At 38.2% G+C, this 72,089-nt stretch overlaps 1 long non-coding RNA gene across 1 annotated transcript; it reads right to left on the reverse strand.

Annotated features, from left to right (window-relative positions):
- Window positions 1-6,287: 6,287 nt before the first annotated feature.
- Window positions 6,288-21,094, reverse strand: LOC136842998 (uncharacterized). The gene is made up of 3 exons (XR_010854407.1): window positions 20,566-21,094; window positions 6,908-7,096; window positions 6,288-6,582 (listed from the first exon to the last, which is right to left on the reverse strand). It is a non-coding gene; the product is annotated as an uncharacterized lncRNA (long non-coding RNA).
- Between the last annotated feature and the right edge of the window lie 50,995 nt (window positions 21,095-72,089).

Below are 72,089 nucleotides of genomic sequence, written 5' to 3' on the forward strand. Positions count from 1 at the left end.
TTATACATGCTGTAGCTTCCCGTTTGTTACATGGCCTTCATCTCTCACATGAATAAAAATGCCACTTGGATTGGTTTCCAGTTCGTACATTATAACGATGCTGGGAAATCCTTATGCAACAAGATTTCCCCTTCTGTCCCAGGTACACTTAATCACAGCCTATACATGTAATATAATATATACATCCTATGTCACTTTCTTTAGGTTTGTTCTTTATCAAAAAGGTTCTGATACAATTATCATATTTAAAAACAACGTTTATGTTAAATTCTCTCAGTAATTTAGGGAGATGACAAAGTTTATTGTTCATTGCGGAGGATACTCTTGCCCACCTGGATTTCAGGAGAGAAATAACGCTCTGTTTGCTGAAGTCCGTAGCTCCACGTGCACACATTGGCCAAAGTAAGATGATAGAACTACCCACTGACATTTGCTATGATGGTTGTGGCCATATAAAGCAGACTTGCAACCAAGGAAGAAGCATTGTTTGCAAGAAAAACGCAAGATACCAACGTACCAAATGCCTAGTTCGATTACATTTTGATAAAGTACAGAGTGTGCAATAATTTACTACACACTGTCAAAATAATTTGTTTGTGAGGGGCTACACCTGCAACATTGTAACAAATAACATGACTTTTTATTTCAGTTTTTCAAATTTTGCCAAGTAGAAAGAGGAAAAACAGTTACTACAACGTTTATGTATGAATTTTGAAAATTTTGTAAAATACAGTAAATTTTAGAACACATAGTCCCTGTGTTCCCACAGTGAGAATAGTGCCATAACTCGACACTCCTTTAAGTAAGATCGACATTTTTTTTTTTACAGTTGTGTACTTATGGTAATAAAGTATTTTCACAAAATTTCATTGGTTTTGCTCAGTGATTTCTGTACCTGGGAGGTAAAAGGTTAACGGTGCTGGAGGAATACGTTAGTTAGCTTACCTGACTAGCTGGGAGACATGACATGACCTAGTTGAATACTTCACACTTTTCTTATCAGCAGCTGAAGAAGCCCAGAATGTATTAATGAATGAATTCATGTTTTTGAAGCAAAATGAGTAATAAATTTGGGAGTTGAGACATTGGGCTATGACACTGAAAATGTAAAAGAGAAAACTACACTTACATTAGCATGATTGTTTGGTAGAATATGGAGTGATGAAACAAAGCATGATGTTTAGGAACTGGGAGTGTAGGAAAAGTATACCGAACAAAGATGACCTGACCAAATGCGGAAACTACAGAGGCATTGTACTTACGCCAGTTGTTATGGAAATGTTCGACATGGTCATCACTGGTAGGCTGAAGAAGATAGTTGATAGACTGTTTAAAGATCAAATATTTGTGTTGGAAGTATTGTGCAGCAATGTATGCAAATTAAAAGTATTCTTATAATGGCTTTTGTTGATTACAAGAAGGCATTTGACAGTGTTCACCAGCTCCATAAATCAAGAAGGTGCAATGTTTATCAAGGCTCTCTTGTAAATGGCATGACAAATCTAAAAGAGCATCGCAGGTACCTAACTGATCCCTATTGACTATCAGCTAACAATACTTTGGATTCCACACACTTGTTAAATGTCCTAAAAATAAGTTTTTCAGCAATTTTGGAGAGCACAGGGAATCTTCAACATTTTCAGTAATACCCATTTTAATGTTCATGAGGAGCTGTGATTTAATTGATAAAATATAAAAGTAAATAATAGAAATACGAATGCCCTTAGGCGTCTAATGAATTTTAAAACAACAACATTTTAAAATTTTACTTTATTTTGAATTTTAATATACCTTTTTAGTGAGTATATATGGAAACACAAGTATAAATGTATTTATTGTGCGAGTATGTTCCAGTATGAGAGCATATGCCTTTGTGCAGCTTTTAATTTCATTTTCATTCATTTATCACCATACCGAGTGACTTATTTGGTCATCCAAATCCTTCGGGCCAGCCCTGTGAGAGCTGATAGTCAGCTCAGTGGTCTGGTTAAACTTTTTTTTTTTAATAAAAGTGACTGTAGTTTGCAGATATGACACTCTTTGGAACAGGCATGGTATTACGAAGCTTGTGCTTATCCGCAAAGATACTATATCGAAATTAAATCTACAGTCTACTAATATTGGAGACAACACACAGGAAACTCTTTTGAAAAACAAAGGAAAGAAATAATCAGGACTGTCTCCACCCCAGCTATCAAGATTATCCAGAATGTTCTCAACATCCCTGGAGTGAAATGCAAATTTTGTAAAAATAGGTTCAGGATGACAAGTATCAGGGAAAGGGGCACCTTCAGCTGATTGCTTACCTTCAAAAGCTCAGTTAAGTAGCCCAGACTTTTTCTTAGGGCCAGTTACCAATCTACCATAGTAGTGGAATGCAAGACAAGCCTGACCCAAAGAAAGATGCCAATTTGGTCCACCACAGATGAGGCTGAGTAATTCCTTCAAGTTTCCTCTTAAAGGAATTATTGTAATTTCTCTTAGCTATATGGTAAATTCTATTCGCAGCATGGTGAGACTTAACAAATATGGCGTAATTTTTATGCTAACGTTTTGTCTCTATGTATTGTATTTGGTCTGTTTGCTACAGTAAGCTCGTATTATGAAAGCATGGGTGGTTGTTTGTCATAATCTTGATGACCTTTCTAGTGGCATACCTTAATAGCCATCAACATATCATTTAACTTCTTTTTGGGATCTGAACTTGATATACCATCCAAAATACTAGTGCCTGACAAGTTTCAATAATGTGATCCCAGCTGGCTCTAGATTTCAGCCTGACCATTTTTCCGTAGGTGGCATTAGCAATATACTGATTGACGGATATGTCCCTCTCAACAGCACAATGGTTGGAAGGTGACTATATACTCACAGACCTTGGACTTGATGATAGCTGGAACATCTGTAAATGTAAGGTCTAGTACCAGAAATGTGAGTGGGTTCCACAGCTAGCGGGACAAAATTGAAAGGATACCCAGAACTCAAGAGCAGATCAGCCATGTTGCTATGCAGAATTTAATTAAGCCACTTTCCGTGCTTTGCATTGCAGTCTCCACAAATAATGAATGAAGCTTTTGAATCCTCTGACTGAGCCATACTAGATGGCAGACTTCTGTAAGTACCTTCATCAAAAACCAATTGGATTATAGCAGGATGCACATATACACTGTCAATGAAAAGCAAAGCATTCACCCAATGTCTAGCAGTGCCAAGGTACTTTGTCTGATAATGAATAACCTTCTTACAAAATTGGTTATGTAACCAATCAGAGACAGTCTCAGCTGTGCACTAAGCCTTCAGCAATATCGAATCACTGGTTAATTATTCATCAACCAACAGATATTAGATGGTTGCTTCCCATGTCCAATCTCTCCTGGTTTGCAATTATGGCTAACAAAAGTATTAGCATATAACAAAGCAGACACATATTCCATGGACAGCTTTTGACTGGGTAAATCCTTTTCCTTCTCATCACGCTAGGTGTTAGTGGGCAAGGAGCAATAGAGTAACCAGTTTCATCACCATTGTAGATTTTACTCAAAATAAGGCCTTCCTTTTTTATCAAGTCTTTCAACATTTTCCAAAATTCCTACATTCCCTCCATGGAAGCAGCCAAGCTTTGCCGTGAATGTTCTTGTTACAGACAAAATTTGAACCAAAGCAGCCAACCCTCAGATACCTAAAGTTCATAATCCCATGCAGGCTTAGAAACTTCACAGCAGAAGCCTTGAAGGCATTAACACACACATCCCAGCTAACCTCTGCTGATGAAACCAGATCAAGGTCAACTGTTGTCTCCTCATGGCAGGGCTTGGCAATGGCCTTGAAAGCCCCACATCTCGAAGTCTTTTTCCCAAAGTCAGTCTAGTACTTCTTTGTGCTTTTGATATCCTAGAAGGTAGATCATGTTATGCCATATGAACCCACGATATGGGTCAAGGACCAGTCGGCCTTGATCCTCTTCTTAAGGGTCAGCACCTTCCTGGCTATTACGGGGCCTTCTAGTGGCGAAGAAAAGAGTAAGATCTATTTGATGCGTTTTTGAACTTTGCTTACTTTTTTCTCTTATGGACGCCCTGTGTACACCATATTGAGATTTAATTGGATCCAGGGATGATGCTCTACTGTAGCACTCCAGTTGTTTATTTTGTGAAGGGACAGGCATTGTCTCTACTATCTGACAGTCACTGTCTTTACTAACTGACAGTATTTGTCTCTACTAACTGACATTCATTGTCTTTACTAACTGACAGTATTTGTCTCTACTAACTGACAGTCAGTCTTTACTAAGTGACAATTGCCAACTTGAAGACCTGTGAAGACTACCACCTTATGAATGGGAGCCCATTCTCAGGACTGGGACCTCACCCACTGAACTTTTAGTACCAGTCATGCCTCACTTGCATGAGGGTTTATCCTCTTTGGCCACATTTAAATTCCCTGCACTGTAACCACAGGTGAACAAAGATAAGCCAGGGATGTTCACAGTTAGGCCCCGACTCACTCCTTTACCTCCTTCGTAACTTCTCTGAATGTAAAGTCCGTGATGAGTACTTACATATGATGAGTGTTTCTAGAGAAGTAAGCTCTTACTCGAATATTGCAGTAGGCCTGCGCCTTATTGCCAAGTCCTAGCACACAAGTTGTCAAGATCCCAGTTACAATCCATGTTCAGATTGTAGCCCATAAAATGACAGCAGTTATGAAATTTATATCTTCCCTGCATAATTACTGAGGATGAAAACCAGTTATTACCATGGATGGAGTTAACCAGGCAATCATCTTGAGAGAAACTAATCCCGTTTTGTACGTACTAAGTTCTCTTGAATGTGGGTGTTACATACTTTAAATATCAGTCTGATGCTTTAAAATAATCATGCCAGGTTGAAGATACATTTTATTAACTTGCCAGGGAAAAAGTATTTCTTAATAGGTCCAGTCTTCTTTGAAATTACTGATTATATGGATCAAGTTATTTATATGTGCAACTTTTGCTCTGTCATTCATCCCACACCTGTATCCTTTTTTAATTTATTTCTAGAGAGTGAGAATTATTATGTTAACATTTACTAGATAACCAGCCCTTGGTTGCAAGTAATTTGATGTATTGAACTTTATGTCATTGATAGTCAATGCTCAAACAGAAACGGTTATAACATGGTTCATGATGTCTTGATTGCCGTACATATATTATGATTTATTATCGCTTTAATGACGATATATTAAATACCATTGTGACTACTATGAAGTGACACTGTAATAGTGATTTAAATGTGTTCGTAAATAATTTGGTCAAAGAAAAATCTTGGGTTCTAATTAACTGTCTTAATAATTGTTTGGCTATAAAAAAAAAAAACCGCCAGGATTAATACTTGAGCACGAAACGTAATATGGCTGGTAGAAAATAGGTCAATGAACTTCGCAAAATGATTGAAAAATATGTTGGTGTTTGTTGTAATGTCTTCGTCAGCTTTTAAAGCAACACTTGAATTATTGAATGCTTCTTGAAAGCTAATTGATAGTCAAAAAGTATGTTAATTCTTGTACGAGAAAAATGATCGTGCTGAGGGTTTTATGTGTAACTCACTCAAATATTGTTTTCTTAATTTTTGTGTTCCATTTGAACTTTGTAATTAATCTTGGATTAGTAAGAACTCATCTTGGATTAGTAATAACTCATTTTTATGATTAATAGCTATATATATAACAGCTATTTGGTCAATTTTGTTCTTATTCATATCTTTGTAATTATGAGGTATAAATTCCAGGTTCTAAATTCTGTTTCAGTATCTGTGTTTTTAATTCGTCAGTCCTTTGCCAAACTGTATTATATGTTACATTATTATATTCGTGATAATTTCTTATGTACAATAAGGTATATTTTGTGTATTTTATTATGATTTGTGCTCCCCATTTTCATCCCATAAACTTTTGATATTGGCAATTCAGAGGTTTAGGACACTGCATACAATGCCATGCCATATATATATATATATATATATATATATATATATATATATATATATATATATATATATATATATATATATATATATATATATATATATATATATATATATATATATATATATATTTACGTTCTGGGGCCTGTTGGAGGAATTTAAAGGGATTTTTTTATCATGAACTGCCTTCAGGTGCCAACAAAGAGCATCCAGAATGTAATAAAATGGATGGGAAAGAGGTGTGACTTACCTTAATCATCAGTAATTACTAAGGGAGTGGAAGGTCTCCATGGGAAATGAGTAACAGATTACGTTAAACTGAATTTATTTACAGATGAAGCAATCACTAAATGAACCTGAAAATAACCGACTGTGCAGCTTGCAAGCACATGTAATGTGCAATAATATTAGACAATGAATAGCAAATCTCTGAATAGGAAACGGTTAATACTGGTTGAAGTATTTTCAAATGCAGGCGCTTGTGCACAATGGGGGTGCCCGGTTAGTGGCTCGGGGCTGCGTATCAGGACTTTCTTGCTTATCAGAAATGGCAGTACTTCTAAGTGGAATTGATTCACAAGGCTGGGATCAACCGCTTGGGAGCAGAGTAGCAGGGTTTCTGGAAGAGAATTCTAGGTTAGCATTCAAACAAGGAGTTTCTCTCACATGAAACTTAAATATACACCATGGAGGTATTGATCAATTAGAGTTAATTAGCCCTTGGTTAACACTATGGTGGGAGTGATATAATTACGATCACTGAACTAGTTTAATTTGAGCTTGGGACAAGTCATGGGGACGAATCATGGGCTGCTTTGTTGGTAGGTTTTGATTTAACAAAGGGGCTTTGTTTAAGAAAATGAAAAGTTGGGAATTCGGAAAATAGAGAGAAATTCACGGGAAGGAACAGAAACTGGCTTGGGACTAAATGCTTCCAGACGTACCCGATACCTCCTTTGCTTAGAGCTCGTAGCATGTGATGGACTTGGCCTTCAGAGTCATTCAATCTTCACCAGTGAAAGGAAGACAAAAGGGCGCCACTCGGCACGTTGGTGGCTGGGTACAGAGTGTGGTGGCTTTCAGGACTCGGGTGCTGTTTTGTCGTTTTGCTTCAAATCCAGGACATCGGCCATCTGAAAGCAGTCACACATCCAGCAAAAGGTTGTAGGGAAAATAGGTCTTATAGTTAAGGATTGAAATGTTAGGATCATAGCCTACCTACAACCCGGATTTGTCCCTGTTCACTGACAGCTACCTGACCCCCCAAAAAACATCTGATGTGGGGGGGCTTAAGGAGCGGTATTGTTCTGCCCCCAAATTGGGTGACCTGGGGGTTTTAGGCCTACCTAAGTTCAACCCCTTCATGGCGTCTAATCTCCCATTCAAGCTGACGACTAAGAGACAAATTTTTGAAAATACGGAAGGATATATATATATCATTACATATTTAGATATTTGTCTCCCCAGCCTGTTAGCAAGGAAGTCAAATTTCATGGCGGCTGGAGGAGACTCCCACTAGGGGTGGGGGATAGATATTGGGGTACGGTATTGGGGGATAGAAAGCCATTAGGGTACAAGGACAGGTCATGATAGTAAGTGGGCCACTAGGCTCACCCTTAGTTAGTCTTAACTATAAGACCTACTTCTCTATGGCCTTTGCACTGGCTGTTAATTGCTTCTTCAGATGTACTGCTGTCTTGTGCTCGCAGCGAGAGCCAAGGGGATGATGCCATGACCTGACTCACTCTCACTCCATTCCCCGACACCGAAGTGCAAGGTCACTTCACTCTTAATCGCATTAACTCTTGTGATTTTTATCCTCCCCCACTGGCCATGTGTTGGAACTGCTAAGAGAGCCGCCTGAATCCAACTTTTGCAAGCAAGCTCCATGCACAGATGCAATAAGGTACGTCCTGAAGTCACAAGTAATGCCAGGGTTCTTGTCATAATCCTGAATTTCTCTCAATTTTCAGTATTTCCAAATCTTCATTCTCCCAAAGTCCCTTTGTTTGCCACATCCTAGCATGCACATTTTCCCTCATGACTTGGTGTAAGCCTAAATTAAATTTATGTTTATTCTGTGATAATAATTAGAGCATTCCCACCATAGTGTTACCATGTGCTAATTAAATCTAATTAATAATCCCTTCCGTCGTGAATAATTAATTTCATGTGAGAGAAAATCTTTGTGTAAATGAAAGCTGAATTGGAATTATTTTCCAGAATCCTGTTGTCTGGCTCTTTGTGTTCTGCCCTTGCCCTTGTGAACCAATTGCCTTAGACGATTCAATTCCATCTTGCCACGTGCAAGACACTTCTGCAATCGACTGTCTACAAGGGCCATGAGTAAGGCCCCTCAAGCGTTAATGTTGTGCTAATGTAAAATAATTTTATCGCCCAGTCTTAAGCAGTTTATAAGATTCGTGTCAAACTCTTTGCAGGGCTGTAGCCTTCTCTGATTTATTTATTTGCTAATTGTAGTTATACTTCTTATGACACATTGCATGTGCCTTGATTGTTGAACTGCCAGCCTTTCCATATTAATTTCTAGTTGTAAATCTGTAAATAAATTAATTTAATCTAACCGACTGGTTTGAAAGGAGACCTTCCCATTTTCTTTGAATAGATGTAATATCAAGGTAAGTCATACTATTAATTACATTAACTGCTTATGTTCTGAGATCTAGGTGTTGGCCCATAAGGCAAAAATTTCATTCAAAATTCAATTTAACTCTTCTAACCAGACTCAGAACATAGCATATATATACAATATATATATATATATATATATATATATATATATATATATATATATATATATATATATATATATATATATATAATGTAATCGTAATATGTAATGGTAATACCCACAATGTCCTCTTAACTGCTCGAATTCTTCGTGATTTTTTGTATACGCTTGTCACTACAAAGCCTTAAGGTCCAAGTGTAAGAAATGTGAAGAAACTATGATGTCCAGAGCGGGAAACAAACCCGGGTCCCATAATCGTCCTGATTATGGGACCCAGGTTGGTTTCCCGCTACCAGACATCATAATTTCTTCATATTTCTTGCACTTGAATCTTAAGTCTTTGTAGTGTATCCAAAAAAAGAAAGAATTCGAGAGAGGGCATTGTAATTATTATAGTTATATATATAAGATATATATATATATTATATATATATTATATATATATATATATATATATATATATATATATATATATATATATATATATATATATATATATATATATATGTGTGTGGTAGATGTATACTATTCATACCATAAAAATGGCACCAGCATGCTTAACTGCACAATAACTGCATTAAATAGCAATGCACCATACATAACTGGAAAGGTACTCTATAAGTTTTCTCTTTAACAAATAAAAACAAATTTCTCTTCATTTTTGACGAACTTTTTTTTGCAGTATTCTAGCATGAAAGGTACCTTTAAATATATTAATAAAGGATACCTCTATGTTTCTTTATGTATTACTGTACAATTATAGCTGCTATTGATAGCTGAAACTACAACTTCTTCGGAAAGGGAATATATACTGAGCTAAACAGATTTGTATACAGTACCTCCATTACTTTTTAGATCAATATTTCTTTTTATGTGCTAACATTCAGGAAATTTTGTTTTCAATTTGCTTCAACTTGTCAGAATAAAAAATGTAAATGAAGATATGCTCTCTGACGAGAATGAAGCCCTTGGTCGATAGAGTGAATACATTGAGGAAGTGTTGAATGCAGATTACGAGTGAGATTCTACTGCACCATAACGGAAGTATTACTGGATGGCTGATCAGTGTGTGTCAGGTATAGGCTATCTGGTTGAAGGAAAGGCTCCAAAGGAATGAGTGAGAGAATGTGGGTCCCTTGTGTAGGGTTAAATGCAACAGAAACTAGGAATAATAGGGCATAACTTTGTTGAGTACACCAAGGAAGTTTTATGGTAAGATTTTGATTGATAAGGTAAGGTAGTTGTGAAGGTTTCATTGGTTGAGAACATTGGGCTTAGCCAAGGAAAATGGCGTTTGGCTCAAGTGTTTGTTTCCGAACAGTTATGTAAAAAGTTTGGAAATAAAGTAGAAGCTGCTGTATGAGGCATACATGGACCTAGAGAAAGCTGAACATGGACTTGATAGAGATGCACTGTTGATGATTATGGCATATGGTATACGAAGTAAATTCCTGAAAGCGATAAACGTCTCAATGATGGAAGTGAAACAAGGTTTATAATTTATAAGCAAAAGGAAACAAGTAAAAAATGCGCTGAAGAAATTTCTTCAGCGCAATCGAGTTTTCTGTACATCGTATACTGTATAGCAAATCCACCGCTCTTTGCAGCTAAGCGCCGCCCTGCTTACGTCACGACCATCCTATGAAGTGGTTTTTTTTCATCTTCATTAATTTTGCAATGGTTGTTTTTACCGAACTAAGATATGTTCCGCTGATTATCAAAAGGAAACGTCATATTATCCCCTGAAATAAAATCGTAATACGCATCTCCCTAAACATGGTAAAAAAAAAAAAAAAGGAAAATATGAATGAAGTCAGGAGTGTCCCGCGATGCTGCAATGCTGTTTTTTGTAAATTATGTTGCCCTGAATACGGAGGTGACACGGGGAATGTCTTACGTTCCGATCGGTGCACTTGAATTACAGGACAATGATAATTCCTACCGTTTGGTATTGTCAAGTGTGTTCCCCATTCTACACTTTAGGAAATTTTACTACATTTTAATAGTCATAAAATCGATTTAATTGCATCGTTTACACATTAGGTGGAATGACAAGCAGTGACTGTAACAGTATATTGGATATAATTTTCTGAGAATTATCTTAAGGACATTATCTCTTTTCGAAATAACAGGCTCATAAAAAATGACGTAGACCTATAATGTCCTATGTCTTTTTGTCGGTTAACGCAGTTTATGGCGTTTGGATTATAGGCCTATCTTATATTCAGCCATTTTATTGTGGTTCTTGTGGTTTTTCTTGTTTTTGTTGCTGCTGTTATGGTGCTTGTAGTGTCTTCGAAAAATTTTCATATGGTTACCTAACATTGCAGAATAAACATAGACCTACTCATAAAATACTAGTGTAAAGAATTATCTGCTACTATTGTTAATTGAAATTTAGTCATTTGTTTTAATTAAAAGTAATATAGATCTTCATGAATATAGTCTACGCTAGAATATTCTCCTAACAACAGAGAGAGAGAGAGAGAGAGAGAGAGAAGAGAGAGAATTTACTGAATCTTATGTAGATATCCTTTTGTCCAACAGGGTAATCTACAAGAATGCCCCCGAAAGCAAATGAATCATCGGGTACTCGCAGACTGGTTTGGTTCATCTCATACATAACTTTCAGCTATCATTTATCTTTTCTTATTTCGTAAAGTATCTTATGATGCCTTCCTCCCATAGCCTTCATTTTCATAGCAATGCTGCAGCAGCCTTATATTTACTCATCACAGTAATATAATTTGTTATCACTTCGTAAATATATTTTCAGTATAATTCATTGCGAACAGTTCGATAGTTGCGTGTAAGGCCGAGACAGCCCTATAATTGGTCTACGTGTGCCATTGGCTACCTGCCCACAAATTTTACTTTTATTCTCTGTGGTTTAAGTGCTTTTAATTTGCTATGGCCATCGACGCACGTATGTGTGTATGCACATGCTTATACATGTACATTTCATCGTATGCATAAACATTATATATCGTGGGGTCGGAGTTATTGTATTAATTAAAAGCTACACTATCTCCAACAGATACTGGTGGAAAACTACTTGCAATAAGAAATTGATGCGTAGGCCCATGCCTGTCATTACCTCAAAATATAAGAAACCGACGTGCAGGCCTATGCCCTGCATTGCGTCAGAAAATAAGGATTTTATATGTAGGCCTAATCTCACAATGATATTAACATTTGACATGAAGGATTATGATGAATTAATACCCTAATATCGAACTGACTGCGTGAGTCTATGCTTCATTTCAATTAATGGGTCTGTGTGGAATCACTTATGTAGGCCAACACCAATTTAAAAGAAAAAAAAAGCAAGACGTTTGTGTATTTAGAATAAAAAAATAAAAAAAAAAGTTTTAAACATGCTTTTATTAAAATGAACTAAAAAGTAAAAATTAAATTTTGAGACACACCAGGATTTTCTTACAATTAATCGTGTCTACAAAAATATAAGCGTGGGCACCAAACATGGAAGGAAATGCTACAAAAAAGAAATAGATTTTTTTGGTTTCTAGTACCATTTCCTTCCATGTTTGGGGCCTACGTTTTTATTTTTGTAGACATTATTAATTGTAAGAAAATCCTGGCGTCTCAAAATAGTATTTTAACTTTTTAGTGCATTTTAATAAAAGCATGTTTAAAAAAATTATCTTTTTTATTTTATACTTTTTAGTTTTGACAGAAATTGTAACCGATTTATGATTGTAGTTAACGAAACTGATATCCGTTCCGTTTACGGGGAGAGGAAGGGGGAGGGGAAAGGGGAAGGGAAGAGGAGGGAAGGAAGGGAGGGAAGAGGGAAGGGGAGGGGGGGGGAGGGAAGGGGAAGCAGAGGGAGTAGGAAGATGGGGACGGAGGGAAGGAAGGGGAAGGGGAGAAGGAAGGAAGGGAAGATGGAAGGTGAGGGGAGGAGAGGTGGAGGCAGGGGAGGGGATGAAAATGAGAAGAGGATGGAGGGGACAGAGTAGAGGAGGGGTGGAGGAGGAAGGGGTAGGGGAGGAGAAAGAGGAAGGGGAGGTGTGGAGGAGGAAGGGGTAGGGGAGGGAAAGAGGATGGGAAGGGGGAGGTGGGAGGGGTGGGGAAACGGGGGAGGACACAGCTAAATTAACACTTGATCGTGTGGTCCAGAAGGGGAGGGGAAGGTGGAAGTGGAAGGGGGATGGAAGGGGAAGGGGAGGAGGACACAGCTAAATTAACATTTGAACACTGCTGAAGGGGAGGAGGAAAGAGAGGGGAAGGGTGATGGAAGAGGGAAGGGGGGGTAGGGAAAGACGGAGTGGTTGGAACCAACAGCTAAATTAACACTTGATCGTGTGCTGAGGAAGGGGGATGGAATGAAAAGGGAAGGGGATGGAAGAGGAAGGGAGTAGATATAGAAGATAGATTCTAAGTCAAAGAAGTTGTGAAAAATCCGAAGAGTTTGATACAAATGAGATACTGGGAGAGGTCCAGACTAGAGGGGACCTACTGAGGAGGAACCTGGATTGAGTAACAAAATTTCAAGTCCATCGGACAAAGGGAACAGGTCGAAAATTAAGTTACAAGACTTGAGGATAGACAGACAGACAGAGACAGACAGACAGACAGACAGGCGCAGAAGTCAAGTTAAATAAAAACATGTAAAATGATGCACAGACATAATGCTCCAAGATCTTCGTAACGATATTATATAACTTAATATATCTTTTATCCAAGGTACCAGTTGCATACTTCGCAGTTCGGGGAACTCAAATCTGTGGTGTCATTATTCATGGACGGAGCTCATCATGACCAAACGGAGTCAAATCCATACTAACAATCATTTGGACTGTTAACTAGTGTGACATCATTCCTCTTTCCAGAGCTAGCCAATCACTGGCATGCAGTGGGCGGGGCTTAGCTGCAAAAGGCCATGGATTTTGCTATAATCAAGGCCACTGAAAATAGATCTCTTTCGGTGGTCTCGCTATAATGCTGTATGAACCGCAGCTCATGAGACTTTAACCACGAGCCGGTGGTGGCCTATCCTATATCATAGCCAGAAGCACGATTATGGCTAACTTTAACCTTAAATAAAATAAAAACTACTGAGGCTAGAGGATGCAATTTTGGTATGTTTGATGGTTGGAGGGTGGATGATCAACATATCAATTTGCAGCCCTCTAGCCTCAATAGTTTTTAAGATATGAGGGCGGACAGAGAAAGTGCGGACAGAAAAAGTGCAGACAGAAAAAAGTGCGGACTGATAGACAAAGACGGCATAATAGTTTTCCTTTCAGAAAACTAAAACTGGCTTGAAGTGGAAATGGCTGTTTAATATTCTCATGACTAGTGCGATGTGAGAAGTCAGACAAAGGACAATAAGTGTCAGTGCTTAGATGTGGGATTAGAAAATCGGTCCTGAATGGGCTGTGGAATGGTTGATGTTTGCAGATACGGTACTGATCGGGGTAGTGAAAAGAAACAGCAGAGACTAGTGAAAGAGCTTCCAAGTGTTTGCAAGAGGAGAAAGTTAAAAGTCAACATGAGCAATGCCATTTTCATCAGAGACAGACCGGAAACAGAAGATTCTTCTAAGAATTTTGGAAATAATATTTTTCATATTGGTGGAACAAGAAAAGAGGCGAGACACAGAGTAGGTAAAGTAAGAAAAGCAGCAGCATGTGCATGAAACTGGCCAGAAACTTGAGTGTCTCTGGACACTAAAAGTGGAATGTATGAAGGGATTATTGAACACCTTCCTCCTCTTTGGAAATGAAGGTGGGGGCTATAGAGACAAATTATTTATGCAGTATTTGTGATATAAAAACTGAAAGGATGAGAGTGTGGGGATAAGTACTAGTGGTAAACAGGTTAATTTAGGCGGAAAGAAGGATTGGAGTGGTTTTAGATGGTTTAGTCATGAGAAAAGAATGGAAAGTAGCAGTCTGCCTCCGGCAACCGCAGGGGAAAGACGTGTTCTCATGACTGCCTAGTATCCGTGGAAAGTAGCCCGTGAGGTTTTTCAAAATCTTTCCTCGATTCTAGGTCTTCGGCATCGTTCTGGCCTCTTATTTCAGTGCCAGCATAGCTAGGTTTATGTGTCACCCTTCTTTGTGGCAAAACTTCAAGAAAGAAGTAAATAACATGATTCAAAATGAAGATTAAGATACAAGACAATAGTCCTAAACCGCATGACGAGCCAAGTAGACGGCTCAAGTTATGGCAGTGTATAGGCGCCATCCAGGCTAGAGTCCAAAAAGTAATCCACGCCAACACAGCATTCTTTGTCAATGTTCACGAAGATGACTCAGAAAAGATTCTTAATTCAGAGAACAGGAGAGTTTCTGCAAATGAAGAGTTTGAGGTAATAGACCCCCCCAGAATATAATTCCATGAAAACTATAGTAGCAAAATACCTAGACGCTACAACCGTAGAGTACAGAGAAGACGACCTTAAAGACAGTATCGAGAGGAAAAACGAATGGGCTGCAGTAGATGAGGTGATAAAAATCCAAAATAATTTCCACGCCATGAAAATAAAGTTTGAAACACCGAAGATGGCAAAGAGAGCCATAGAAAGAGGATTATTTGTAGCCTACCAATACATTCCAAGTGAACATATTGAAGAGGATATATTTGTAAATTTGTCATTTTGCTACAGATGCTACTCTTATGAGCATCTGCTCAAGGACTGCCCTAAAGATAATAACTATAAAATATGCTCTGAATGTTCATCACATGATCATACATACCATACAGAGAATGTAAAGAAAATACGAAAAAATGTGTTAACTGCAATCAACAACATAGAACTTTAGCAGCGAAATGCCTAGTGAGAAAGGCCCTAATAAAAAGAAAAATTCAAGAGATCAAAGCAAACAGAAATGCAACATCCACTACAAGCAACCGTACAAGTTACGCCAAAGTTACAGCCACTAATACAGGAAATTGCCAGGCTAATGCAAACAACATCCAAAATAATAAAAGTAGAATACAAGAAGAGACAAGAATCACGATAATAACAAATTTAGCAATAAAACTGGGGCTGCGCCAAGAAGGATTCTACCCCTCAGTAATAAACAGCATATTAGCAGATAACAATTTACCTACAATACACTTCTCTAAAGAAACAATAAACATGATAACAAGCACCATGGAAAGGAATAAAAGACAAGAAAACCATACAAGCAAAGCAGAAGATTTACAAGCAACTCAGGATATACAACAGGATATGCAAGACTGCACACAATATGAAGAAAACACAGCAGAGAGTTCAGAAGACGACTCATCAGATGAAGACTTTACACTCGGAATTGAGCCCAGTTCGGACTCGAACTCACCAGTCCATCCCTCAGGACGCATAAGTAATTTGCAAGAAACGCAGCATCAGTTAACAGAAGAAATACAAGCCTCACTACCAAGCTTCTCAGGTTTCTCCAACTCTCCCATCTTACAAAGTCCACAGGGATCAACTTCAGCATCAAAAAGTACTACGCCAGTAGCCAATAACACCAGAAAACGGAAAAGTGAAGGAAAAAGAATACAATTACTAGACCACTGTAACTCTAATGGACTCAACTCTACGAAGAATTAAAATAATTCAGCACAACGTGAAATCCTGGAAAACAAAGAAATTTGAATTATACAATACATATAGAGAAGAAGACCCTGACATAATATTAATCAATGAGCATGGTATGAAACGAAATGAAACTCTGAAATGTTTGGATATAATACATATACACAAAACTTTGCTGATGAACCCTTTGCAGGAATTGCAATAGCAATCAGGAGTAGTATTAGACATAAGATAATAGACGATTTCCAAGACGACTTTTTAGCAGTCCAAATTCAAACTAACAAAGGACCAGCTTACAAGCCGCCAAGAAGACATTATTTCCCACTTCCGGATGTCATGAAGTTAATGAACAGGAGAGAACCAACCTACCTCATTGCGGATCTAAATGCCAGACACCAACTATTTGGATATAGGCAATCTAATTACACAGGACAAGAAACAGTCAGATTAATAAATAAAAAGTATATCATACACTTAGGACCTGATTTCGATACCTTTGTAGCAAATAACAGAAAAGGAAAGCCAGATATAATATTGGGAAATAACAAAATTCACCTCAATATTGCCGTAACAAGAGGACCAGCAACCTCCTCCGGTCAAACACCAATGGTAATTACATTGTCAACCAATCCAATAATGATTCCATCCTTAGAAATACCAAACATAAAAAGAGCAAGTTGGGAAAGCTTTAAAAATGAAATAGAAGGAAAAATGAGTAGACAACCAACAAAAAATTCAAATTCAAATAAAATAGAAATAACAAAAGAAATAGTAGATGGTGAGCTTGAAGAATGGTACAGAAATATAGAGGAAGCAATAAAAAATTATACACCCATAACTAAATACTCGTACACCACACTTCCACATCCTATTAGTAGTGATAAGTTGAAATTGACACAATGGCACTACAATAACATCCAAAACACAGTACTTATAACAGGGTGGAACAACATATTAATGAGAAGATATGTGTCATTACAAGAACAGTTAGTACAAGAAAACTCAAGATTATATCATCAAAATTGGGAAGACCTAATAAACAACACAGAAATACAGTACAATAACCCAAAACAATTTTGGAACTCCGTTGCAAGACTGATGGGAAGCAAAACTAACACTTCGCCATACATAAAGATGGGAATGAGAAAATATATGATGACAAAGAGAAGGAAGTACTGCACAAGGCCTACTGGCAGGAAATATTCCAGATAACGCAGGAGGATAACCAAAATTTCGACAACCAACATGAGACAATAGTCAATGAATTCATTGAACAACATAGAAACAGAACAAATCCGCATTATGCAGCTGATATTAGCAGACTCAATGAAGACTGCCCATTAACAAGGAAAATAGAGTTATGGGAAATCAAAATAATAATTAAAAATTTTAAACACAAAGCACCAGGAAAGAGTGGAATTAACAAGGTCATAATTCAAAATTTACCAGACATTGCACTCGAAAAATTAAGAGAAATACACAACTGGGCTCTCTCAATGGGATATTTTCCAATTATATTCAAGAATGCAATAATGATTTTGATACCCAAACCAGGAAAAGACTATAGTCAGGTAGAGAATTATAGACCAATATCATTACTAGAAATACCCGGCAAAATATTTGAAAAAATAATTAACAACAGACTAGTGTTGTTCCTAGCAGGTAATCAGCTACACAATAATAATCAATATGGATTTAGAAAAGGAAGAGGGACCCAGATTGCAATAGCAACAATATATGAGAGTATTGCATTATCACAAAGAAGAAGGTACCTATGTAACCTAGTATGTAGAGATATAACCAAGGCATTTGACAAAGTATGGATACAAGGACTTCAGTACAAAATATCACATCTCAACCTTCCAGACATTTTTGAGAAAATACTATGCAACTTCATCAAAGATCGAACAGCAGCAATCAAGTCACAAAAATTACATAGGAATCCATTCCCGTTACTAAGTGGAGTCCCACAAGGATCTGTACTCAGTCCAGCACTATTCATATTATATACATCAGATATGACTTCACCACCAGAGTACTGTACTGATGTCTGCTTTGCAGATGATATAACTCAAATAATTATACACCCAGAAAAACGCACTCGAAGAAGGGATCCAACTTTGAAAAGACAAGTAGCACAAAAACAATGAACCAAATTGAAAGAATAAATCAATTTGAAAAGAAGTGGAAGATAAAGACAAACAAATCTAAATTCCAACTAGTATCAGTGTCTGCTTACAAACCTGCACAAATAATGTTAGACCAACAACCGATGAATTTTACTAAAAGCACAAGAATACTAGGAATGCAATTCGGACAAAGAAGAATATCAAGGCACGTGAGAGAAAGGCTAAGAATAGCAAGAACACAAAACACAAAGCTAAAACGATTTAGGAATATGAACACAAATATCAAAATCCATTTCTACAAAAGCCTAATCAGACCAATAATGGAATATCCACCAATACCCACGTGTTTAGCATCGACTTCCAATATAAGTGCATTACAAAAATTCCAAAATAAGATACTAAGGTCCGCAGTGAGAAACAATCAAGAAGATGACGATCTGAATATAGAACAAATACACAAAAAATACAAAGTGGAACCAATTAATCAAAGATTATACAGATTGGCAACCAACATATGGAGCAAACTAGATCAGTACAACAGTGAATTAACAGAAGAATCCGTAGCAGAAGAGAGAAACCACCCAAACAACACAGACCACAGATGGTGGAGAAGAGTATCTTCATATATTCATCGTGATGAACCTCAACCATTATATTATTAAGAAATGTCTTGTGAAACGTAATATTTAAAATTTACTATGAAGGTATCATGCAAAATCATTATGATAATTAACGTTAAGGTTAAAATGAGGAAATTGGAACTTATTTTTTTATTTTATTTTATGTTTTAAGTATGATTATACTAATAAGAAATAAAATTCAAAATATGCAATATGTACAATTTACCATGTTGTTATAATGTAAAATTATTATTGTATTATGTTAACATTAGAAAAATTGTACCCTTACCTAAATAAAATTGTGGATAAACCACACTTGACATTACTCTTACTAATATTTCACTTTCTAAACTATTCCCTACCATGGTTAGCTAGCTAACTGCCCTCACTCATCTTTCACCCATCTTACCTATCAGCTAAAGAAAAAAAATGGAAAGCAATGGAGAGACGGTCTGAAAGAGACATTGAAAAGGAAGGGCCTTAACACCCAGGAGGTGAGGGGAGCCTGTAAAATACAGGCGAGTGGACTAATATGCGTAGGCAGTTTTGATGCACTGCTACTTAACCAGCTGTGTGAGTGTGTGTGTGAATAAGGCAGTCGTTTTTATGGCAGTTTACTGCACATGGGTTAATCCATAATTCAGTAGACCAAGTGTGAATGGGATGATAATGAATTTCTTTCATAACGTTTGAATTAAAGTATATAAATATATCTATCTATCTATCTATCTATATATATATATATATATATATATATATATATATATATATATATATATATATATATATATGTATATAGCCTATATACTACTCGATTTCCTCATACTTTTGGAGATGCTAATCCAAATGAGAAATAAATAAAGAAGCCTTTGTCTTGTATAGTTGGATGGTGGCCGGTAATAAAATCACAGGAAAAAAGTAACATTAATTTATGGTGGCCGGTAACAAAGTCACAGGGGAAAAATTCGCAATATTTCTTGGGGGTCTTTATCTGTATGATATCTACATATATAAACGTTCGATAAATAACGAAAATTACTTGGTAATTTTTAGGAAGGAAAGACTAATGAGGATATGAGAAAATTGATGAAAATTAAATAGTTTTAATATAAAACTTGAGTTTCAAGACTGAAGTTATCGAAGGCTATAGCTCCATGAAATTAAGTATTAAATCCCCAGTCTACAATGATGAAAGTGTCCCGTTAGTTCCAAGACGATAGCTTGACCTCTCTTCACTCTAAGGTTCCACCCCTTTCTGCGAAACTTAAACCTACAAAAAAAAAAAAAAAAAAAAAAAAAGACAAGTTATAAGGAGCGACTGGTTGCCATCCCAAAACACACTTAACATTAAAAAAAAACAGGTACCGGGACTAAACCAAGAAGCTTAAATCTCAAACGATATTATACTCGATACGTTAATCACGTCACTGAACGTTGAAAAATTAAATGAAGGGCCTTGCCTCAATGATCTTTAAATGTATAGTATACTATTGCCGACTAAGTATATTGTACATAACATCGTTGGATCTGCATTACATGAACTTACCCGAGTTAGGCAGCCGGCAGCAGAGATCTTGGAACTCAGCCGTCGTCTTCCACCACGTACTGTCCTTCACCTCGAACCCGCACTCGATGAGCTTATTTTCCAGTGTTCAGTTTCGTACACCTTACGAAGATTCGTGATTCATCAGGAAGTCCCTTGAGCTGCATTACCACATCTGTACCTCCGGAAAACGATCCATCAATAAAAAGTGTCGAAAGTAGAAATTGATCACTCGGCCAGCCAACTATTAAATCCTCGAAATTTCTCGTAACCGACAAACGTCCGTCTTGTTTCTGGCGACGGTGGTGGTAGTGAAGGGTGGTAGTATTACTGGCAGTGGTACTTTGGTACTGCGGTACCCGAGCTTCTTCCGCGCCCTTGTTAGGTCCGACGTATGTAAATTAATGACGTATCCAAGGACCGTGCAGACATGGAAGTCCATGTAGGCTACATACAAATTCAAGGGTTTACTTAACTCAGTTGATTAATTATTTAATTGAAATAAAGTTTGAGTCAAACTCTTGAAAAAGGTTATATCTGAATTACTATTTTTGTACACAACGGACTGTAATGTCACGCAATGAGTGTTTTCATCTTAATTCGTCGTTATTCTCACATCAGGCTTTGCCTTTTCTTTTAAGGTATTAGTATAGTTTAAGATTTCTGTAAATGCACACACACACACACACATTTTACACACACACACACACACACACACATATATATATATATATATATATATATATATATATATATATATATATATATATATATATATATATATATATATATATATATATATATATATATATATATATATATATATATATATATATATATATATATATATATATATATATATATATATGTGTGTGTGTGTGTGTGTGTGTGTGTGTGTGTGTGTGTTTATAAGCACCTATACCTAAAGAATAATCAAGGCAAGGAAATGCCTGGAGTGAGATTGACACCTTCGGAAGGTAACAGGCTATCAAGAATTCGTGGCCTTACAGTCCGTTTTGAACATCTTTGGGAACATCTGTTTATACATTTAATTCGTATTTCAAGGCCAACTCTTCGTACGGCTCAAATTCGAACCCACACAAGGTAGAGAGGGTAAGACTTCCACTCGGTTTCCTATGTTAGTGTGCAGGGATTCATTGGAAGACGTAACTCTGTAGAACAGATAACAAACAAAAAAAAGAGACCACTATTTCTCTCGTCACTGGATATCGACTTTTCAAAATGGTTTGGTTATTTTGTTTCCAAACGTCCTTTTAATCAGGATTATTACTTACCAGCAATTCAGCAGTTCGTCGAAATTCGCTGATCATTACTTATGAGGCAAAGAGTTTACTGCTTTGTGGTAGGAGTCGAAAATTTTTAATTTGCCTAACGAACTAAGCGTTCTTCTCTCTCTCTCTCTCTCTCTCTCTCTCTCTCTCTCCTCTCTCTCTCTCTCTCCCCGCACACGTACACTTTACTACGTTGGAAATTCCTTATTTTTCTTGTATGGAGTATTTTCGATTATCTTTAATTTGGCAGTTTGCCCTAAAACTTCCTTAGGTCGTCAATAGACCAAATGATACTTCTTCAAGCTGGCTGACTTTCACTCCTCCGAAAGGTCGTCTTCTTTGGGTACTTACGTCTCACTCCTTGACACCTTCAGGAATGTGCCCACCACCCTTCCCTGGGGCACAAAACTCATCATCCACTCAGATTCTCTTAGATATTGTAAGGAGACTGTGAGCTCGCCTTTGTAGGGTATTAAATTCCTTTTCCTGCTTTAGTTCCGGCTTACGTTCTTTTGATTTTATGACGAAAAGAGCAGTGCATTTTATTGCTCTCATGGAGTTATTTTTCTTTACAAATCCGTAAATCCGTATTTGGTTTAGGAATACCTTTAACTATTTTGATTCCTAAGCATACATATAGATGCACTCAAACACGCAGTGTGTGTGTATATATATATATATATATATATATATATATATATATATATATATATATATATATATATATATGTATATAATGTATTAATAAATTTCTGACTCACATCGGGATCGAACCCCATTTTCTCAAATGACAGGCCAAGGCGCTACCAATTGACCCACAAAGTTCATAAAACAAGCTGGGACCTAAGTATTTCTGTACCTGAGGTTTCTCCCGGGCACTCTGCCGTCTAACAAATTAGCAAATTTCACCCAACTTCCGAACCCACCAGTGAGTCAATTGGTAGCATTTCATTCGAATTTCCCCTTCATCGTGAATCTGATGGAACTAATGAATACATGAGCACATGGTTCACAGAAATAAATTTCTGGCTCATATCAGGATCGAACTCCGGTCTCTCAAATGGCCGACTAATTGCTCACAAAACGGCATAAAAGAAGCTGAGGTTTTTCCTTGGCAGGTTGCCGCTGATATACCAGCGAATTTTACCCAGCTACTCAACCCATCAATTGAGTTAATTGATAGCATTTTATTCGAATACAGTTACATCTCTGATATACAGTACTTATATCCTTTTCCTAATATCATGAAAGAATTTTCCTTTAAAATTTCGACTCCATTATTGCAAGTTGATTCGATTTTTCTAAAACATGCCTTATGTTAACGATAATTAACCTGTTTGGCCTAAAAAAAAAAAAACATTTGTTCAGTATAACCTATTTTTCACGTGGATTAATGTTAAACATCATGTGAAATGGCCGATGCAAGAATTATCCTCAAAGATAATGATGATAGCAACATAGCATCAAACAAGCCCTAATCTTTCCCATAGGCACTTCCTAGTGTTACAGATGCCTTGAGACTTTCACTTGTCCAGTTCTTTTTAAACCGTCATGTCCAAGAATGTCACAGGGTTTATCTTTCAGGAGGTGTTTGGCAACAAAAATATGTTGGGCTGAAGAAAGTCTCCGGGACCTGGAGTATTAATCAGGCTAAGTCCTGGCTGTTGAGTAAAGGACATTTGCCAATCTGACAGGATGTCTTTCTCAGGCAATGGACCCTTCACCATTTCAGAGCACAAAATGAACAAATGCTTAACTAAATTTTCATAGATTTATTTTTTATATTGTACCGTGTATGTCCAAACATGTTTTAAAATCAAATATTTAGAAAAAAAATTTGTTCATGCTTTTGCAAAATTTCCATCTTCCCCTGAGCAATGTAGAATTCCAGTTATTTCTTTTGCACTTTACCTATGGCGTTAGAAAGGATCCCTAACTATTTAAGTTTGCTAATTATCATTTAAATAAATACTTGGTACAGCCTATTGCCCTTCCTACAGCCATGATGATAATTGGCAGTTACTGACTGCCCCCATTTTCTCTTTTCATTGTTTATGAGGTTGGTGTCGTGACCTTCCGACAGTTTGCAGAAGAGTTAGTTAGTACATGCTATGGCTCAGCTGGCATACTTTGGAATTCAGGGTTCCTCACGAGCCAGCTGTTTGTAGGTCATAGCAATTCCATATTTGGTCAACATTTGGATTGCTTCGTTTTCTGTGGCTGCCTAGATACCACATAATCCTTTGCTGTACATCTTGGTCACACCATATATGATAAATCCTCTACTATGGTCTCAGACGTTACTTCATATGTAAGGAAGGTTCAGACGCTCTTCACTGTGTAATTTTACAATACAAAACACCAGCAAAATCAACTTCTTACTTGGATGGATTACGGTAAGTACTAGCATCTCTGGGGTTTATAAATCAATGGTAATTGTAGACTTCTTTTTTTGCATCTTTGTCACTGTCATTTCATGTTTTTCCTGACTGTCACTGGCTGTGTGGGGATATATATGAATGTTTATAAAAATATGTTCGCACATATTGAAAGTACTTGCCACATACTTGTCCAAGAGAAAGTTTTTCAGATGAGGTAAATTTTCAGAGGTCCCGGGAAATGGGATCTCAGTTGGTGGGGCAGGGGGTAATTGGTGTTTCGGACAGTTACAAGAGTGCTGTGGGACTTGGAAGTGGGTCTTCTCCATGACAGCGTGTTTACCAATTGTAGGAAAGGTATGTGTTAATACCAAGTACAAAACATGCTTCCCTGCTGAGGAACAACTTATCTGTGGTGTCGCTGATGTACGTCATCTGCCTTGTCTCCATTTGCACACCTGCATTATTCGTCGCACGTAGCCACAAGATAGTACCCGCAATAATCTTGACTCCAACATGTGTAGCAGAATGCATCTGCATTGTCACAGGAATAAGGTCGGATTTGTGCAAGCCTAGTTGATGGATAACCTTCATGTCAGTGAGACAACTCTGACATCCTGTGTCAGCCATTGCAGACATGGTAGCTGAATGAGAGCGTTTGTTTTTCAATTCAAAGCCTAAGGCTGAATAATCATTACAAGAAACGTTGGCATTAAAATCAAAAGGGTTTAGGTGCTGAGTATTTTTTAACCCATGTGTTTGTAAGTTTGTCATAGATATGATGGTCAATACGTAAAGCACGTTCAAAACCAGAGTCACTTAACATACATGAATCGTCAAAATTATTTATAGTATCGCTAAATGTGCATAAGGCATCAAACACAGTCTCCTGATATTTTTTGTTTGTCCTTACTATGACATACACTCTCGATGTGGTGGTTGCGGTTGCACAAATTACATACGTGTCCCTATGCTGGGCAAACGGAACGTCTAATATGAGATGGGGCACTTGCACCATGACCCTTCTTTCCAAAGTAAGTGCAGTTTTCTGACTTGGCCTTGTTTTTTTCTGTATGTAGCCTACTATTGGCGGCTGCCACAGCATTCAAGTCTAGCAGACTTGAAGCAGAGCTTTTTCCAGTCTCTTTTGATTTGACAAACTTGAATACCTCTTCTAAACTCATATCTTGATTAGGGTTACCAAGTAAGTCCAATTGGATCTCAGAATCATTGAGTCCCTTAGTAAGAACATCACAAAGGATGGCATCTGTATAGTTTGCATCAGTGTTACAGTTCTGACATTGAATTATATATTTACATACACTGGCTTGGCCTTGTATGCGAGCACCAAAACTTCCTACAATCTCATTACAATTCTTGTCACATGTTTGCCAAATTTACCCTGGCAACCATTTGGTTTTCTTCCCTAACGGCCAATGTTTTTATGGCTGCAAGCACCTCATCCATTGTTTTTTCAGTAAGTCTGTCTCCAGATGAGTGCGTAAGGTCTTTTCTAAGGGGCTCGCCACAACATTCCAGGAGCTGTATGACTTTATCTCTGCCTTCCAGTTTTGTTGAGGTGACATTCATTCCATCTTGAATAGAAGTATGCCCATTCCTCACGGGACGGTAGCTTTATTAAAAGACGTTATTCCAGAGATTAATATCCGACACACAAAATTGAGGTTTGCTAATTTGAATAACTCGGTTATCGTAAAGGCAATATACCAAGTTTAGGGATACATGTTCCCGACAATGATGGATAACAAGGCATAACTTTAAGAAAAGAAAAATCTCTCTCAAATGACATAACCAAGTATAACTTAAGAAAAGATAATAGCAGAGCTAATAAAATGCTAAATTTTCCTTCTTACGCTACAGTGAATGAGACGGCAGTGATCAATTGCTTCTTGGTAAAGCAACACTAGTAATATAGTCGAACCCCTTAAAGCTGGCACTCTGTGGTCTGGAAACTCCCATGGTTTGGCTCGATTTTGAATCAGCCCCCATCAGTTCATTGAGCGACCACGAGGCGGTGCCACATATTGTTTACAACAACTTCCCGACAGCAAAAATTATGCCATATCTCTTTTGTTTTTATGAAAAAGTTGTTAGTAATGAAAATGTGTGAAGTCAGATATGTTTTCGATATTAACTTTACACCAATAAATATATAAATATTTTTAAAGATTGCACTTAAGAAGGCTCTAACAAGTCAAAACTTTTAATCAAAACAGACATTTGGCAACGCACCAATTCCTTACTCTTGAATTGCTTGAAAGACCACATTTCTTTTATATAGCTGTATATTTACCCATTCGATATGCCACCCAAGAGATCAGATGATGATAGAGGTAAGAAGCGAAAGCATAAATTTTTATCAATGCTAAAAATGTTTCTATCCGTCGTTCCCGTTAGTGAATGTTTAGTGTTCATTTTCCTCAATAGATGGCGGTGTGCTTTGCTTACTTTTAGACGGCGAATGGACTGAGTGATCGCCGAAATTAATTTTTTATTTTTGTCATTTCATTACCCTCTACAGTCAAAATAAATGACGAACTAATAGCGACAATTATGAAGATAGTAAATTTAGGAGATTGAGATAGTAAATTTAGGAGATGAAAGTCACTGGTAACATTCTGCAGATTCTGAGAAAAGTTAAGTAGTTGACTAATGGTTAGGCTAACTTGGGAGTGTATGCTAAATTTGTTAAATAAAGTAAACTCTATTAAAGAAAATTGTACAGTATGACAACTGATAAAGTGAAAATATAAGATGATAAAAAGTGGTGTCAGAACTTAGCCAAGTAGTAGGTTAAGCCCGGAAATAGGCTATTTGTATGTGGAATTAGCTCGCAAGACTATGTTTACTATTCTGAGATTTTCTTTTATCCGGCAGTGGCCTGGTCTCAAGATTCCCTGATTTAAGAATTGGACTGTAATAAAGTTGTCTACTTGTCACTAAATTGTAAGAATTATAAAATGATTCCCCTAACAGTGATATCAAAACTTGTGCAAATAATAAAAGTATGTGAAATATGATAGTGTAGTAAGGCGTTTGACAGGTCATTGATTCAAAATGGCTATTTTGATATGACATTGACAGCTGGTTCAAGATGGCCATGTCTGTTCTGACAGGAGACTCGTCACATGTGTGATATTGTTTACAAACACAGCTGATTAATGAGTGACCAATGAACACGCATACTCTCGCATTCTCTTTCTTTTATGTGATATAAAAGGAAGTACACGAATCTTCTCTGATGGAATGATGCACAAATATATGTAGAAGTGAATTAACACTTGAAAACACAAATGAGTGCTCTACAAGACTAGGAATTTTTAAACAAAGCTGAGGTGACGGATTCATGGGCGTCGGTAGGGAGGAGCTAGGTAAGAGTGAGGTTGTGTCTGGGTAGGTTGGTAGGCGGTTGCCAACACGTGTATTCCTAACAATGTGAATTTTACAATTTCACTTCATGAACAGAGAGAATTGCACACTTTCTCCCAATGTATACTGTTCACGGATCACACACTAGCTAACTTCCTAACTGAGCTAACACATGCAAGATTGCTAACATGCAATGCAAAACCCTGACTCAATGACCTAACTAGCAACCCTCTACCAATGGATGGTAGGCAACACATAGCTGTCTCTTTGGCACTCAGGAAATGCATGGATTGGAAATTTTTGCTGCCACCAACCTAATCAGTGCGCGAATTATTTTTACTCTGATAGAAATTCACGTTAGAATTATTCCTGAACGAAATTTACAAGCTCCTAATCACTAGTTTCAAATGTGGCACGCATTATTCACTGATTTACTACCTATCAGAAGCATGATAAAACACTTTAAACACTGGTTCTAACCATGTTACCTTCCGTCTCTGGTTTCGAATTTGCTTTTTGAAGAATTATAGAATTCAGGGATTAATTTACAGGTTCATATCAATTCAATGGCCTTACAAAAAAATCCTTGTAAGCCCGTAAACTAAGGAAAAATGCAAGATCAATCAGTAAATGGTAGGTTGCCGAGTGAAAGTGAATTTCTTAATATTTACTGTATTATTTACAATCACATCATGGAAGAAATTACCAAGGAAAATTGGGACACTTTCACTAAATTAATTAACTTGGAATTTACAAAGCAGCCAAAACTGAGTGAATAGGAGAACACACTACAATGAAGAATACTGGCCACATGCAAGTGATCATTTAAGCCAGTTAGAGAATAATTCTATCAGCTCCGGTAGGGAGGACTCTTCAGGTAATCGGAAACACAGATATTAAGTGACATTTGTAGCTTCATGATTGTATATAAATCACGGTGTGATAAAAATTTCATAATAAGAGCTGCCTGTTCCAAACGTACCAATGAACTGTCATGGCGGAGGTGGGTCACTGCCGAGGCTAGTACATTTCCCCGCTCACGACGGGTAAAAGCAGTACAACATCTTGGTATATGACTTATACCTCTCTTGATGGCTCAATGGTTAACGTCCACTGGAGTCGCTGAATAGGTTTTCGTGTCACGGGCTCGTGTCCCGACGATTCCAATTCATTTATCACTTATATAAATTCCCCTTCGGCGACAATTCTCCAATGGAGATATCTCGAGGTAGCGTGAATTTCAATATTAAGCGACATTTGTAGCTTCATGATTGTATATAAATAACGGTGTGATAAAAATTTCATAATAAGAGCTGCGTGTTCCAAACGTACCAATGAACTGTCATGGCGGAGGTGGGTCATTGCCGAGGTTAGTACATTTCCCCGCTCACGACGGGTAAAAGCAGTACAACATCTCGGTATATGACTTATACCTCTCTTGATGGCTCAATGGTTAACGTCCACTGGAGTCGATGAATAGGTTTTCGTGTCACGGGTTCGTGTCCCGACGATTCCAATTCATTTATCACATATAAATTCCCCTTCGGCGACAATTCTCCAACGGAGATATCTCGAGGTAGCGTGAATTTCGATATTAAGCGACATTTGTAGCTTCATGATTGTATATAAATCACGGTGTGATAAAAATTTCATAATAAGAAAACGTACCAATGAACTGTCATGGCGGAGGTGGGTCATTGCAAGGCTTTTTCCCCGCTCATAAAAGCAGTACAACATCTCGGTAGACTCCTCTCTGATGGCTCAATGGTTAACGTCCACTGAGTCGATGAATAGGTTTTCGTGTCACGGGTTCGTGTCCCGACGATTCAATTCATTTATCACATATAAATTCCCTTTCGCGACAATTCTCCAACGGAGATATCTCGAGGTAGATATTAAGCGACATTTGTCCTCAATGCATCTTCAAGGCTTTAAAGATCCTGCCAAGAGTTACAAGTCAACAGAGTAAGATACACTGGGACTGTCAAAAGTAAACAAATACAACACGGAAGAAAACAACCATTACTAACAACAGAATGCAGATAAACATTCAAACAGGTCATTATGGCAAATGCCAATTTACCACATTCACCCCGGCTTTAATAACATTGTTATACCTTATGAAATATAAATATTTTATATAAATACCATAAGCGTCATCTTACAAAAATACATTCATAGAACTACATTTTACAAGAACAATTAGTTATAGGTCAGATGATCTACAGGACGACGTATGCATTGTGAACGTCTAGGGGCAACTGACAACTCATCATCATTATTAGAATTTGTAACATCATCACAGATAGACCGTTCAAGATTCTGCGTTTCAGAAGCATCTTCTTCATTGACAGATTCAACCTCATCCTCAAGCTGTGTCTTGCCGGTCCCTGGTGGAGGTGGCACAGCGCGAGGACATCGAGCTAAATCACTGATAGCCACAGTATCCTCACGTCCGTCCTCAAATCTAACATGTGCATATGAAGGGTTGGCTTCTAGTAGCTGAACTTCTTCAACGAGAAGATCTTCCTTTCTACACACGTGTCTTCTCAGAAGAACAGTTTCCGATTCGCACAACCAAGTGGGAAGACTCATTCTGGAGGAGGTCTTTCGCTGAAAGATGAACATTCTCTCATGAGGGGTTTCACCAGTAGCAGTGGAAAGCAGAGTGCGAATCGAATGCAATGCATCATCAAGAACCATTTCCCAAGCAGTTGGCGGTAAATCACGAGACTTCAAGGCAAGCATCATGGATTTCCATACAGTCCCAACAAAACGCTCACATTGGGCATTACCAGTTGGATGATAGGGTGCAGAACGACTTGTTGCGACGCCATGTTTAAGGAAGAACAATTTGAGTTCAGAGGACATAAATGATGCTCCTCTATCGGAGTGCACGTAGTTGGGCAGACCAAAAGTCGAGAACAGCTTAGTGAGACATGAAATAATGGTAGCGGCCGTCATATCCTTGCAAGGAAAGGCGAAAGGAAATCTACTGTATTCGTCAACAATTATCAGTATGTAGCGATTGCCAGCATGTGAAGGGGATAGTGGACCTTTGAAATCAACATTTAAACGATCAAATGGTTTCATGGCTTGTATCAGTTGAACCGGTGGGGCACGATAAAAACTAGGTTTGCACTTGCTGCAGGTTGGACAAGATGATATTACCCTTTGACCTCCTCAAAGAATAGGGAAAATTTCGAGCTTTGATGAAATGCATAAACCTAGTAACTCCTGGGTGACAGAGACTCTCGTGCAGTTGATATAACTGTTGAGTATGAATAGCCGAGCACAAGTTTCGTGATAAAGCATCAGCTGCAGCATTCAACCTACCAGGCCGATGCTGGACATCAAACGAATAGGGCATAAGTTCTACTTTCCATCGCAGAATTTTTCATTTTTATTTTTCCTTTATGCTTGCCATCAAACATGAAAGAAACAGACTTTTGATCGGTTACCAGTGTGAAGTGCTTTCCAGTCAGATAATGGCGCCATTTCCTTACAGATTCGATAATTGCATAAGCCTCCTTCTCAACACTGCAATGTCTCTGTTCGGCACTGGTGAGGGATCTCGAGAAAAAAACAACTGGACGTCCATCCTGGTTTAAAGTAGCTCCAATGGCAAAGTCAGAAGCATCGGTTTCAACAGTAAAGGGCAAATTTTCGTCTACAGCAGCTTTGACAGACGAAGATATGGCATCCTTCAAATTACTGATAGCACCAACAGCTTCTGGAGAGAGTGGAAGAAAGGCATTGACGAGAGGGCGAATCCTTTCAGAAAAACGAGGAATCCAGCGAGAGTAATAAGCAAAGAGGCCTGTCAATCGTTGCAGCGACTTCTTAGTCTGTGGAACAGGCATGTTCATCAGGGCCTCTAGACGTGAAGGATCAGGTCGCAGCTCATTATGACTAATTTCATAGCCAAGTATACGTATAGAGTGAGAGGACAGAACACACTTAGCTTCATTCAGTATCATGTTATAACAACGAGCAGCTTCCATAAACCTTCTAAGGTTTTCGTCGTGTTCTTCTTGAGTATTGCCACAAACAACGACGTCGTCAAGATAAGCATAAACACCCTCTGGACCATTCGTTCTAATGATATCATTAATAATCCTCTGAAAAGCTGCCACTCCGTTGGTGAGACCAAAACACAGCCTAGTAAATTGATAGAGGCCGCTGTCAGCTTCAAAGGCAGTATAAGGTCGATCTTCCTCTGGTAATGGGACCAGATGATAAGCACTCTTTAAATCCACAGAACTAAACACTTTGTACTTGGCTATTTCATTGACTAGGTCGTCTACGTTAGGAAGAGGATATGCATCCAGGTAGGTGAATTTATTAATAGTCTCCGAATAATCGACAACCATACGTCTCTTATTCCTGTTGTGAACAACCACCACTTGAGCACGCCATGGCGATGTACTATGTTCAATTACACCCTCTTCAAGAAGACGATTGATTTCTGTCCTTATAAACTCTGCATCCGAAGCACTATATCTTCTTGATTTCACAGCAATAGGATGGCAATCAGGAGAAAGATTACGGAATACTCTAGGGGGCGTGATTGACAACGTAGCTAATGCAGATAATTCAAGTTTAGGTCGAGTGCCGCCGTATGACACAGTCACACTAGAATGCTTATCAAGAAAAGGGATTCCAAGAATTACATCCGCACAAAGTCCAGGTAGCACAAGAAATTTGACACTGGAGTACTCACGTCCATTGACTACAATGTCAACATTGCAAGAGCCACTAATAGGCGACACATAATGAGAAGCAGCCATTGAGATAGTTCCTGAATAAGGAGTCGCAGGTAATTTCATATTTTTCAGAATATTATCACTAATGAAATTTTCTGAACTTCCAGTGTCAATTAGGGCATTTACTTTGGTTCCACGCATAAAAATGGGGAAAACGGAATGATTCAGTGTAGATGGAACAGAAGCAAGCGCAGCGATGAACGAAGAGGCGGCAGAAGTAGGTTTTGATTTACTTAAACACACCTTAGCAAAGTGTCCAAGTTTGTTGCATTTTCGACAATTAACTTCCTTTGCAGGGCACTTTTTTCTAGGATGACGCCTGTACCCGCAGAAGAAACATTTCTCTTGTAGAGTCAAAGCAACTAAATCATCATCTGGAGCATCGGACCTGTCGGCCTTTTCACAAACAGGGGCATGATCATCATATTCAGGCCTAGATTTGACGGCGGCTGCAGGAATACATTCGTCGGAAGGAATTCCATAAGACTGCGAATCCTTGAAAGCGAGTTCCAGAGCTCTGGCTTGGTCATCAGCAGCAGATAACGTAAACGTTTTATTTTCAAGTAATCTCGTGCGAATATGTTGAGAGGAAATCCCAGCAATAAAAGCATCACGAATACTTTCATCTCTATATACCTCTGAAGAAACGTCCTGAAGTTGCAGTCAACGCTAAGTTTGTGCAGAGCACGTAAATACTCGTCTATTGTTTCTCCTGACATCTGTCGACGAGTGACAAGACGATGTCGAGAAACAATTTCGTTCGCAGGCTGTATGAAAACTTTATTCAGTTTTGCGATGGCGTCATGGTAAGTAGAGCAATCAGATATAAGCTCAAAGTTCTCAGGCGATAATGCATTTGCAAGCATACCAAGATAAACGTCGTTAGTTCCTTCAGTAGCATTTTTGTATCGGGAAAGATGAACAGCCAATGCTTGAAAACTCGAGCAGCATCTGGGGACGTAGGTAGAATATCGAGACGTTCTGGCCGAAGAGCGCGTTCCATTCTACAGCCGAATATGCAAGTTGTCTTAGCTGAATAAATTGTAATGAAAACCTCAATGCATCTTCAAGGCTTTATTCAGCTAAGATCCCGCCACAGAGAGTTACAGCAGTCAACAGAGTAAGATACACTGTGATTGTCAAAAGTAAACAAATACAACACGGACAGAGAAAACAACCATTACTAACAACAGAATGCAGATAAACATTCAAACAGGTCATTATGGCAAATGCCAATTTACCACATGTAGCTTCATGATTGTATATAAATCACGGTGTGATAAAAATTTCATATATATATATATATATATATATATATATATATATATATATATATATATATATATATATATATATATATATATATATATATATATATATATATATTTCTGACTCACATTAGGATCAAACCCAGGTCTTTCAATTGAAAGGCAAGGGTGCTGCCCACTAAGCCATACAAGTCATAAAAGAAGCTGAAACCTGATTCGGGAAGTTAGGGAAAACACGCTGGTATGCAACCAGTTAGCTTGCACAGGTAATTCCTTGGGTGCAGTTGCTTTTCTTGTGACTTGTATGGCCTAGTGGGCAGCGCCCTTGCCTTGCAACTGAAAGACCAGGGTTCTATCCTGATGTGAGTCAGAAATTTATTTCTGTACCACACGTGATTGTGTGTTGATTATATATATATATATATATATATATATATATATATATATATATATATATATATATATATACTGTATATATATATATATATATATGTGTGTGTGTATCTCTCTCTCTCTCTCTCTCTCTCCCTCTCCCTCTCTCTCTCTCTCTCTCTCTCTCTCTCTCTCTCTCTCTCTCTCTCTCTCTCTCTCTCTCTCTCTCTCTATATATATATATATATATATATATATATATATGTGTGTGTGTGTGTGTGTGTGTGTGTGTATAGCATGTGTGTATAGTTATACATATGCACATACATTTACATTCCTTCCCTTTGGTTGAAGGAAGGCGAAGAGTGATAAATAGCTAATCTCATTGCCAACATCGAAGACAAACCTCATGATGAATGCCACATTAGTATATGAAAGTTTTGAATTAATATTTACTGTGAATGTGAACATTATGTTTGAGATAAAATATCACCAGTGATAAAATATTCTCTTGTGTACTGTTATGATATGTGTGATAATCATATCAGATAAAAAAACTGAACAGTGACGTCAACATGGAAATGTAAACATGCACTCACAGGCATACTATTCAAGTTTTCATATTATCGAGTGAATTTAATTCCAAGAAAACAGAATATGATTAACTACTATTTTTTAGTGTTCTTAAAATGAATCTGCTTTGGACATTCATCATTGCTATAAGTACTAAAAATGTAAACACAGGCTGCTGTACACACACAGTTTCAGTAATAAGACAAATGAGATATCAGTGATCAAAACAAAACGGAAGGTTATAACCTCTAAGTAATGTTCTTGAAAATAGCACACTGTAAGAGATCTATCTACAATGCAATGTGAATGATGCAATACTTGTAATTCAGGGTAAGGGAAATCTGCAAATAAAAAAGTCAAGTTTATAAAATTATGAGTAAAACAATTGAAATATGCTGTATGTACTGCGCTCGTGTACCATTCGATCTCACGTATCATGAGACCCTAACATGATTTCATTGTGTATCTTGTGTACCATTCGAATTGCATTTTCGACAGCCCGGAGAACATTAGGCTAACCTCTTTTCTTTCTAATCCCATCTTCTTGTTAAATAAATAAAAGTAAAAAAAAAAAAGTAAAACTAGTCTACTTATCGCAGGAATTTCATTTTCCGCAAATTACACAGTACTACTGTGCTATGCTCATGGAGCGAATTTCATTTTCAGTAGATCATACTGTATTAGGCTATGCTGGTAGAGCGAATTTCATTTTAGGTAGATTGTACTAGGCTAGGCTTTCAGACAAGATTACCAAATGTATGGCTTAGGTTACACTTCATAACCATCTCTTATAACCAACACCACTTACTATGTCAGGCGCATCACTTACCAGAGAACTGATATATACAACATCGAGTACAGACATAAAAAAACGGAATCGGGAAACAGCTGTTTTGCTATTTTGAGGGTTTTAGTTTAATATACAGTATGTTAGTTTACCTTTGAATACCCATTTTACATTTGTTTTTGGACAGAAATAAAAATAATAATTCCAGTAATAATCTGTTTCTTTTACAACTAAAAAATGAGTCTCCTAATTATAGGCCTCAATCATTTAATTTTGAGAATGTAAAGATTAGCCTAGCCTACCAAAATGCATACTACAGATGATCAGTTTTTTTTTTATATTGCGATGATGATATAACATGATGGTAATAAAGAATAAATGGATTTAGTAAGTAAAATATCGATTTCATTACTATTAATTTATCTGAAATACAGCTGCAAAGCCTGTTTCATTTATGCAAATGGATATTGTGAGTAACACCCAGCCTTGGTCTATAGTTCACACAAACACATTTTGCATCTCATGTATGTTAATACAATATGGTAACAACCATTAAGAGCGTTCCTATATGAAAATACATCAATAATGGTTATAAAGCAATGGCAGGCAGCAGGCTGTGGGTAAACACAGTAGGCTTCCTACCTCCCGAACTGTATGTCATTTATGAGGGAGAGAAAAAGAAGGGGGTTGCTTTTTCTTCAGAGTATTTATACAGTATATTTTGCTAAAAATATGGAGGGAAACGGTAGATAAATGCCTTTTTGCTTAAAGTTTTCAGTTTAAAAGTGATGGTTGTTTATAAGCATTTTGAGCATTTATTATGTGGTATTGACAAGATAGGGTGGGTAAGGGTGGGGAGTTGCCGTTTTGCAACCATAGAGCTTCACACTTGCATTTATCCGACAGGGCATTGGCTCGATTAAACTGAATAATCAAAGAGATTAATATACACATATATATATATATATATATATATATATATATGTGTGTGTGTGTGTGTAATATATATATATATATATATATATATATATATATATATATATATATATATATATATATATATATATATATATATATATATATATATATATGTATATACATATATACATATTATAAAATCCATGTCTGAAGGTGAGTGAGGACCGGGACTTTGAACAAGTACATTCGTAGTTTATTCTACATTTTCAAGTTCACACTAAACACAAAAGAAGTTGATAGAGCCTTATATACAAAAACAGAAGGGGGCGGGGTTACAGTTTTTGTATATAAGGCTCTGTCAACTTTTGTATTTAGTGTGAACTTGAAAATGTAGAATAAACTATGTAAAGTCCCCGATAAGCTGGTTTTCTATGGTGGCAACCCGTTTTCTTTGCCTCTCCTAGGATAATGGGTCACGCAGATCCAGTCATACCCAACATTTAATTTGATTTATGTAAATATTTACCTGTCACCAACTTGTATGTTATGTGTTTCTCTATCTCAGGTATCAGACTGTATTCAACTTAGTTATTGTCCATTTGTGTAACTCAAAGTGTATTTGTTCATTGTATTTATTGTCAAATGTTATTGACCTCAGGTCACCCTAGTTCTCATTGTATTCCTCGGCATGACGTCAGTCCGCCGCTATATAAACCGCCTGTGTCCTCAATAAATCTGCAGTAACCTTATCCTGCTCGTTTCTTTCGCACCTCTTAAAGTGGTGACCCCGGAGTGGTTCCCAGAGCCATTAGCGGACTCACACGGCGACTCGACCTTGGCTCCAGGAACTACCCACACCCTAGCGGACTCATTACGGCACTGTAACCAGCGTTCGGGCGTGCTGACTCTCGTTGGCAAATCACCAGCGTCATGAACAGACTCACACAGCACGCTTCCAAGCGCATATTGACGCGAGTATCCCACTCCAATTAAGAGGGCTAGAGTGAGCATGGACGCGGACATCCCCTCCCTCATTCAATTCACCGCAAACCTCGCGGATTCAGATGTTTACCTCCCGCCCATATCACCTGCGCCCTCCCCCTCGCCGAGGCTCTCGCGCTCCTCCACACCGCTGCCCGCGCCCTGCACTGCCCTACCCGGCGCCCTGCCCGGTAGGACAAACAAAGCCTCCCTCGCCATAAAGCTGCCCCCTTTACTTAGGGGAACCCGTCATCGTGGCTGTACAAGGTCGAGGGTCAGTTCAGGCTGGCGGAACTCAAGGACGAGGTGCTGCAAGCTGACGCACTAATTAACGCCCTGCCAGAGGAGATCTACAGGAAACTCGTCCCATGGGTGTCCGCCGCACGCCCCTCACCTACCACCACCTAAAAAAATCCTTCATCGAGACTTGCTCCCTGCTGAGAGGGCTGCCCACACCCTCGACCTCATCATCAACCCGCGGCAGGAACAGAGATTCATGGAGTCGTGGGGCATGATCCAGGGCTTCCTCATCCTCCCCGACACCGAAAGCAGCGGAAAGCAGTCCGAGATAAGCCTGTCGTGGGAGATTCTCCTCTGCCAGCTCCTCCCGGAGGTCCGCACTCAGATCCTCGAGGCCCTACACCATGCCCCTCGAGGTCTTGATCCGCACGGCGCAGCAGCTGACCAACTCTGCAAAGGCAGCGAGGTGGGCATCAGCGCCCGCACACCCCATCAGTTCCATTCAACAGGAGGAGGGCGCAGAGGAGGAGATAAGCGCTGTCACCAAGAGGCAGCCACCGTATCACCACAAGTGGAACCCACCGGGCTCTTGCTACTACCACCAGTGGTACGACAAGGATGCCTGGAACTGCCAACCCCCATGTTCATTCACCTGTCCAAAAAATGGGGAGGTGGCAGCCAGCAGAACAGGCCGCCATGGCAACAGAAGAACCCAGGAGCCCAGAGCCATCAGGTTTCTACGTCCACGACACCATCTCCGGCAGGATGATATTGGTCGACACAGGGGCCGTTAGATCAATCTTTCTGCTGTCCAGGGAGGACCACAAGCGCTCACCGGACCCGGCTGCCTTCCTGATGGGCGCCAATGGGTCCCCCATCCTCTCCTACGAAACCAGGCTTCCGTCGATCTCCATCCTTGGCCAGAGGTATTCCTGGAACTTCGTCGCGAACATAAGGACCCCACTCCTGGGTGTGGATTTGCTTGCCCACTTCGGGCTGGCAGTCGACGTTGGTCGCAAGCGTCTCCTCGACACCAACTCCTGCCAGTCCCTCCCATTGGCAACGGGACCCAGCACGCCTACCATCTGCTTCGTCGCCCCCCACCAGTATGCCCAGCTGCTGAAGGAGTTCCCCAACGTATTCAGGCCCGAGCTCTGCCAGGTAACCGGGGCCCCAACAAAACATGGCATCTACCACCACATAAAGACGAAGGGGCCCCCCTACACACACAAGGTTCTGGAGGCTTCCCCCTCGGCACCTTCAGGAGGCCAAGAATGCCTTCGCCGAAATGGGACGGATGGGAATATGCAAGAAGGCCTCCAGCCCGTGGGCCTCTCCTCTCCACATGGTGCAAAAACCAGATGGCTCCTGAAGACCCTGCGGCGACTACAGGCGGCTCAACCTCGCAACAGAACCTGACCTTTACCCCCTGCCGAACATGGAGGACCTCAAGGCCTCTTTCCACGGGGCCAAAATATTTTCTAAGCTGGACCTTTTAAAATCTTACTTTCAGGTACCAGTTGCTCCAGAGGATATCCCAAAAACCGCCATCATCACGCCTTTTGGGTCCTACGCCTTCGCCTTCTCCACCTTCGGCCTGAGAAACGCGGGGGCGACCTTCCAGCGGCTCATGGACAGCAACCTGGGGGACCTGAATTCTGCATCTGCTACGTGGATGATATCCTTATATTTTCCAGGTCCCATAAAGAGCACCAGCGGCACATCCGGGTGGTCCTGCAGCGCCTGCAGGAGAACGGCCTCATCGTCAGATTTGACAAGTGCACCTTCGGCGTCGAGAAAGCTGACTTCCTAGGCCACGAGATATCCCCGGATGGTGTCCGCCCGCTCACATCAAAGGTCGCAGCTGTCACCAGGTTCCCTGTCCCCACCTCCGTCAAGGCCGTCCAGGAGTTCCTCGGGATGGTGAATTACTACAGGAGGTTCATCCCCGGGATCACACACACCATGGCCCCCCTGACGGAGATCCTGAAAGGCCAACCAAAATCCTTAGTGTGGGGACCCACCCAGCAGCAGGCCTTCTCCCTGACGAAGGCCGCCCTTGCCGAGGCAACAGGCTTGGTCCACCAGGACCCCAGCACTCCCCTCCAACTGACAACGGACGCCAGTGGCGTCGCATGCGGAGCCGTCCTGGAGCAGATCGTCGACAGTGCCCCCCAGCCCATCACCTTCTTCAGCAAAAAGTTCAACCCCGCGGAGGCCCGCTACAGCACCTTCGACAGGGAACTCTGCGCAGTATACTGGGCAGTCCGGCACTTCAAGTTCCTCCTGGAGGGTACACCCTTCACAATCTACACGGACCACCAGCCGCTGGTCCACGCTTCACCAAGCAGGGGGACGCATGGTCTTCCAGACAGCAACGACACCTTGTGGCCATTGCAGAGTTCACCTGCTCAGTCAAATACCTTCCTGGCAGGAAGAACCCTGTAGCAGACGCCCTCTCCAGAATTGAGCTCAACGAGGTGCAGCCTGGGATCAACTACGAGGACCTCCCTGGGGAGCAGGCTGCCTACCCAGAGACTCCAGCCTACCACACACCGCCATGACGTCCCTGAAGTGGAGGGTCGTGTCCCTCACCCCCGGGGGTCCAAATCTCCTCTGCGACGTCAGCACCGGCCAGCCTCGCCCCCTGGTGCCAGCCTCCCGTCGCCGCCGGGTATTTGACATCATCCATAGGCTGTCCCACCCCTCCAGCAGGACAACGGCCAAGCTGCTGAGAGAGAAGTTCGCCTGGCACAGAATGCAGAAGGATGCGAGGACCTGGACGAGACAGTGCCTTCAGTGCCAAACCAGCAAAATTGGTTGTCACACCGAGTCCGGTGTAGGTGAGTTTCCACAACCTGGGTGGCAGTTCGGCCATATACACATCGATGTCGTCGGGCTTCTTCCCCTGTCAGGCGGGGCCAGATATCTCCTGACGATTGTCGACCGCTCAACCAGGTGGCCCGAAGCTACGCCCATGCAGGAAGCCACTGCCAGTGCGTGCACCGAGGCCCTCCTCTCCAGCTGGATCAGCCGGTTTGGCGTCCCGGACCACATAACCACCGACAGGGCCCTGCCTTCCTCTCCAAATTGTGGTCCACCCTGGCACGCCTGCTGGGGACAGCTCACCACACCACCACAGCCTACAGCCCAGCAGCCAACGGCTTGGTCGAGTGTTTCCACAGGTCCCTGAAGGCATCCCTCATGGCCCTCTGCACTGCTGAGGATTGGAAATACCAGCTGCCGTGGGTCCTCCTTGGGCTGAGAACCGCCCCCAGAGCCAATGGCACCCGTCTGCAGTTGAGAAAATCTACGGCGAGCCTCTCGTAGTCCCGGGCGAACTAGTCACATCACCGCCACAACCACATCTGTCCAGAGGCTTGGCGATATATCGGCAAGTTTGCCCCTAAGCGGACATTCACCGACAGATCAGTCGCCTTCACGCCGCCCGGCTTGTCCTCCACCACTCACGTCTTCGTCAGGGATGACGCCGTCGCTGCCCACCACTGACCAGGCCCTGGGGCCCTTCCGCGTGCTGGAAAAAGAATAACAAGGCTTTCTGGCTCGCCCTTCACGGAAAGAATGAAATTTAAAAATGCACGGTCGAACCGCATCAACGAAATCCATCCAAATCCTGGAGGAGGACACAGAGGCCACCAGAACCACACCCTGAGCCCAAAATGAAAAGTCATCTCCGCAGCGGATGCGCCGCTTCAGAAAAAAAGACAGTCGCGACATGCCAGCGAAACGTCCGCCCACACACCGCAGCCATGTCACTCCCCATGCACATCACAACCCCAGGCTCACTTCCAGGAGATTATCTTGAATGCTGAATCAGCAGATCGCCTCAATTAATCAGACGACCAACATGTTGTGGGAGTAGGAAGGTCCCAGATAGGAGGAGGTTTTCTGAGGTGGCGAGAGGTTTTTCTTTAAGGAACTCAAGGATGGAGGAAGCTGATAGGAAGAGCCGAAGGAATAAAAGCGGGAGGTAGAGCAGGTAGGAGATCATTTAATTTGATTTATGGAATATTTACCTGAAGAACTTTTGTTATAGGAGGTGCTGGTTTCTCATATCAGAAAGTATGATCAAGAGATGTCCATTTGCTGGAACTGGAGGAAGTGTATTTGTTCATTATGGATTTATTGTCAGGAAGAAGAATTATTGACCTCAAGAGATATACAGTTCTCAAGCAGTAGCCTGGTGGAGGGGGGAAGAGGATAAAAGGCAGAGGTGGTGGAAAAGAAGCAAGAGGAGGGGGTTTAGAGGACTGGGGTTTGCACAAATCTCATCGCAAAAATGCTTATTATAAAAACGATAGCCTAGTTTTCTACTAGCCACTCGTCAGAGTCCAGGCTAGTTTATAATAATAAAAGCTATGTCCCTGGCTGCTCGACATTACTCTATATACTAGTCTAAATAATCCAGCAACCGTCTGACCAAAACATCCTAACTATTCCAGTAGTAATCGAAGGTGTTCAGCCATATCTCAGAGTTACTATATATGTGGCGCGAGTCGGGGCTGTTAGCTGAAGTTAATGCAGGTCAAATCCATCACCCATTAGAAAAGAAATACCAGTGTAAGAATTTATAACAAGCCGTAGTAACACTGAACCCTCCCACTTAACAGAACCTTCAGTACTGGCACTATTAAGTCATACCAAATGGCGAGAACGTTAATATAAAAATAAAACTTATTAAATATGACAATCACCATTTAGTAAACATTTAGTGGTTTACTTATTAGGCTCACCTACAGGTCCACAAACGTTAGGCCGTAAATGCTGCATTTATAAAGAAAATCGAGTATCAAGATATTTTACACATTCAGAGAACAAGTTTTCGGAGCAGTTGAAGTGACACACACTGATACATTTCATTTATGATAATACATTACTACTAAACAATAACCACTCTATCACAATACGTCGAAGTACACTGGTCTCAACTAAGTAACAGGACTCTCCTTGCCAAATACAAGAAAAAAAGGTTCAGAGACCGCAAATTTCGCAAAGGCTGAGCCCTTAAAAAATACAAAAATAAATCCTTTTTACCCAGATCTGGTGTCTCAAAAATCTAATAAAAATTGTTGCTAGATCTAGGCCCACCTTCAGTCAAGTTTTCAAAAAATCGAGCTGCAAACACATACACAAAACAAACCAAACTGACAACCTGCCTTGTCCCCGATAAAAATACCTTTAATCATTCGGTAAACAATATATGCTTTATTCAGCCTATATTGTCAGGTAAATGTTTATATCCAGGATAATAAATACACTCACTGCATGTTGCGTTACTATAAATTCAATATATACATACATATATACTGAATATAAAAATTCATGTTTGAGATGTAAAGGCTCTTCAATTCGTTTGTCCCAACTTTGTGATCACAAGTAACAGCAGTTTGTCCAGAGGTCTGAAGGCCATTGGAACGTTGAGTTTTTGACGTCATTAATTCATGGATTCTGCCATACATGAAGACCAGATGAATGGTTCCTTTCGATTATAAGAGACCAATCGATTATAAGTTCATTTTGAAAAGTTAAAGATCAGTAAGGATTTAGTGGTCAACCGGTTGGGGCGCGTCCGTAAGACAATGATTTGCCCATTCTTTACCTTAGCAGAACCTTCCGACCATAATTGCATAATTAAGTACAGTAATATTAGCAACTGGTCATATTTTTGGTGTCAGTTCCAGGGTGTTGCCAATACATAATAATTAACAGCATAATTGTGAACATGAAATCAACAATGCAAACTCAAAAATCGATATGCGAAAAAGTGTAATCATTACTACTATGTACCAATGCTAACAAATAGACAACAGTGGCAAGGAAGAGGACAGTGTGAAAGAGCTGTCAATGACCGTCAACGCGCGTTAAAAGAGTTGCTCAAAATTAACAAATGAAATAAAAATAAAAAGCCCGTTGACCCACCCAAAATTTCGGTTGATGCTGCATCGTCCCTATAAGCGCGATCAGTCTAAAAAATAAAAAACTGCCAGTGTTAGAAGGATCAGTGCCTGAGTTTGACAACTCATGTACTGGTGAAGGTTTCCTTTCGATCAAGACCTTCATAAAGTGTATTGAAAACGCCATAGTAGGCTGGACAGATAGAGAAAAAAATTGTGCAAACAAAACAAAAAGTGACAGGGAATGCAGCACAGCAGATCAGGAGTTGGGACTTCAGTTGTTCAACAGACTGGGGCACTTTTAAACAACACCTCACCCAACAGTTTGCTCTACAACGAGAGGAGAAGTTGGAGCTAATGGAAGATTATGACCCCATGCGGGGGATGGGAGAGTCAATTTCAGCATTCTGTAATCACGTCAGTGAAGACTGAGTCCCTTACTTCTGAAAGAAACTAGACTGAAGAGGGAAAAGAAGCCTTTTGCTGATGCATGGTGAGGTGAATTCTTCCCACCTCCATAATGAAATTCCTTATTGGCGATGAGAGGCTTTTACAAGCCTTGCTGCCAAAGGTACAGCTTCTGTTAGACCACAAACAATGCCAGCAAGCAAGGGGGAGGGTGCAGACCGCCTCCCAACCACCTGTTGCAACAGTTAAACAACCTGACCAAGCAAGTCTTCAGCCAGTCCCACCCACCATCCAGAGGGCAGGGTCACACACCCAGGGACCTCGAAGAGGCAAGAGGAAACCACCCGGGAAAAAGACGGTTGGCCGTTGCTGGTGGTGTGGAAGAGAGGGCCACGTGAGGGCCCAGTGCCCCTTTCTCACTGAGCCTGAGACGTTGTTTTTGATGCAGTGCAACAGACCACCTCGTGAATGCTTGTTCAAAAACGACAATGGCCAGCAGAACAACGCTCCCCCCTACACCAAGGAGAGGAAGGGGAAGGAGGCATGGAGGAGGAGTCGGGAGGACCCCAAGAACCCACGCTCATCAGGTCCAAACAGCGACCGTGCCCCCGGAAGAACAAGGGACGCCTTGTTGGGGAGTGAGGGGAGTCAACCAACCCCCAGAGAAGTAGTGGAAAGCTCTCCACCACCTGTTGCTGGCCCTACCCAAACATTGAGGGTGCTGGGAGGGGAATTTTTAATGGAAGAGCCTATCGCCTTCCCTCAATCTGCGAAGGAAGTCGCGGTGGCCATCATGGAAATATGGGTGGGAGAGCAACAGCAAAGGGCATTGATCAATATGGCCACAAGTGTACCTTTGTTAGAAGAACACCTAGTGACAGGGTTGGTGCAGCCTATGAAAGGTTGTTTAGTTTTAAGTACAGCAGGCAGCCATCAGATGGTAACCCAGAGGACTGTGAAGCACCAGGTAACCATCGATGGACAAGTAGTGACACATAAGTTCTATGTAGTACCAGCATTACAAGTAGAAGGAATTTCAGTTATTTTAGGAATTGTTTTTGTGGATAGGAATGAAATAATAATAGCTGGCAAAGACTGGAAGGGGATCGAAGTATATTTAAAAGGACAACAAATCCCCACAGAGGGGGAGAGACCGAGGTACCTAAGAGTCTCCTTAAGATCGAAGGGTGGTGGAGGGGAAGTACCCGCCACCCCAGAGGTGAGAGATGTGGCACCACCCCCAACCCTCTCATCCCTCACTGTGACACCAGCATGTAACTTACCAGAAGGCAACTTAGTTATGATCAGACCTCATCAGAAATGGGAAGATTTTATCATTCCGGGTCTGAGCGAGGCAATGCACGACGAGGTTAATGTGCCATCTATTATAGAAGTTTATCAAAATGTTAATCGCGATTGACAATGAAACCCCAGGCAGAATAAATAATTTTCCTTTTGTTATAGAGACCGGGGATCAACTACCCATAAGATCTAAACCATATAGAATTCCAGTTTGTTATCAGTGGGAAGTGGAGGACAAAATTAATAAATTAAGGGAGCAAGGGACAACTAGAGAAAGTGAATCTCCCTGGGCCTCGCCAATTATGATGGTAAAAAAGAAGGATGGTTCTCTTAGGCTATGTGTTGATTATAGAAAGTTGAATAGTAGCACAAAAGACAATGCATTTTCATTGCCTGTTATCGAAGAATTGTTGATTTAGGTCAGAGATAGTAAATTCTTCACCACCTTGGATTTAAAATCAGGTTATCATCAAATGCCTGTAGACGAGAGTAGCAAAGAAAAGACAGCCATTATAGTTAATGATCAATTGTTTTGGAGTAAAGAACGCTCCTGCCCATTTTTCACGTGTTATGACGTCCATATCAGCTTTGCTATTAGGGCATAGCGTGTTTGTATACTCAGATGACATACTCATAATAGGGGCTACAGCAGAACATAAGAAGAACATTATTGAAGTCTTAGAAGCTTTAAAGCGACATGGTATGAAAATTAATCTAACCAAATATAAATTCTTTCAGTGAGAAGTTGAATTTTTGGGGCACATCGTAACATCTGAAGGCCTTAAGCCTTATGCAGATAAAGTAGCAGCAATTAAAGAATTTCCCCAACTGAAGAATGCAAAAGAATAGCCAGTTTCCTCGGGCTCGCAGGCTACTATCGTAAATTCATAAAAGATTTTGGTAAAATAGCAAGACCACTAGATTCATTGAGGAAACAGTCGGATTTTCATTGGGGACAGGAGGAAGAAATAGCTTTTCAAGAATTAAGATTTCACTCACTAGTAATGAAATGTTGGCTTATCCAAAGTTTGATCAACCATTTCTAGTAACCACCAACGCAAGCAGTATAGCTGCTGGGGGAGTAATTTCCTAAGTTGATGATGCAGGGAATGAAAAACCGATCTGTTTTGCATCACGAGCATTAAAAGGGGCAGAGAAGAATTACAGTACCTTCGATAGAGAGGCATTGGCCATTCTATGGGTGCTGGAGAGACATCGCTACTTTTTGCTGTGGCATAAAGTCGAAATAAACACAGATCATCACCCATTGAGAGATTTATTCAAGAAATGGAATTTAACTAATCGTCAGGCTCATTGGATCAAGCGGCTGTTAGAGTTTGATATCATGGGAATTGAACATATAGCAGGGAAAACAAATAAAGTAGCTGATGCTCTCTCCAATAGTGCCATAATGGGAGTTACAACCCGAGCAGCAAAGAGAGAGGAATAACAACGAAAGAAACAGTTGCATGCCTCAGAGGCACCCGGTGTAGAAAGCGGGAATAACTCAGTAACGTAAGAGTTAGGGAGAGAGAGAAGGGGTGAGAGTCGAACTAGCTGTGAGAACGAGAAAGCTGATCCTCCAGGGGGATTAGCAAGCGGATGCCCTGGGAGTGAGAGGGGGTGTGTGATTGGTTTGTGTGGCTGGAGTGTGGAAAAGGTGATGAGGGGTCAGAAGTCCAAACCCTGGATTGAACAGGTGAAGGCTTATGTAAGGGGTACGAGTAACGAGCTTCCCGATTTCCTAACAGTGCCCAAAGATATGTTCTTCCTTGAAAGAGATATCTTATTTTGAAAATATGAGGAGAGACCGGGCAATATCCGATCTCGCGTCGTCCTTCCTCCCTCTTTGGTAGAGAAAGCCATTCACATGATGCATGTAAGTTCCTATGCAGGACACATAGGTATAGAAAGGTCCCTTAAGAGGGTACGAGAATCCTTTTGGATAGGGATGAAAAAAGTCTTTGTAAAATTCATCTCCCAGTGCCACATCTGTAATACCATGAAAACCCATAGACGTACTATTCTGAAGGCTTGAATGTGGTCAGTGGAGCCAATCAAATTCGCCAGAGTACACATTGATGTTGTGGGACCCTTCCCCCCAGGGGACGGGCAATTCAGGGATGTGTGATGGTGGATGCGTTCATGTGGTATATACACACATATGCAATGGTGGATAAATCTGTGATATCAGTTGCCAAAGCCTTGAGTTCATTCATAGTGAGGTTCGGCTGTCCCCGCATGTTAATCAGTGACAATGGGTGTGAATTTATTAATGAAGTAATAAAAGACCTAACAAAAAGTTGAATGTAGAACATTTCACGATTACATCTCACTGGCCTTCAGCCAACGGGTTAGTTGAATCCCATAATAGAGAAGTAACAAATATTTTGAAATATTTAGTAGCAGACAGTCAGAATCAGTAGGTAGAGATGTTGCCAACGGCGGAACTTGAGCTTAATACGGCATATAACGGCTCCATAAGAGATACCCCGTATTTTTTAGTGTATGGACAGGACCCTGCATTGCCATATACTGTGATCATGGACCCTAGAACTTTACCACTATACAGTGTTGAACGATACCGGGTGATGTTCTGTAACCTAACCCAAAGAGTGTTTCAGACAACTCAGATGCTTCTGTTGAGGGCCAATGAAAAGTATCAGACGAAATATGATCAGTGAATGCGTACACAACCACCTACTAAGATACACATAGGGGACAGAATCTATCTGAAAAGGCTGCAACCGAGGAAACATAAAAATCTCATTGAAAACCTATTTAGGACCGTATTGTGTGAAAGAAATTAAAAACGACACCATGGCGATCCAGCATATTAAAACTGGTGTCCAAGGCGAGTATCACCTGTCTATCACACATGCATCCCATCAAAGAACATGTCTTGATGTGGTACCTCAATAAGCCAGCACCCTTTTCCGGGACTGCCTGACTATCTGGGAGAGGAGAGTGAAAATGACGTGTAAGCATATTCTGGGGATCATTAATAATGTACCCAATGTGGATACAGACGAAGGTTACAAATATTGGTGTCATGTTCTATTGTGAAAAGAAAACATTATAAACGTGTCTAAGTACTTGCATTCTATGATCTTTTATTTAATTTTTTTGTGGTTGATTTTATTCATGTCTGTTTGATGTCATTTTTTTTATTCTATGTCTGTGATTTTACAAAATTATTTTGTCTTGATGATTGACAGTAATCTGGTTTTTGCCTGGTTTTGATTATTTGAACTGCAGGTTATTGCAATCCAGTTCTAAGAAAAGTGTGTGTGTTAATGTATAGAGCTAAAAATTATTATTCCATTGATCCTATATAATTCTCTTCTTTTTCATTTAAAAATCATAGTAATGTGATGCGTAGAATTCATAACACTGTAAATTGCCAATTGTAACTGTGCAATTTGACCCTGGCTTGCTAAGTTTTACTGTAAATTGCCAACTGTAACTGCGCAATTTGACCCTGGCTTGCTAAGTTTTAGTTTTTGTTTCTGCATGAATTATTGATAACATATATCAGGTGGTATGGTACTCAAATGGCAGTGCACAAATAGCAGAGAAATTAATAAAAAAAAAAAAATAGTGTTGAGAGTCCTGTGAGACATAGAGCTTTTAAGTAGGGAGTGGTGAACTGATTTATATAGAAATTCATGTTTGAGATGTAACAGAAAATCTGCTATTTGTTTGTACATCTTTGTGGTCAGAGAGTAACGAACAGATACTGCTGATTCGTCGAACACCATACGATCGTTGGGGTTTGGCGTGGACAATTCAAATGAGTGCCATACATAGAAGACCCTTGTTGGTTCCTTTCGATTATAAGAGACCAATCAGCTGAGGTCTATGAGCTAAGCAAGTTCAGTTTGAAAAGTTAAAGATCAGTAAGGATTTAGTGGTCGACGGGTTGGGGCGCGTCCGTAAGACAGTGATTGGCACGTGTCACCTCCGAGTACCTTCCGACTATAATTGCATAATTAAGTAGTGTAATATTAGCAACAGGGCCCTGAGTAACTATTAAGGAAAATGCACATGTTAATTGTATCTTATGCATTTCATTTGTACTGGCAGAACCTACATATGACTGAGAATCAGAGGGAAAGGATAGAAAAGGAACATTTGGTAGGGAAGAAAATAATTACAGTCTTGGACAACAACTCTATTACACCCATCAACAGGAACCTAGATAATTTCAAATTGATAGGCAGCTACAAAAACACCATTAGGAATAAAATAGTTAGAAACAAAAAGTCAGTGGAGGCAGAGGGATAAGAGGTGGGGTATATATGGCAACGTGTCTAGACTGTGAAGATGGGTACTATGGCGAAACTGGCAAATCCTGTAAAGAGCAAAGCAAACAATAAATGCAGAACATAAGACATAATCAGACGTTGGCAGTTGCCAAACATTGTTGGGAAAATTACCATAAAATAAACTGGGAAAATATGAGTTTTCTGTACAGGAACACCAACAAAATGGCCAGACTGGTTGTAAAGAACGCCTTCATAAAATGCACTAACAACACAATGGCAGGGAACACCGGAAACAACTTTGAAGATAGCATATAAAAAAAAATTGTACACCCTGCAGTAGCAAAGAAACAAAAGAGACACTCAAGAGGACGCACAGGACACGAACACCTGGATGAAGATGTGGGAAGAGAAGGACCAAGGTCATGAGGGGGCAGTCACGCAGGAGGAGGAAGGCAATTATAGGATTAAAGTATAGTGAATTGATATAAATACAGCTGGACTACATCATCTGGTCATTGTACAGATACTTGATAATGAGGACTGTTTGTCCTAGAAAGCTTGTAACTTTTTCTGAATAAATATCTCCACTAGATACCATCCAGTTTGAATGAGGTTCTCTACTAGTAATTCTATGTAATGCATATAGAACAATTGTGTATATGATATATATTATATATATATATATATATATATATATATATATATATATATATATATATATATATATATATATATATATATATATATATATATATATATATATATATATATATATATATATATATATATATATATATATATATATATGATTTCATGATATTGCCTTGTAATATGTATATCATCCTACAGTTCTGACATATTTACTCTTCTATTTATCATGTGTTATGTACAATAATAATAATAGTTGTTGAAATATCGTGTGTAGTGTAATGTCAGATCTCAAAAGAATTAATGCTTTAGATAACTAAAAGTGTAATTTAGAATTAATAATACATTTTTAATAATAATGTACTATGTGATCTGCATTTTGTCCCCTTAGCAACAAGTGTTCCATGCTTGTGATTTCATATGTCGTGTTTTGTTTCAGTTATCGTCGTGAGAGATAATGAGTTAACAAGCGCGGGAGTGGCAATCGAGTTGAGCAAGGTTTTGTGTCATACGAGAAAAAGACGAATGATCTCGCAATGTTTCATGTACTGCTCTGGAAACCAACTTTGGTTCTTCGTCTTTGTTTCGAAAGCGTGCCATTTGGGGCTGGCCAGATGCCATCTGTTTTGATTGGATTGAGATTTTGTTAAGAGCTTCGTCCCATACAATTTTTTGTTTGAGTCACATACACCTTTTTGAGAGTAAATGCATGTATCTCGATCGATTACATCGTGTTTTGTAGGAATGCGTTGCTCTGATCACATATTGTTCTGACATCGTCTGATTGTTTCACTTCCCACTGGAATCCTAAAGTTTGCTCATTCTGATTTCAGAGACCATTAATGTTGGTTCTCTCTCTCTCTCTCTCTCTCTCTCTCTCTCTCTCTCTCTCTCTCTCTCTCTCTTCTCTCTCTCTCTTTCTTTCTTCAAAAGAGAGAAGTTATTAACATAGAATATTTGTGTGGTCACTGGTATTAATCTTAGCTTTTGAGATCTGAATGTAGGAAAAGACGTAACAGCACCATACAAAAAGTGTGTTTTGTGGATTTTGCGAAAGTTTTCACAAGCTTGTATAAGGTAAAGTGAAATTTACTTATTATTACCATGGTATGATAAGGTATTTTGCCTTAGTGAAATTATTATTGGTAAATCTTTTGTGTATTTTTGAGTGTCATTGTGTTTGCAATCTCTTGATTTTTCACATTTTGTATATTCGTGATTTAACAGATATTTACCTAGCATTTTAAATATTTCTTTATAATTTAACATTGCATACTTGATTTAGTTTCCATTTACTAGATTTTTTTTTCAAATCTTGAGTAATTCTTGATAGTTTAAATTTTGCTTGATTAATTTAATTTCTTGATTGATTAAAATTTTTGTGATTTAGTTTTGTTTAATTATTTAATTAAAGAACTGATTAAATTAAATGGTGTTTTCAAGTAATAGTAAATTTTTTTATTGTGAATTCTAATTATAAATTTTGAATTTAAAAATAAATTTTGAATTATATGTTTTTAAAAACAGTGTTTCATTTGTTGACCACCAGTGAATAGGATTAATTATGTGCATAAGGCAAAGTGATAACCATGTTTTGTTCCTTTAGTTTTGATGAAGTGAATTAAGACAAGGGAAACAGTTAAAGTTGTTTGATTGAGTGATGCCCTTTTACTCTAGTATATTTCTTGTTTAATTGTTGAATCCTCACACTTGTTTTGATAAACTTAGTTTAATTTTTTCATAAGTTTAATGAGTTTTTAAGGGATCACTGTTACCTTTAGAGTACTCAGTCATAATTTTATTGTTATGAGAGTTCAGGTATCTGGCTGAAGTGAGGTAAATTTTTGAATTCTGTGATTTGTTGTGTAATAACCAAGTACTTGGAACACTGTAACAATAGAAGAAAAAATTTTGGTGCCTAGACCCAGGAACAAAACAAAATATCACTCTGGTTTATGGTTTATCCTGGTGGTGTTAGGGATATATTTTGATAGGAGAGTGACCACATAATTATTTTAACACTGTATTGTGAATTATTTAATTGAGTAACTTAGAGAAAATGGCTCTGTTCAATGTTCAGAAGTTTTTAGCAGCTCCATCCATCCAAGAATTATCTGAATCCAACCTGACTAAGGCACAGTGGATGCTTTAGCAGTGGCATGTGGGGTAATATGTCTAGTGGTATGATTAAGGCACAAATCAGATGTATTGCAATCCAAGCATTGATAGACTCTGGTAAACTAGATGAAGAGTTAGAAGAGGCACAAGAGTTGTTGAATGCAGCTGAGGCAGAATTTATTAATAAGCAAGGGCAAAGGAAAGAGAAAAGTGATGCAGATGTAGAGCTTAGATGCATAGTGGCAAAAGAAAGCTTGATTAAGATGAAAATGCAAGCAGAAAAGGAAAGAGAGGAAAGAGAAGAAAATTTGATTAAGCTGAGAATGCTGGCAGAAAGAGAGAGAAGACAGGCAGATAAAGAAAGAGAAGACAGAGAGAAAAGAGAAAGAAAAGAAAGAGAAGAAGAAAGAGCAGCAGAAGAAGAAAGAGTAAGAGAGGCAAGAGAGAAAAGAGAAGGAGAAGCAGAAGAAGCAAGAGAGGAAAGAGAAAGAGCAAGGAAGCAAGAAGATTATGAAAGAGAGATGAAATTGATAGAAGCTCGCTCCAAGTTACCTATGACACAGTCTAACCCTATCCAAGGTACTCAAGAGCCTGTATTTGATGTAGTAAGAGTGCAGAAGTTAATTCCAAAGTTTACAGATGAGTTTTTTGATCACTTTGAAGAAGTGGCTTCAGGTATGGGATGGCCTGAGGACAAATGGTCAGTCTTGTTAAAGAGTGTTCTCATTGGTAAAAGGAGAAGTTTCTATTTAGCCTTATCAGCTGATCAGTGCAAAGAGTACAAGGTACTCAAACACAATGTGCTACAAGTTTATCAGATGACCCCTGAATATTACAATGAAAGATTCAGATCTTTGAGAAAGGATGAAAAGATAACTTTCTTGGATTATGCCTACAAAGTAAGAAGATGTTTCAAACAATGGTTGGAGGCTGTTAAAGTTAAATCTATGGACGAACTTGAGGAGTTGGTAGTCCTAGAGCAATATCTTAGAGGAATTCATGAACACATAAGAGCCTATTTAAGAGAGAGAGAGGTTAAGAAACTTGACAAAGCTGCTACATTGAGTGAGGACTATAACATAATTTGTAGCAAAAGGAATTATAATGTCAAGTACCAGAACCAACAACACACAGGTTTTAGGTCTCATCCAAATTTCAGGAACATTCCAAATGGGAATCCTTCTAGTGGCAATGCCAGCACAAAGCCAGGCAATACCCCTCAGCAATTGAATGTTAAATCCTCATCATCCAGTTTCTCAAGACAGATAAAGAAGACTAATGTTTTCTGCTTCAAATGTGGAAGAGTAGGACACTACAGTCGAGATTGTTATCAGACACAACAGCAGACCAAACCAGCTGGTCAAGTGGTTAAAGGTAACCAGGTGAAGCAAACTATGAAGAGCAGTGTGGTGAAGACTGAGACCGCTGGGAAGACTGAGACTAGACAAGTTGAGTGTTTAGCAACCAGTGGAAATGTAACCTCAAGCAGTGAGTGGCTGGGCAGCTTGGAGGCTTTTAAGCCATATATCTATGAAGGTACGCTGACAACTCAAGGAGGGAGTGTGCAGGTACCAGTCAAGGTATTACATGATACAGGGAGTAACCATAGTGTGGTAGTTCGTGGTGCTCACCCACAGTTCAAGAAGAATCTCACCGATGATTCAGTTATTTTGAAGGGTATAGGAGGAGAAGAGGTAACTCCTATATGCCGCTTGCACCTGTCTTGTGAATTGTTGACAGGGAATGTTGATTTTGCTGCAAAGGACTCACTAGCTGTTGAAGGTGTACATGTTTTACTGGGCAATGAAGTTGGTGGTGCACCATTCGTTCCTTGTCTTATAGTGACAGACAAACTGTTGAGGATTAGTCCTACGGTAGATTTAGAAAAGAAAAACCCAACCTGTTTTCAAGTTGTGTAACTACCAGGAGTATGAAGAGAACTATGTCAGCAAGTGTTAAATGTTAAATGTGGGCGTGGCCTAAATCATCAGCGACTTACGCATATGACTGCAGACTTACGTAAACTCATCTCGACCTGTGAAGTGCTGTTGTAAATGGTTCATTGTGTATGATGTCATGGTGTCCTAATCAGCTGATTTTTTTTTTTTTTTTGGCCCAAGGCCCGTGACTGATGCCAAGTGGTCTCCAAACCAGCCATTACAATGGTCCCAGTCTTGAGTCACCAATGTGTGATCCAGGCATAACACACTCTCAGGACAGCCTGACCTGGTGTGAGAACAGTGGGGACAACATCCTCACTTTCGAGATCACTCTCAGAATCAAGCTACTTGAGTCTGATTCTAGGTCTACATTACTGGCCAAGGGCTCCAATACTTTATTGATCTTAATAGAGAACAAATTTTGCCTTTGGAACTTCAGTTGTGAAGAATTAACTTGTTTGTGCTGTTATGCAGCATCACTTGACTTTGTGGACCTCTTTCTTTGGCATTTTCACTGTAATTAGCATTGACTGAACTATGTATCAATAAAAATTATTGAAAAACAGCAGTCATTAATGAGATTAAAACACATTAATAACAGCAATCTACACAGCAATCAAAGTGAGACCAATCACTCATGCAGACTGGCGAATGAGCAGTGTGGTGCATGAACACTCACAGGCAGTAAGCTCTGCCTACAACAAACATCCTTACATGCCATTTTCAGTTTTCGTTGCTCTGATTCCATTTACAATTTATGGCAAATTTTTTGAGAAACTGACTTTCAACAGTGACAATTTTCGTCATCAGAATCTGAGAGTTTGAAAAATGGATGACAACAATTTTAGTCATCACAATCTCAAAGGGTTAAGTCAGTGTTGCTTGCTATGTCAAAGCAGAGTGGCAGTTAATTTTGGTATTTTAAAACTGACTTGAAAGAGTATAAAGTAATCAGACTTAAGTCTGCTATTAAGAGTTCTTTCTTTGGAAGAAGTAAGATAGATTTCTCATGTGTTAAAGTAACCTCCGCTGTTATTAGTCTTTTGTATAGGATGATGCATTTGAAATTAACTAAAAATCATTGTAATCGTGCATGGAGCTAAATTAATTGGGATTATGTACTGTATGAAAAAGGGAAATTCCTACATGAAGCTTTGATAATTTTATTTCAGTCATTCATTGATGGGGGAGGAGGGGGCGACTGAAGTAACAGTTCAAATCTTACTGTGTATGAATGCAATGTTTCCAACTCACAAAGTTAATTAATTTAATTTTGTCTTCTTTTTTTATTGTGTGCATTTCATGTGTAACACTTTTTTTTTATTGTGAAAAGTTTTGTCACTGAATTTTTTTATTTCTTGTTTATGCTTTTGTTTTTGCATATATTTTCGTTTTGTTTTACTTTTTTGTCTTTTGCCATTAATGTGTGTGAGTTATGCATCAGTGTTATTCTTATGCAAATAAACTGTAGAGTTCTAAATCCAGTGCTATTATACAAAGTCCTTAGTGGATCCCAAAATAAGAAGTAATACTTGTAGAAATCCCAAATCTTGAAAGTAAGAAAACACCGATAGAATATATATTACTTGTAATAAATATTCTCTACATTCTGAAAGTGAAAATTACCTGGAGTATAAGGGGATCAGAAACTCAGTATTTTTAGACATCTGTTTTGGGTTTTCCTAAGCAAGAGAACGACTGAGAATTCGTAAGTTTTATCGTCTTTGAGTATTATGGACTCCATAATACCCATCTTAATCGACAGGAGCCTGTGGGAGGGGCTGCCTTGAGCACTTGCAACGAGCCCAGGTTTATGAGGAGATACAGAAATTCTCACTCTAGACATTCTCCACCTATTCAAGTAATGATCAAGACCAAGAAACAAATTTAAGAGTAAAAATCTTCCTTGTGAAACTTCAACATCACGTGACAATATATATATATATATATATATATATATATATATATATATATATATATATATATATATATATATTATTTATATATATATATATTTATATATATATATATATATATATATATATATATATATATATATATATATATATATATATATATATATATATATATATATATATATATATATATATATATATATATATATATATATATATATATATATATATATATATATATATATATATATATATATATATGTATATTTAGCACGAGAAAAAACTAGAGCAAATTGGAGGCGACACTGAACCCTGCACAAGAGAGGAACCTCAAGGACCCTCTGAGCGAAATGTCAAAGTGTCCTTTGGAAAGGATGGAATTCGTAGTCGTCCTTCGCTTCCCAGAAGGGAGATTCGTCAACACTTGCAATGCAGCTCTTTTTTTGTGAGAACTGTGACGTCAAGGAGTGAAAGGGGGGTTGAGGACTTGAGGTTCTAGGTTCACTCCTTTCCAGCCAAGGTTTTGACTGAGTTTCAAAAGATGGAGGCAGAGGAATGATGGGAGCATTACATTATTATGCTTCTCTAACGGACTGGCTGAAAGATGGGCATCGGGATTTGTAACTCGTCGCCCAAATGCGAGAATGAACTACTGTACTCTGCAATGAACTACGAGTGTGCAATCTGGATGCAACCTAAGAGCTTATTTTTCTAATTTGCTGATGTTTAATCATATTAATATCGCTTGCAATAGCTGCAAGCAGTGGCTCTGGGAGAATAAATTTCTCTCACGACAGTGAAATCAACAAAATCCGGTTCTTGCAGACACCGCCTTCATCGGGAGAAAGAAAATACCAGGATCGGCGAAAAGAACGGGATAATAATTCCACTCACATGGTTTGTAAAAACATTAAACCGAAATTAAGTGTCAAAGTTGGTGACCGAAAATTCATATTTCATCCTCCACACGAAAATTTCCTAGGGATTGAATAAGGGAAGTAAGGTACGGCGAACAATATAGGCAATTGAACAAAAGAGGAAGGTGTGACGTGCAAAAGCTGACGTCACCCCCAGGCGAGTTGAACGTGAAGTACAATGCGTTCGGTGGGTCGCTTCCGAGTCAGGGCTGAACTTCCCTGCTTCGTTTCTGGGCTTTTCGTGGCTCACGTTAATTCATGAGATTTCTTCAGTTCGAGCCGAAGTTTGTTTCTGGCCAGATGGGTGGCACGTATTCCAGGTAGAGATGACGTCATGCTATTATCACCCGATTTCTTTCTCTCAAACAAAAGAGAAAGAAAGAAACAGTCACTGAAAGGGCAGGAGTTACAGAGTCCTTTAGAGCTGGCAGCATTCACGCTTTCTTTTAGGATATAATTCGGAACTGAGATGAAATAACAACAAACATTAACTAACGACAGACTTACAATAAATTTTGAAAAAGTTGGAAACTAATTGAAAAGTGGCAAAGGACGCAATTTTTTTTATTTTATTTAAATAGGTCTTTTTAGGAAAAATTTTAAAAATCATGAAATGTGAAATTGAAGTACAAAAATTCATAGCTCGCTTAATTAAAAAAAAAATTAAAAACACTGGAATTGGGATGGTGGAAAAGCAATGAATGTGAATATGTTGTATTCTCGAAAGATTAGGGTGATTAAATTTTTCTGTGTTCATTAGAAAAGAATAACTTTCGCGTTACATATCTGTACGTGAGATTCTACCATTTTAATTTTTCTTATTCTTTGAAATACAGTGCCTGAGTATAATGAGCTAAGGTTCTATTTTTGACAAAACACCGTCTTTTAAAAGATTTTAAAATCGACAATCAAGTTATTGATGCAAATTTCGCCCATCAGTGACATCCCTCTAAAGGGACCAATTCAACACGACGTTCTTCATGCAATGTGGAAGAGAAGAATTGCGGCAGTAGTGACAGACTGGGTGAGTGAAAAGCCGATGTTCCACCGTTAACTGTGTTCTTCTACATCCAGAGAAGAGGTTGATCACTGGCTGCTCCAAACTCACATTCTTTTCATATGAACACCTAAGAATGATCCTGTTTAAGACACTTAACAAATGTTCTGACAATAGGCGCGGCATGCTTCTTTGTGCGTTTCCAGCTACGTTATTGTTTACATACATGAACAGAATGCATTTGAATGCCTATGAATACACAAACATATATATGTATATAAATTATATATATATATATATATATATATATATATATATATATATATATATATATATATATATATATGTATATATATATATATATGTATATATATATGTATATATATATATATATATATATATATATATATATATATATATATATATATATATATATATATAGTGAGAGAGAGAGAGAGAGAGAGAGAGAGAGAGAGAGAGAGAGAGAGAGAGAGAGGGCGAGGGCACTGTGATCCAGTGGTTAGAACGCCTTCGATTTCCGTGCGACCTAGAAATATTATATATCTATATAAGTTTTTTTGAAGATTATTGTTCCTCTGTCAACCTAAGCTGTAAATTTGACACTTGGTAGTTGGTTCATGTAAGGATGCAGCCAAGATGGCAAAGGACACAGAGCAAGCAATGTCATCTCAAAAGACTTGCAATAAAAATAAAACTAAAAGAGAAAAATATATCTAAAATATAAAAACAGCAGATTTGAAAATGAAATTTGAAATAAAAATAAAGTTATTGTTGAAAATTTAGAGAATTAGCAGTAAAAATTATAAAGCTAAAATTGAAAATAATAAAAAATGAAAAAAACAAATATTTAAAAAAGTCTAAAAACAATAAAAACAATTATGGGTGTGATGTGAGAATGGAAGCGCCGGGGTGTTGCTGGAATAGATGGTTAGGAGGCTGGAGGGAGGAGGAACCATCGACCACCTGACCCGAAATCTCTCCTCCATCCAACCCCTCACGCACTCAGGCCGCTCAGCAAGGCAGACTTTTCTGCCGCCCAACTGTACCCGACCGACTTTTTTGCCACCATTGCTGCCACTGTCACCACATTAGCTATTAGATCATCTTGCTACAGTGGTTGCCACTGAACAATGTATATATATATATATATATATATATATATATATATATATATATATATATATAAATAAATAAAAAAATATATTTATATAAACAAATAAAATATATATATATATATATATATGTATATATATATATATATATATATATATATATATACATATATATATATATATATATATAAATAAATATAAATTATATATATATATATAAATAAATAGATAAATTATTTTTTTATATATATATATATATTTTTTTATATATATATATATATACATATTATATATATATATATATATATATATATATATATATATATATATATATATATATATATATATATGTATTTATATATACATATGTAAGGTGGCGACCTCACTGATATACAGATATACCTGAATCAATACGCAGAAAGCTTTTTACGCCATCAGACACTTCATATACCTAGGCGGAAGGCATATCAGCATTATCTAAATTCTCCTTTTCAGCTGGAGAATCCTTCAGATGAATTTGGCAGCATGTCGAGGCAGCCTTGGTTCCAAGTGGCCCCACTAGCGTTGCTCAACCGTGATCCACGCAAAGCAAAGGCAACATTCAGGACGGGCCACAGGATTCGTAACGGTTGTTCAGTTTGAGTGGTCGTAATTCCATGGAGACAGTGCCGAGGAAGAACAAGGTCTCAGACAATTCCTCTCTCTGGAAATGTAACCAAAAAAAAAATTTGTGAACTCGGTAGGTCAGAGGCGAGTCATAAAGAGAGAGAGAGAGAGAGAGAGAGAGAGAGAGAGAGAGAGAGAGAGATTCCGAGGCTACAGTATGTTTCTCTCTCTTTATACACATACATACATACATACATACACACACAAACACACGCACACATATATATATATGCGTATGTGTGTATGATGTATGTATGTATGTGTATAGAGAGAAATAGAGAGCAGCCACGGAATCTATATATATATATATATATATATATATATATATATATATATATATATATATATATATATATATATATATATATATATATATATATATATATATATGTGTGTGTGTGTGTGTGTGTGTGTGTGTGTGTGTGTGTGTGAGAGAGAGAGAGAGAGAGAGAGAGAGAGAAACTGCTTCCACCTATCATATTTATAAAGCGAGGAAGTCAATGCATAAATGATCATGATAAAATTCCTGCCAGGAACTCCTCCATTTTGGAGTTCGCGTTATATAAATAAAAAAATCAGACTTTTTGCTGCATTTTTTCCAGACCTGCCCTTCATGAAGCTCATCACTAAAAAAAAAAAAAAGAAAAATAGAAATGAAAGGAAGACGTCACCTATCTTTCAACAATTCACGTATGATCCATGTAAAAATTATACCCATTTTTGTGATTGTATGCTTTTCAGTAACTTCTGTAATCGTTTTATTATTGAAGCCTGTATGAAAATGATCTTGAAAAATTTTGAGAAAAATTTTGAAGGTATTCACAGAAGGCCATCACGAAGTCCAAAAGAGGATAAATATTAGTAGTTACCGACTTCAAGTGATAACTGAACCGGAAGTTATCAATACTGACCACCGTCAAGTAGTTAGTATAAACATGATAATCCACACGTAAATATTCATGTGCTCGCAGTCACACAGCACCTACAGTATATCTGTCGCAGAAGTGTAAAAGGCTTTCAAGAAAACTCCTACAGAACCACTTCTTTTGAAGGAACTCCGGAGTCAACTGATCGAAGAAAGGCAATGGCTTTAATGGAAAGTTGACATTGGCTGCCGTCATGACAGAAATAAGGAAACACACCACGCACTTTAACTACTCAATAAACCGTAATTACCCTCATAAACCATTCCTAACTGAGTTGTCAGTGGCTGACAATAAGCAAGGCCCACAAAATAATAAATTACGAAAGGTTAATTAGATGAATGGCAAAATACCGTCGCGGATTTCCTGGTTTTTGATATAAAACGACCGCAACTGTGGTTCAAAGCGTGATGTAAATTTATAACTACACCACAGGATTTCTCTCTCTCTCTCTCTCTCTCTCTCTCTCTCTCTCTCTCTCTCTCTCTCTCTCTCGCATGCAAATATTTCATTATACTTATTCTGACCTTACATTGGTAGCTTTTTAACGAGAACATTTTCTATTCAAAAGTTCAATATATGTAAAACAATATGAATCATACGCCATTTCAAAAACTCATTTCCCGCAAGACAATGATGAGAACTTCCATTTTTGTGCAAACTTTGCAAAGGCTGCCACATCAAGGTGTTAACTAACGTTAAAAAGAGTTTTTATTGCAATAATATCATTAATAATATTTCCATTGCTATAATAGCGATTAATAAAGCAAGTAAAAACAGTAATAGCAGCAGACGTAGTAGTTAGATGTGTCGCTACTCATTTACTTCGGCGGAAGTAAGAATCTCTCTCCTTCATCACAAAAATATTTACCCTTACATTTATACAATACACACACTTAACATACAGAAACACACCCACAAACATATATATATATATATATATATATATATATATATATATATATATATATATATATATATATATATATATATATATATATATATATATATATATATATATATATATATATATATATATATATATATATATATATATTGCCGCCGTGGTGACGTAGTGGTATGATTCTCGGCTACCAGTCGAGAGGGCCGGAGTTCAAATCCCACCACTCACTGATGGGTCAGATTGCGCCACTGCAAAAATCCCGGCAGCCCATCAACCTAGCGGTCCGAAAAAACCCGAGAGGTTCAGTAGGAAAATAGCTATCGGCCCTCGGGCTGGGGAATTAAACAGTGGGCTTAGCGACACACTGGCCATGTGTCATAGGCACTGGGCTGTCCCCCACTGGCTGTCAGCTAAGAAACAGGAGATCAGCACCTACCTTATGAGCCTACAGAGGCCCAGGAGGACTTTAACTAACTAATATATATATATATATATATATATATATATATATATATATATATATATATATATATATATATATATATATGTATACATACAGTCTTAATAACCAAAATGCCCTCTAAACTTCTCGATTTCTTCACTCTTTGGAAATGCTTGTCACTACTAAGCCTAGATCCAAATGAAGAAAGAAATGTAAATATTCTGATGCCCGAAAGAGATTCGAACTCACATCCAGGGTATCAAACTAGGTAATGAAAATTACCTGCCACGAAGAAAGGTATAAGTCTAATTCCACTTGTAAGTACTTGTATCTGTTGAATTAAGATAAATTTACTAGAGCTGAAATAGACCCAACTTCACCATCATTGCTAAATATTTAATTGTTTATTGCTTTTCAGACTAAAGTATATATTTAGAATCTATTAGTCACTTTACCAGATACGTAGGTAATTGTTAAAAATCATAATTTCCTCTTAACTTCTCGAATTCATCACCCGCTGGAAATGCTTCTCATTACTAAGCCCAGTTCCAAGTGAAGAAAGATATGAAGATATTCTGATACTTTGCCATGGTTCGAACTCATGTTCGGGTTATAAAAATCACATATCTAGTAAGTGACGTGGAATTTCATATACATACATACATACATACATATATATATATATATATATATATATATATATATATATATATATATATATATATATATATATATATATATATATATCTGTCTAACTATCTATCTATCTATATATATATATATATATAGTTATCCCTCAATTATCCTGATCTTCCTTATCTGGAACCTGACATTATCCAACGCACTTGAACTAGGGATCAGGCCCAAAAATATATGATACATAAATTTTAAAAAACGGAAAAAATGCACTCTGATGGTTGGCAACGCTGCGGCGTCTCAGGAAAATGCTTATGACAATCATAAACAGAATGAGAAACGGTTTCTCTGATATCTTTGACAAGGCTAAGATTTTTTCTGCTGCATATGAGACTGATACAAACTTGAAAGACTCCAGTCAACTAGGCAGACCCAAGAGGATCCAAAAGATCTCATCCAAGTTAAAATACTTTTTAACTGATTCAACTGTAGGAATGAGTGAGGACAATACAAGGCTTGCTCCTGAAGTATTGTTCAAAAGAATGTATTTTGACATATTAGATAGATTTCTCTCTGAGATGGATAATAGATTCACTCATAATATGCTACTGGTAGCAGTGATGAATGCACTTGACTGTAATTCTAACAACTTTTTTAAATGATAAGAAACTGTCTACCATAGTAGAGTTTTATAAGGATATGCACATAGATGAAATCCTTCTAAATGCCCAAATTTCTGTAGCAAAGAGTCACTTTCAAACTAAGAATGAAAAGCCAAAGAATTTGTTTGAATTGTATGATGAACTTAAACCATTAGAATGTGACTACTCAAAAATTCTTGAAATTGTTAAAATTCTCATCACCCTTCCAGTAACTACTGCCAGCAATGAACGACTGTTTTCAGTGCTTAGTTTAATTAAAACGTATCTACGAACTACCATGAAAAATGAGCACTTGAATGACTTGCTTCTCATGGCCTCAGAAAAGGAGCTTGTTAAAAATCTTAACTATGACATACTGGTTAATAATTTTGCAAAATTAAGATCAAGGCTGTATCCACTAATGCAGTAGATAATATCTGAAATGCATGAAGCATAAGTTTATTTTAAAATTTCTTTAGTGGAACCTTGTTAAAATTATGCATTATTTTATCTCTACACATTTTCCCCAAGCTTAAGATCTTCCTGTTCACATCAACTTTTCTTGTTTTCCTGAATGACCCTTGTGTAGGTAGTGAGCTACGTATATATAATGTAACATGTTAAATTGCAGATATTCTAGGACCAATACTGTGGTTTATAACGAGATTTGTTTAGAAATTTCCACTACCTTTTCATCTCTTCTATTATCTCAAAATTTGGTGTAGGTACAGAATTTTTTAAGGAATAAAAATTTAAAAATTTCCTTAAGTGGCTTCAAATTGCTCCTATTTTGTTGATATTTCTAAAAATTTTCTCGGGGGGCCTTGCAGCTGCTCCCGGACCCCCCAGCTGGTTAGGCTCGCTTCACTCGCCACCCTCCTCATTCAGGAGAGGAGGGGCCTCAAATAAACCTTTGTTATCTCAAGGAAAAATGAAATGACGCCCCTGTGGTGGAGAGGGAGGATGAGGACTTTTAAATCTCCTCACAGGTTTTTAAAATGTCCTGCCCCTGTAAGCACCAAGGGCAGCCCACACAGGTAAGTGACAGAGTAAAAGGCATTTTCATAGTGTTGTTAGATTTTTTTTTTGTATAGTATATTTTGGGGAAAATGACAAAAATGTTTGTGCAAACTACCGTATTGTGTTGTGTACACTTTTTTCATGCACAGTACGACGTATTTTACAGTGTGTGGGGCAAATGAAAAAAAAAATTTGTAGCCTCCCATTTTGTGTGTTGTGTACGAGAGAAAAGAAGGGGTTTGCCCTTATTGTTTTTATATATATCTTAGAGTTTTTTTTTTTTTACAAATAGGGGAAAACAGGGTAGATAACTGCTTTTTGCATCAATTTTCAGTTTAAAGTGCATTGGCTGTTGTTCATAAGCAAATTTATTATTTATGGTTATGCGGCATTGACAGAGTTAGGTGATGAAGGGTACAGAGTTGCCCTTGCACACTCTTATCCAGATTATGCCGTTGTCTGACAGGACCTTGGCTGTATTAATCTGGATAATCGGCTATGCCCATCAAATTCAGCTTTTAGTATTTATGAAGTCCTAATCTCCCTGTAGGTGAATCTCTTATCACCTATAATTCATTTTCAGCGTTATTCCATAAGTTGAGTTAATTGGATATTAAATGACACTTGTAGCTTAATGTTTGTGAACATGAGATTGTCATGGTTTGTGTGGTAAAAGTCCATAAATAACTGTGTTACGATTGTACCAGTTGACTATCACGTCGGAATTGGGTTGACATCAGTTCTAAGTACAAAAACCTGAATTTGATGGCCATATGTACAGCAGAGTTGGTGTCAGCTTATACCTCCATTCATAGCCTAACGGCAAAGTACCATCACTCTTGTTATAGGTTCCCACTGCCGGGGATTCGAGTCTCTTTGGCAGTGAATTGCCTATAAATTATAATACCCCTTTGGTATTATGCCTGAAGTTGAATGAATAGGATATTAAACAACATTTGTATGTGAAAAATATATTTTAAATTTCTAACTCACAACAGAATCGAACCCAGGTCTTTCAACTGAAAGGCAAGAGTGCTACTAAGTGATCGCACAAGTCATAAAAGAAGTTGGAACCTAAGTACCTCTGTACCTAAGGCTTTTACCTGTGCAGGTTTACTGCCTAGCATACCAGCTAGTTTTTCCCAACTTCCCAACTCAGCAGTGACCCAATTGACAGCGTTTCATATGAATAATCCCTTCTGAATGAATATGTTAGAAGTAATCGACACACAATTACATGCAGAACAGAAGTAAATTTGTTACTTATATCGGGATCGAACCCAGGTCTTTCATTTGAAAGGTAATAGCACTACCAACTGAACCACATGAGTCATAAAAGAAGTTGGAACCTAAGTACCACTGCACCTAAGACTTTTACCTGGGCAGGTTTATTGCCTAACATACCAGCGAGTTTTACCCAAATCCTGATTCAGCAGGAACCCAATTGATAGAATATCAATTATCCTTACTGAGTGAATATTGACAGAAGCAGTCAACAGACAATTGTGTGTGGAACAAAATAAATCTGTGACTCACATCGAGATCAAACCCAGGTCTCTCAGTTGAAAGGCAAGAGGCACCAACTAAACCACACATGTCATAAAAGAAGTTGGAACCTGAGTACCAGTCTACCTAAGGCTTACTGCCTAGCATAGCAAATTTTAATAAACTTCCTGAATCAGCAATAACCCAACTGATAGCACTACATACAAATAATTATAATCCCTGCAGAGTGAATATTATAGAAGTTATCAACACACAATTATGTGTGAAACATGCAACTTTTCCCCCTCCAATCTAAAAAATCTCACAAACTGTTTCATAATAAGCACTTGAACAACACTTTCTCTTTCATGTCTGGACACACTCAGTTCTTTCTGTGTCAGCTCTGTCATTTGTTTTATGTTCTTGATCAAAATCCTGCCATACACCTTCCATAGTATACATTGTAATGTTATGCCTTAATCATTTTTACAGTCACATCTATTACATTTACTCTTGTACAACAGAATCATTATTTCTCTCAACCATGTCTTCAAAACCTTTCCCTCACCCAGACATACCTTGAAAACTCTGGTCAACCACTCAGTTACACTATTGACAGATGGCCTTGTGGTCAATGTCTAACAATGGCACGCGTGGGTTGGCTTAGCCTACGTCAACCGTCTCCCATCCTGGGCTATGCAAGTAACTCTTACCTGGAAGGAAGTGATATAATCCTGTTATTTGATGTTATACATTGTAACCTGTATTGTTGTATCAGTACCAATTATATCTATCATAATTGATCCCATTTTCATCGGAATTTTGGGTTAAGTGAAACTCATCACTGACGAGCTTGTTAGCGTGTATTATCTTCTATGTTTACAAAGCTGGAATGGAATATGGCGGGCTTGTTTACATACTCACAACAATAACAAAATCTGGGAAATACATCCTTCGATGCCAGCAACAAACAAAACACTTACTTATGTATGAAAGATCAGAACATTACATGGTGAATTACAATTTACATAAGCTTCACCAAAACTACAGAAAAACAATCACACTTCTGCTTACATATCTAACACCCCTTTCCCCTAATGAAGGAAAAGGTACAACAGCACCACACACCAACACATCACAAATCCAAGCGGACTGGAGGAACACCTTTTTTGTTCCTATCCAACTTGCCCCTATTCTGTGTATCTCTCAACTACGGGTTCTTGCCGTTTTGGCTCCTCACTGTTGGCCTCATAACCTGAGCCGTGACTTAGCAGTTGGTCTATATGTCTCTTATGTACTGTACCTTGTACTTCAATCTCATAATGCAGATCTCCCAATTTCTTTTTCACCACTCCAGGTTGTCATTTTCCCTGGTCATTATACATGCGTACCATTACTGTATCATTCTCTTGGAAATGTCTTACCTTTCCTATGTTTTCCATTTGTTGATATCCCTTGATACTTTGTTCTTCTTGGAAATTGGGAACCATTAAATCCATCTTTGTTCTGACTCTCCTTCCCATTAATAAAAAGGATGGAGCTTGTCCTGTTGAAGCATGTTCTGTTGCCCTATGCTGCAATTAAAACTAATATTACTAACTACATTATATTGAGTAGCATTTCTGCATTTCATGTTGTGCTTAAAAGTCTTCACAAACCTTTCAGCCTCACCATTAGATGAAGGATGGTAAGGTGAAGAAGTTGTGTGTGAAATGCCATTGGATTTCAAGAAATTGAAAACTCTTCAGGACAAAATGTACTACCATTGTCTGTGAAAATTCTTTCAGGTACGCCATGTGTAGCAAATATAGGCATCAATACTTTAATAGTAGCTTGTGCAGTTGTAGTGTCATTGGGATTATTTCTGGACATTTGCTATATGCATCTATTAATGTTAAATAGTAATGACCTAAGAATGGTCCTGCAAAATCCAAATGAAGACGTTGCCAGGCTCTCTGAGGGTATTCCCATGGATGCACTCTAACAGGTTTTGGGTTAGTCTGAAATGCACTACAACCTTGACAATTTTTTACATATGATTCTATGTCCTTATCAATGTTTGGCCACCAAACAAATGATCTAGCAATTGATTTACTCTTAACTATTCCTAAGTGTTCTGCATGAATTTCTTGTAATACCTGTTGGTGAAGTGATTTAGGAATGACTACTCGAGCACCTCTCATAATACATCCACTCTCAGGGAAGAATTCTGACCATTTTGATGAAAAATCCTTAAGTTCATTCTGATTGGCAGTTGTGTTGTGACCTACAACTAAACCCTGCAAGACATGTGATAAATTGGATCTTACCTAGTCTTTTGAGTGATTTCCTTTGCCATTAAAGGAAATGACAAATTATTAATCATTAAAATATTAGATTCATGGTTTCTTGAAGCTTCTTCAACCGGAAGTCGAGATAAGGCATCAGCATTACCTATCTGGGTAGTAGAAGTATACTGTAGATCATATGAATATGCTGCTAATATCACTGCCCACCTATGTAGCCCAACAGCTACTACTGTGGGAAATCCACTCTTGGAACCTAATATAGCCAATAAAGGTTTATGGTCTGTGACCAAAGTGAATTTTTGTCTACCATACAAGTAGATATGGAACTTTTTTACCCCAAAGATGAGAGCTAGTCCCTCTTTTTCAATCTGACTGTAGTTTCTCTCAGCCTTATTTAAGGCACGTGATGCAAATGCTATGGGTCTTTCAACTCCATCAGGCATAACATGGGCTCATACTGCGCCGGTTCCAACTGATGAGGCATCACAAGTCAATTTGACAGGTAAATTTGGCTGAAAATGTGTGAGGAATCTTGAAGACAGTAGCTGTCTTGGTATTCTCAAATGCCTGCTGGCATTCTTCTGACCATCTCCATTCGATATTTTTCTTGAGTAATTCAAACAATGGAGATACTACTGTTGCTAGATTAGGAACAAATCTGCTGAAAAGGTAACAAAACCTAAATAAGACTGTAATTCACCCACGTTACTGGGAACCTTAACATTCTGTACAGCTTTTAGCTTGTCATCAGTTTTGAGGATACCATGCTCATCAATTTTAAATCCTAAGTATTCCACGGACTTGACTAAGAAACTACATTTGTCTCTTCTAATCCTCAACCCATTTTCCTGGATTCTTTTCAGTACAGCTTCTAACTTATCTAACAGATCATCTACATCTTTGCCTGCTACAAGAATATCATCAACAAAAACAAACACATTTTCCATTCCATTGAAAATCTTATCCATGGTCTGCTGCCATAGAGCAGGACTACTTGCTATACCATATGGAAGACGCTTAGGCTTATAAAATCCTAAGGATGTGTTTAATGTACATATCTGTTAGGATTTCTCAACCATCTCTAGTTCAGTGAAAGCTTGCTTTAAATCAATCTTTGCAAATATTTTACAACCACCCATGGCTGCAAACATATCAATTGTGTTAACTGTGACATGGTTATGAAGTCGCACACTTTGGGCCAAAGCTCTATAAAAGGAGAGAGAGAGAGAGAGAGAGAGAGAGAGAGAGAGAGAGAGAGAGAGAGAGAGAGAGAGAGAGAGAGGTTGGGTGTGGAACGTGTTATTATTCTCAGTGTGTAAAGTCACTCTCTATACGACAAAGTGAACTTAGACTTTGTTGCTCACAGCTACTCTTAGACTTAGTTAAATTTGGTCTCAAAGACAGTTTTGACTTAATAGAAGCAGCATGTATAGTTTGATGCCACTGTATAGATAGTGTAGGACAACAAATGAAAAAATCTACAACCAAGAGTGATTCTCCTTGAAGAGTAGAATTTCAATCAAGAAACGTCGGGAATAAATTGACCCTATTTAACAAGTCTTTATGTCTGCCTCCCCATTGATATATACTGTATATATATATATATATATATATATATATATATATATATATATATATATATATATATATATATATATATATATATATATATTATGATATTCTTATGAATATTATTAAATGCTTTATAATTGCCGTATGATTTTTTTCTTTATACAAGAGATTTTTTGTAGTATATTCAGTATGTTAGTAATAGTTATGTATAATTCTCTTTGTAATGTCAGATCTCATAAATATTAATGATTTAGATAACTTAACAGCCTAAGGGTGATATGGGTGCTGACAGACATTCGACCTGTGGCATAAGATTTTTCCTCAGTCAAGAGATAAGAGAACGTTTTGCTCTTTCGTGTTTTATAAACATGCCAATCATGATTAGCCACCTGCTGGCTTTGTCCAAAGCAATTTCCTAAGTCACAAATTATTCTTGATCGATTACGTTATGTATTGTTCTGGTCAAATTTCATGTGACTGGAAGTCCAGAAGTTCTAAAACGATTCTTTTGCATCTCGTTCCCAAAATGCCTTAATAATAACGTCGTCTAATTGTTTTATTTCTAGCTGGAATCCTAAAAATTTGCTCATTCTGATCTCAGATACCTTTCGTGTGGCTCTCTCTCTCTCTCTCTCTCTCTCTCTCTCTCTCTCTCTCTCTCTCTCTCTTCAAAAGAGAGAAGTTATTAACATAAGATATTTGTGTGGTCATTGATATTAATCTTAGCTTTCGAGATCTGATAATGGTGGTAAAAAGTGTATATATTTGTAACGGTACCTATCAGAAAAGTTTGTTTTGTGAATCTCGAGCAGCTGCATTTGGGATGATTTTGTGAAAGTTTTCACAAGCTTGTGTAAGGTAAAGTGACTTTTACTTATTATTACCATACATTAGGGGATTTTTACTGTAGTTAATCCACACTCCATTTCATGTTTTATGTTTTGTGAAATAGTGTTTTCTTAATGTCATTTGAATTATTTGATTCTTTTTGAATTGTTTGTTTAGTTTTTTGTGAAATTAACACTTTGCCATATTTTATATGTTTTCAGTCTCTTAATTTTTCACATTTTATGTGGTGATAATTGAACATTTATTTACTTAGCATTTTAAGTATTTCTAAATAATTTAACATTGCATACTTGATTTAATTTTCATTTACTTTGATTTTCTTTTCAAATCTTAAGTATCTCTGAATGGTTTAAATTTTGCTTGATTAATTCAATTTCTTGATAAATTAACCTTTGTAATTTAACTCAAGAATTGATTAAATTTTGTGTTGTTTTCAAGTAATAGTAAATTTTTTCAGATTTTGAATTCTGATTATGAATTTTGAATTTAAAAGTAAATTCATTTATTTTAAATATTTATAACAGCGTTTCATTTACTGACCATAGTGAAAAACATGTTTTGTTCCTTTAGTTTTGCTGGAGTGAATGAAGACCAGGGAAACAGTTAAGTTGTTTTATGGAGTGATGCCCTAATACTTTTGTGTATTTTTTGTTTAAACTTTGATACCTCACACTTGTTTTGATAAACTTAGTCTGATTTCTCACATGATTAGTAAGTTTTTAAGGGCTCACTGTCGCCTTTAGATTTCTCAGTTGTAATTTTATTGTTATGAGAGTTCGGATATCTGGCTAAAGTGAGGTAAATTTTTTAACTCTATGATTAGTTGTGTAATAACCAGGTTTACACACACACACACACACACACACACACACACATATATATATATATATATATATATATATATATATATATATATATATATATATAAAATCCACGAAGGAAAGAGAAACAATGGCATGCTGCAAGGCCTTTCAACTTATCAGTTGAAAGGCCTTGCAGCACTCCAATGTTTCTCTTTCCTTCGTGGATTTTGTCAGATTCATCATGTTCCATATTTTCGTGAATCAGTTATACATTATATATATATATATATATATATATATATATATATATATATATATATATATATATATATATATATATATATATATATATATATATATATATATATATATATATATATTCACATGCCACTGTTTTATGCAATAGCACATGAAAGCTTCACGTATTAAAATTAACTTAAAAGTAAAACAGAATGAAAGACAGTGAGTTGACACACGACCACCCACATTGAGGGACGGAACATTAGCACTAGCTAAATTCTCGCAGTCTCGACGAGAATCTCCACCCTCTCTCTCCTTGCCTATTCTCCCGCCTTTGTTGGCCTTTAATTTTCCATGGGTACTGTCATTTCATCTCCTTATTCCAGTGCCGCTTCTGTGGTTGTCAACAAGAAGCGAGACGAGCTGGCAAGTTAACGGACGATCACCCACTCATGGGACTGAGGCTGGAAGGCGGGAATGCAAAGCTATGTAAGGACCAGGCCAAGGGTCAAGCAGACTTCGTTGCTAGCC

The sequence above is a fragment of the Macrobrachium rosenbergii genome, chromosome 10 (genome assembly GCF_040412425.1).
Source record: "Macrobrachium rosenbergii isolate ZJJX-2024 chromosome 10, ASM4041242v1, whole genome shotgun sequence".
Taxonomy (NCBI): Eukaryota; Metazoa; Arthropoda; class Malacostraca; order Decapoda; family Palaemonidae; genus Macrobrachium; species Macrobrachium rosenbergii.